The following is a 72,089-nucleotide window of genomic DNA, read 5'->3' as shown; positions in this document are numbered from 1 at the left end:
TTGTGCTGTGGTTTGCAAAAGCCTCACATTTATTTGCAGGCAAATTCATTTTAATTCAATGACTTTCGAACATGATGTGATCCAATAGCACAGAGACACGGGAATCACAATACCATCACGGATCAATGTTCCCTCTAGTCTGACTTTGACTCCAATTCTGCACCTGGATCCAGTAACACAAAATCCTACCAAAATCAATGAGACTGCACTGACATAGGATGCTCAATAGCTGAGGTGTCTGTTGGGCACAGCCCTTCAATAATACTCAGAGAAAAGGTTTCTCAAGAGTAAAGTGGGTACTTCAGTAACTTTCATGTACCATTAATAGCTAATGTTATTTACTTAATTATTTTTCTCCTTTAAATATTCTTTTACCTCCTTGTGTATCTGCATATAGATCACCATGAATTTTGTAGGTGTGAATATTGCATAAAATCTCAATTACACATTCAACAATGTTCAAATACCTGCAATCAAATCCAAGTGTTTTGTATGCTAAAAAAACCAAAAAACAACCAGCCAAAAAAAACCCAAAAAAACAGCAACGAAAAAACCACCTTGCAATAAATGGATGTTTAAACAAGCAACAGATTATTGAACATCTTAAAAGTCTCATATTTAAAATACAAGGATTTAAATTTCGGGGTCTGTATGAAACAATCAGGATGAAAAGAAAGATCAGATTAACCTTCTGCTTTCTCAATGTCTAATTATTTTTTTATTTCCCAGAATCATTTCCTGGACAGAATGGAGTAGGGTTTTATTTAGCCCATATATGTCCTATGTTCATGTGCATTTTTTTCCTTTGGTAACAAATACTTAGATCTTTTTTCTTCAGCTGTTTTAGTGTACAGAAGGTCTTTTAATTATTATGGCTTAGGGTAAATAAAGCTTAGTCCCTATGTTTTATCTGTACAAATACCAAACTCCTTCTTCAAAACCCAGAGTATTTGTAGTGATGCAATTCAGGTACAGGATCAGACACCAATTGTCTGGTGCCTAGAGCCAGGGAGGGATGGGACTGCCTTCTTTCTCAGTCCACATTTAAGAAAGAGCATGACTGTAAGTTATCCAGATATTTTTTGCTCTCCAAAATGTCCCAAATATACATGTTAATCATATAATACAAAATTCAGAGCAGCAACCTAGAAAGATTAAAAAGTTTTTTTGTTAATTCCTTTGTTTCATGTTTGTTGGGGGGGTTGTTTGTTTGTTTTGCAGTATATTTATTGGTTGGCTTGTTTTTAATATTGACCCCTGGTTTTTCTGTATTTTAGCTCTTTATTCTTAAATTTTATTATCACTACCCTACTTCACAGTGAAGCTGTCAAGATAAAGTCCATTAATGGTTTTGAAGTGCTCAGATAACCCAGTTTATGTTGCCTATAAAGATACTTTACTTACCTTTTTTTTCCTTCACACACACTTCATTGCTTTACTCAGAAATTGGTTCAATGATGAGAGGATTAGAAAGAGCATTAAATGAAAGTTAAGATTTCGAGTCCTCATTTGTTCATTAATTGCAATGCAAGAAGGAATCTGGTATTTCAGAGCACTGTTAGCCTGCAAACCTCACTGAAAAGAGATGATGTTGTACCTACAAAATCCTCTGCTGTTTTATTTGAATCAGTCAAAATCAGCTTTCTCAGGTTGAACCTAATCCAGTTTAATTTCACCCACAATCCAACCTTCACAAGGCTCTGGTGAAACACTTTTCATTCAACTACCAAAATGTTTCATTCATGTTGTTTCATTCAACAGCACTAAAAATATTTTGGGAACTGCTGCTGTTGCTGTTTCCTTGTTTTCTCCCGAGTTCAGCCATCCCTGGTAACCTCCACGTGAGCTTTGTGGAACCAACACTAACTCAGCACAGTTTGCTATCTGAGGTTTGTTAGCTGAGGCTTTGTTCATGGTTGTGAATTCCTACACACATACTGCTGATGAGAGTTGGTACTTGCTAAGGTGAGATGAATGTACCCCCCAGTAAAAAAACAAATATACACAACCATAGCCATGTTATTGTAAGAAATATGCCAATTTGCAAAAGTAACAATCCAAAGATAATGTAATAGCATAATCTCCCTTGGATCTGAACTGCTTTGTAGTACAAGCACTTCTGACCTCTAATAGGCAATTAGAAATTCAGAGTTGTTTCCAGTTATTGAAGAGTAACTCTGAGGCTTTTAAAAACACATGAAAAAGGCTGTAAGGAGAAAAAGAAAAAATCTGGAGTGTTTTAACTGGTTCAAGCAAAAGCCAAAATGTACACAAAAACTATTTCTCAGGGGATGTTCTTTTGAAAGGGTCTGGAAACATCTATTTGCCAAAACGCACAAAGAACTGCTTTCATGTACTCAAAACACAGTAACCCAGCACACTTTACAGTTGGTATTATGATATTAGTACAGATAAATTGGCATTTAGATGCCTAAAATAGGTCTACACTGCCTAAAGGGGGTTCCTTATGAGCTAGGTGCTTTTGGAGAGGGACTCTGATCATCAAAGTAAACCAGTTATTTTTTATTATTATTTTTATTTTTAGAGGATATCAGCAGTATCAATTAAGCAGGAAGTGAGATCCCTTTTGCAAGAGGTCTTCTAAGAGAGGAACAAAAAGTAATGGAGATAATGACTGATTAACACAGAAACAGAAAACAAGAATGGGTGTGTAAGGAACTATAAGTCATTTCAGCTATATTCAGTTTTATTCAATGTAGAAGTAGAAAGGGATCAATTTAGTGACTGGCCTCTGTGATCTTTTGAGCCAGCCCAAGGGTCTTTTCCAGAAGGGAAAGATAAAAAAGCCAATCAGCAAGAATCAAAATATTCCCTGAGGAAATGTCCATTTTTCAGAAAATATTGTGAAACAATAAAATATTGTCTGACACTGGGCTATTAGCTCTATTATTTATATTGTATGACATCGTTATGTTATGATTATTATATTATATTCTATTTATTATTTATTATATCACATGCTGCTTGATCTCCAGTTACCAGTCCCAAAAAAGGCCTCTGTCAGCTCTCAGTTGCACTCAATTTCTTTGTGAATATTTTGGCTACTCTTAACCTTCTTAACCAGCACTAGATGTCTTTTTTTTTGTCTTTTTTTTTCTTTTTTTTTTTAGGCAGCTGAACTAATCCTCCAATTTTTATATGAAAAACAGGCTATCTCTTGTTTCAGTACTTCTGGTATCTGAATGCTCTAGTCCTCCTAGCAGAGTAAATCAAGGTTTAAGAAGCTTGGCTGGTCAGCACAGAATTCTCAGCTTCTCAATTGATCTATCTTTTTTTTTTTGGCTCAAAGTTTTTTTGCAAACCAGAACATAAAAGAAAAATATGAAGAACTAACAAAAAACACTAAGCAAGAATTAAAATATTCCCTGTGAAAAATCAGCCTTTGCAGGTGATTTTTATTTAATATTTATAATTTATTTTAATTTGTTAACTTCATTTTCCATTGGGAAAATCAGTAAATCTGTTTTTCCTAGTGTGTCCAAAATAGTATAATTAATTTTATGGAGTTAATTTTAGAAATTTATTTCTTTGAATCAGAGCATTTTTTTTCCTACACATCTGCTCTTAGAGAAATGACGTGTCAGAGTTGCTTCCCATAGTCAGAGCAGTTGAAGACACAGTTTACTTGGGGTTTGAGTGATTTCTTTTCCATTTTAGATATATACAACTTCTCAGTTTTTTAACAATTTACAGATCCATCTGAATTTACTTTTATTATCCAATACTGAAGTGCTTTGTCCAAGAACTTTTTATAGTTTCTCCTCCTTGCCTAGTTGTGGCTGGACAGCACCTTGGATCTCTACAGTTTCAAGCAGAAAATATATTTTCTGTTCACTGTCAAGAAAGAACATCAAGATTAAAAAAATAGAACTGAAAGTAATGGACTGGAAACAAAACATATACATCTACACTTGTTTATGAATGTACAAAGTAGTGACTTTGAACATATCATTAGCTCATTGAGACTACAGAAATGTGCAGCTGAAAAGGAATATATTGGATAAAAATTCCTTACAATCCTGTCTACATATAATTTCATTGCCTTTTGTGTAATACTGAAAATTTCCTATGCCTGTTTTAGATTTAAGTCATAAAGCTGTTAGAGTTATTCAATATTTTTCTAAGCAATTCCTCCCCACTGCTCCTGAATTTTGTATAACAAAGCAAAACAGAGACTTTTTCCAGCTGGCATTTTACATGGCTATTAAAGAAAATGTGTTTCTCAGGCATTCAATCTTTTCAACACACAATATATCTTCCTGCTGCACTGCATTCTAAACTAGAACTAGAGACACACTGAGACAGAACAACTGAGCAAAGGTTTGCTTAAGACTTGGTCTATCAAAGTGAGATGACCTTATCCTCAAAAATCAGATATTGAATTTGACTTGATTAACTTTTGTTTAGTATTATGAAATCTGATGAGTCCTATTGATTTTCATGTCTATAACTCTATCCATTTAATTCCTCCTATTATCATCATTAGGTACTGATTGTTAATGTTAAGAGGTTTCATAACTGTAGGGACTGATTCTTATGATTAATTTGATATATCTGATCACAATCATAAAGTTTGACTTTAGTATCTCATTAATTGAATTACCACTACATTGATTTACTTGTGCTATGAAAAATAACCTGACAAATGAAATATATCAAATGGGTTTTGGCTTCCTTGTGTAATATTTAGTTATTAAAAAAGCAAATGCTTTTCAGCCTGTTTGGGGCAAGGGGCCCTTTTGAATTCTCCCTTTTGACAGGGGTCAATCAAAGCATGAGGGTTATAGTTTAAACACTCTTGGGAGATGCTGGGACCTGAAGAGGCACTTCCCAAGGTCCTGGGAGAACCAGCAGTTGTAATTGCCAAATCACTCCTATCTTCATCAATGACACAGACAGTGGGGCTGGGGACACCTGCAGATTACACCAAGCTGAGTTTTGGGCTTGATTTGCTTGAGGGGAGGAATGTCATTGAGGGACCTTGACAGGCTTGGAGAGTATGGCCAGGTGAACCTCATGAAGTTTAAAAATGCCAAATGCCTGGCACTGCACGTGGGTTGAGACAATCCCCAGTGTCAATGCAGGCCAGGGGATGAATGGATTGAGAGCAGCCCTGCAAAGAAGGACTTGGTGTTGCTGGTAGATAAAAAAAATGGACATGGACTAGAAAAGTTTGTTTCCAGCCGAGAAAGCTTATCACATCCTGGGCTGCATCCAGAGAAGTGTGACCATATCAAGGGAAATTATTCTCTCCTACTCTGTTCTCATGAAACCCCCACTTTGAGTATTTAATGCAGCTCAACAAAAATGAGTGGGTCCTAGCAGTGGCCACAAACAGCAGGGAGGGCTGGAACACCTCTCTTGTGAAGACAGGTTTAGAGAGCTGGAGTTGCTCAGCCTTTCAATATGTAGAGAGCTACATAATACATTTTGCATTTAATTAACAGCATTACAGGTAAGATGATTCTCTAGATTCAAACTGACAACAAAACTGTGATGGTCCTACTGGAGTTATGCCTTTATCATTCTTGGGAGGGCAGTGGGGGGAGATCAATAGAAAGCTAATTTTATTACTTTTTCCTTGTCAGACAAAATGACCTTCTGTTGCTCTTACATTTTACATATAAAATACAGAAAGTAATTATCAAGGGTGAGTGCTTATTTGATCTCATTGCTTCTGGACACTTTCAAGTGCCAGGAAGCAGAATACTGTCATAAATTTGGAAATGCAAAAGTGATAGACTTGTTTTACTTCTGTGAATGAGGAGGGAATAATTAGATAAATCAAAATACAGAAAAAGTATTTCCAAATTACCTAGGTCCTAATTCAACAGAGCTCAGAACTAGTGAAGCATGATCAGAAGTGCTATGTGATAAGGATGACCCTTAACTACTATAAAGGAATTTGGAATGTTTTCTGTTTGAGTACAAAAAAAACCTCCTCCTATATTGTGACTGTGGTTGGTATGCAAATTTTATATTGTGTTTGAATAGTTTTAGTTTTTCCAGTGATTTACTATGAGATATCACCCCAGTCTTGATTTTCATGTGGGGTGGTTTGTTTGTGTTTGTTGTAGTTGTTTGGATGGTTTTTTTGGTGGTAGTGGTTTATTTTTCCTTGACTGAAATTCTTTAGAAAAACTGAGGCAAATGCACACTGGTAATTGCACATTTTCCAACACTATTGTGCAGTAGAAATCTCATTAAAACAGCTGCCCCTCACCCCTCAGTTTTCTGATGCTTTCAAATCATTATAGGGACTAAAAATCTGCAGGCAAATTATTATGACATACATATTGGAAAAGCTTGGTTTGCGTCGAGCTCATTGGCTGGATCACTGGTTACTAACAACTCTTTACTTCTACCTGCTCATGAAATTATTCCCCTGATTATATGATCTAATGTGATAAGTTATTGATGGAGGTGCAGAGTAGATGATTTTTCCAGTATATGACTGGTTTATATATATTTTTTTTTAATTTTATGGAATAACCTTCCCTTTTTGTGATAAAATTAAGATTCTTAACACATTATATGGAAGAATAAAGAGAGTTGGTTTTTTTTTTCAGGAGAATTTAGGAGCCTTACCTTTAATATGAAGCAACCCTATACCTCTGAGTCAGAAAAGTGCTTGAATATACGTCTCCAATTTTATATTATTGGCTTTAAATATTGGCTATTGATTTAAAATAGAGTCGTTTTCCAAAAATGCACACTTCACTTGATTACGCCCTTGAGATATTCTACAGAAAATTTTTAGTTCTAAAGAACCACAATTTTATGTTTATTTTTGCTTGCAGTTAGAAGTGCTGTGAAAATTCCTTTTTCTCTGTGTGTGTCACTCTAACATGCTCAAGAATTTTTCTTTCTGATTAAGAACCAACTGTACTTATGACACTTTGTTGAGCCGATTAAGACTCTAAACCTATGCTCAACCTGAATTCTACTATTTGTTTCAAACACAAAGCAGATCAGAGCTCAAAATTGTTTTCTTTTTTCCTACATACAATATATAGCAATAAATTTAGAAAAAAAAAATTAAAAAGAGTGTAATATAAAGTTTGAGTTTCCATATAAAGATTGCTTATGGATTTGGATTTTATCTATGGATTAAAACCCTGTCAGCTATCCCTTCTTGAATTTGTTAGAAATAGCATTTCATTATCAGTCTTGCATAATGTATGCAGATCAGAGTAAGTTTTTAAAAATAAAGCTTTTAAAATAAGACTGTTTAAAATAATTTTTACAAGATCTTTTCCCATTTTTTTTGTAAACAATATTTCCCAAAGGCTTCCAAATTCAGGTTTGTTTCCAATGAATGCTAAAACAGCTCCCTGACTACAGTATCAATGTGTTTAGGAGTTTTTTATTAATTAAACATGTTTACCCATCCATGTTAAAAGATTTATTTTATTTGGATAAAAACATACCTTATTTGACCTAGTTAATATTATGATACTTAAACATGAGTAGGATGAAAAAATGAATGATACAATGTTAGTCTTCTCTCAAACATGTCAAAGGGAATGGCAAATTTACCCTGAAATACATTAGAGCTATGAATGGAAAGAGGAAACCTAAAAAGTTTTGGGAATGTTTTGAAGATTTCTGTAATTAAAATAGAACACAGAACCTTTTGGAAATACTGATGGAAAAATGTTGCAAGCAGCAGGGAAAATTAATCTTGTTTCTGCACAGTTTTCATCTTATAAAAGAATTATATACCTGAGATTATTTTTTTTTAAGATTTGCCATATAAATATTTCCACACTAAACTGAAAATGTAATACACAAAAGGAGAAAATGGTGTGGATGTGCAGTGCTGCTTAGGCACCATTGCATTAGAAAGTACTGTAGATATACAATAGACTTTTCATGGTCTAGTGGTTGATCTTGGCAGATCACCTGGGTAAATCTCCTGCAGCTTTAGTACAGCAGCACTGTGGATGTTCCAGATACAACCAAGTAAAATTGTGTGTACATATCACCTTGCTCACATCATCTTTATCTCCTTTCTCTTTTGTTTCTCCTTAATATTTAACTTTGATGAATCTGAGCTCTTCTTCCAAATTAATATTACGGAGCAATCATGAAATCTTTCATTGGGAGAGGAAAATGAAGCACACTGAAGTGGAGGCTTTAGTTTGGTTTACAAAGGAGAAACATTTTTTAAATGTGTGACTTATCCCCATTAAACTGGAATACTGTGTATGTCACCCTTCTTTTATTTATGATGCTTCAACAATATCAAGTGTCAGGGAAGGCTGGTGCAAGAGACAGTGATTTTGACATTCTTATTTTCTGTCTGTTTCTTATGCTTTGATTAGAAATATGGTGAGATTGTCTGCACTGTTGCACTGTGAAAAAAATCAGCTCTAAACTTAATACAGATATGAATCATGGCTTCAGCTCTTTCTTGGGTTCATCAGAAACTTCTGTGGTATCTGGTGAAGAACCCTTGAAATATTCATTTGTGGAAGCAGGCCTTAAAGTGAGTCTGTGTTCTACTTACTAATCATTTGTAAAGACAAGGTGAAGTTAGCCCTAGAAAATGCACTGCATTTAGGGATATCAGCTAGGGTTTGCAGCCTAGCTCACGTACTCACCTGGCTGTCCAGTCAGCCTGAAAGTTAACAAAGAAGCCATGGAGTGGCAGTTTCCCAGCTAAGTGTTTAACAGGCTATACTGCACTTAAACAATTAATATTATACAGCAGAAAATCCAGCAGAGAAATCCCCCAAAGCCTCTCAATGCTGAAAAAAGCAAAAGTCCTTTAACTTCAGCCAGGCAGGGATCTGTGATCTTCCCTAGTGGATTACACCCCAGAAAAGCAACATTAAGTAGTGAGTGATGAACATATGCTGAAGGGAGGGATGATCTTAATTAACTTGGTTGAGGATTCATAAACTCCAAATTTGCCCCATGGTGTAATTTGAAACAGGAACTCCTCTGGATTAAATTTTGGTGCCTCAGTGTTGGTTTCTATTAGTGGGGAACCTGAGCATGGATCTCCCAAAAGCTATTGATAGCTCTTTTGTGAGGTCCTTGTAGCTGCAGAGAACAACATAACCTCTCCACACAGGAAACCTAAAGCCAAGAGATCGGGTGACATTTCCCACTTTGCCACAGGGAGTGGTGCCATAACCTGCAGGATAATGTTCTACAGCTGTCAGTATTTACAGCTCAGCACTGGTATGGAGAGAGTTAACACTTTTGTGTGACATGTGACCATAAACTTCTCTCTTTGGTCACACTATAAATCCTTGTAACCCAGTAGAATTTTTCTGAAAACGGCCAGCTGCAGATTCTAAGAATAAAAGGAGCAGAATGATTTTGCAAAGAGATGCTTGAACAGCAGAGGATTTAATTCTGTATGGTCATGACTGGACTGGAGAAGATAAATAGGAAATGATGGTTCATTGTGTCTGCTATTACAAACAGATCATCTGTTAAAGTTGATGCTGCAGAAGCCTAAAGCTTTCATGTGAACAAAAAATATGTTGAAAAAATTAAGGAAGGGAAGAAAAGGTCATCAAAACTCTTAAGATACAACCCCTGGCTTAGGAAATCTCAGAATCAAAATGTTCCCCCTTGTCCCATGGCAAATTAACTTCATCAAACATGTTTCTTACTGGCCCTCATCAAATGCTTTTGTAAAATGCAGTGCTCAGTGTTACCAAAAGACATTTGATAATGCTGTCACGAGGACATTTTCAAGATTCTATTGTAAACAATAAAAGCCAGTATCAAACTGAGCACTGCTTGGAAAAGGCATTGTTGCAGGGTTTGTTTTTGTGTTGCTTTTCTTTCCAAGGACAAGTTACAAATCTGTAAGAAGCTGTCAGGTCTAGCTACTATCCCAAACCCTCCCATGCTTTTCCAAGGAGCAGCGTTAGCAGATTTCACTGTCAGCCATTTAATTTGAGCTCACAAGCTTAACCAGCTTCTTGTCTCCTTCCAGACTTCACGAAGTCAGTCTGGCTGCCACCAGCCAGGGGGCATTCAGGGGCTCTCAGGCTTACAATTCAAGCAGAGATTGAAATGATTAAGGCATGGGGAGATGGCTGGAGTAGCACCTGAGGCTGGTGAATCTGTCTGCCAGAGCTGAGGCTTAGAAAAAGCTAGTGAAGAGTGATTGTTTTCATATTTTAGAGGTCATCTGATGTAGGGGTTTGTAACAGAGGTGGTGTAATCACAACAAAATCATCTACAAGGTATCACTGAGTCCCTGCACTATTACAAATACCTCCCAGGAAAAAATAACCATTTTCATCGTGGGAAAAACTTCCATAAATTTCTAGTTAAGAAATGTATCTTTCTTCTCCTCTCAATACTTGTTTTTTTAATTTGCATTATAAATAGATGAAAACACACCTTCATATAGGCCTTTATGAAACTGTATAGTCCTGCTGAAAATCCAGAAATTCACTCATAAATCACCCCAAACTCACTTATCTCAGCAAATATTTTTCCTTCTCAATGCATTTGGATGTTATTCCATTACCTCTGGACAGTCACCCAGAAGCTGTTAGTCCAGTAACATCCATTTCATGCTTAGCCACTTTTCAGATTAAACTATTGAAACACCCTTGAGGAGTTCATTTCATCAAATCATTTTAGCACGAAGGCAAGAGAGTATATCTTATTTTTTATTGAAGGTTTCATCAGTTTCTCTCAGCTCTGCACAAAGCTTTGTGAAAGGACTCTGGATCAAGCCCTCAGTCAATGCAATCATCTTTGATCTCTTTTGAGCCATGACTCTACTAGAGGCAATCTGGTGGAGTTAGGCAGGATTACTGGTAAATTTTGGATTTCTTTTTTATGCTGCTGCCCTCTCCAGTTTTAGTCATCTGTATTTGACTCAAGGCTCCTTCTCCTTCTTCTGTGGGCTCATTCCTGGGTTTGGGAGGCTCCATGGCTTCCCCAAACCCCATCTCACTTTTCATAGAGAAAGACCAGGAGTCTGTCACCCCCTCATGTAACAGCCCTGCTGCCTCTGTTTTGGTCCATTGTTCCTGGAGATAGATGATGGGCTCTTTTGAGAGTAGTGGAATAAACTTACACCAGCTGAGGATCCGCTGGATTTTTACAGCTAAATAAATATCTCACCAGTGCCAGCCCATGCCTTGGACCCACTGCTATTCCAGTTTCCAAAAAATACTTTCTTAGTTTTCTTTTGGAGTGTATCAATTCAACAAAACCATATTTAGCTCCATTTTTGGGCACAGATCATTGCCTGAACCCTCCCAATTTCTAGAATGGGTGAGGTTTGTGTGCCCTGGGCCTGCACAACCCTCTGACACTCTCAAGCAACTCTCAAGATCAATTTTCTTCCCTACACTGAGGATATTTCTGTCAAAAGAACAGACAGTGTGGCAAAGAGCTTGCTTTCTGGCTCTGAAGGCAAGTGGCATAACTGCTCACATTCATACAGTTAATTCTCTCCCCTTTCAAAACAGAGTAGCCTCATCCATACAGCCTATTGCGACAAATCCCAGAACATACCTGAGCTTTGCCTGGAGCAAAACCCATTCCAGCAACTGTAGTAGCAATTAATCTGTAGTGACAATCTCAGGACAGTGCTCAGAACTCTGCTCTGTCTCTGATTTATCAGTTAAGACATAGCTTGAGAGTCTGCAGAGAATTTGAAGGAAAACCTGGTAGTATGTGCATTTAAACCCTTTACACACCAGAATCACTTTTGCCAAATTCTATATAAATCTCTACATCCTTGCCTGGAACTATGTCTGCCCCAGCCAGCAATGCTCAGCAGTGCTCTGGTGTGTTTTCCAGCATGTGCAGGTGCAGCAGGCAGTACCTCTGCTAACAAACATGTTCATTACATGGACAGCCAGGGCATGGAGCCGCTGTTGGATGCCCAGGAGCAAGAACTGTACTCTGCAAGCAAGGCACCTTTCTCTGTGAAATGCCAGCTTGGTGTTGATTCCAGCTATTTTGGGAAAAGAGGAAATATGGTAGGAGAGTGAATACCATGGAGGTGATATGTCTGAGGGAACAAGGACTGTGTGTTCTGTGCAGCACAGGGACTGTGACTGCTGTTGTAGAGAGCTCCGTGTGCTGTTTGTGTCAGAATGCAGCTCATGAACTGCAAGGCTTTGGGCATATTTATCCTCCACACTTCAATGAATGACTAGCACAAACTTTAAGGCCATAAGAATTGCCAGAGATACAGGTAGATAGCCTAGACAATTTTAAATTGTCCTTCTTGACTGGCTCCTCCAGAAATCACATATGTCCTTTAATTCTTAATCCTCTACTAGATGATGCCAGCAATTTTTGCTGCAAACAGTGCAGCAGATGATAGTGTTGCCTTCATCCTAAAAAGGCAAGCTTGGACTTTCCATTTCTCTTCACAGAGCAGTTGAATTTTAGCTCACCAAGTATCTTTTTCAACTCTGCTTCCTAATGAAAGCCAAGTCCGGAATTCCCAGAGCATTGTAACTTTATAACAGTTATTGAAGTTTTTAAAAAACTCAGATAAGAATGTACACTGAATTACAGAAGGGAAGGTCATGCTGTTATCTTGTAAAACATTTTGGATTTTTATTATTGTTGATAGTTTCCCCATCAGGAATATGGTAAAATCACCCAAGTTTCTCGTGAAAGGGGACTGGAAAATAGTAGAATAAGGACCTGTACCATGACCATAGTTAGCACTTCTAGCACTCACCCAAACTGCATGTAGTTCCTGGATTCAACAAGACACTTGCATCTCTAGTGAGCTGTTCCACTGCCAAATTGATGAGAGTACTGAAAGGGTGTTCTTTTTAAGCATGTTTATCACTACAAATTCCAACTGGGTCAGAAGGATTTCTACTTCATGATGAAGTGGTTAAGAGGCGGAAATTCTGATTTCAGTGGTCCAGGATGTCATAAAATAGGTTTTGTTGGGAAGTTTAAATCAAAATACGCTCAGGCCTCAAGCTGAGGGAGAGCAGAAAAAGTATGGGGAAAGTGAATCTCCTGGTCTTATGGACCTTCTCTGGAGTTTTACCAGCTGTTGTTTGTCTCAATCATATCTTCTTTTCTTAATATATTTATTATTTTATGCTCTTGGAAATTCTGTTTTATACATTATTAGGCTGTTTCTCCATTATGAGCCTGAGACAGGAACATGGTGAGTTATGAAGAAATGGTCTCTGTTGAAGAACCAGTGGTGTGTGGAAGTTGGAGAAATAACTTCTGCTGCTGTTATTTTTTAACAATTAAAATAATATACTTGAGAGACTTAGCAGCATAAAGAAGGAAAAATGGGCAGGTTACTTTCTGGGTTGTTTGTAAGAATTCTGCAATTTTATGTAACAGAAAAAAACCACCAAGTCAGAGAAAGAAATGTGTCTCCTCTATGGTACTGGAATGGATTGATCACAAATGCTTGTAGGAAAAGGGCTAGTCTGACAAAAAAAAGCAAGGGGAAAAATGTTGAAATAGATGAAAATTACATTTTTTAAATAAACAATTTTGATCTTGGAATTATTTTTTTTTATTTTGAAATATATATTGATATATAGATAAAGAATTGTAGTAATTAAAAAGAATAAAAATCAAATACAGCTTGATGGAGCAGTCCAAATGCATTCTTTCAGCTCCTGAAAGTTTTGCAGATTTCAGTGAACAAGTTTGAGTATTTTTACATTAACATGAATTTTGAAATGGATCTTTTTGAAAATCCCAGATATCTCCATGTGATACAAAATGAAGCAAATGAAAAAAAAAAAAAAATCCAGGTTGCCTTTGTGCTTCTTTTAATTATATTTGGACTGTATTTTTGGTTGTGTGCTAACACTTGACAGAGATCATGTACAAAAGTCTGGTTCTCAGCTGATGTCAGGCAGTTTTATTTCACTGGCTTCAGTATAGTGAATGCTTGTTTGCATCAGCTGAAGTTCTGGCCTAGGAATTGCTATATAAATAAATACACCATTGAAAAATTCACTTGTGACTACATTAAACAGATGAGGACAAAATACAAGGACACGGAAAATTAGTAACAGTTCTCAGTAATGCAGTCCTTGAAATGTACAGGAAAAGGTATTGCAAAAAATAAAGCTGGAATAGGTGCAATGCTGCATTAAAGTAAAATATTAACTTATGCCTTGATTGTTTATAGGAGGAGACCAAAGCACCTGTGTGGACACAGTTGTATTAAGAGGAGATTGCTGCTACAGTATTGCCAGGGTAACCATGGGAATATGTAACTGTTAGGCCAAATTCCTCTACCCTCTTTCACCAATTTAGTTTTGGATAAACTAATTTCATTAAGTAACTCGTTCCAGATTTCAGCTGGTGAGCTGTGCAGCATTTGGCTTCTTCTGTAAGAAAGAATCCTATCTGTAATTGTTACCATCTATTTGGTATTCAGGATGTAAAAATGTAATGGAGATGAAGTCATATTTCATATTTTTTCCTTCATTTGGAGGTAAGAATGAAGCTATAACAGCCTGTAAATGCATCTGCTGGTGATAAGATAGTACAGCTGGAAATGGGATGCTGGATTCTGCATGGCTCAGAAAGCCTGTGTGTAGAAGCTGTTATACTGTGGTGTGTGCTGGTATTCTGGGATCCCATGAGATGATTGATGGATCATATAAATAGGGTGACAGAAGACTACTTTTGCCAGTGTGATGGGAATAGGAAGTGCAAAATGTCAGTAATGCCCTGAAAATAACCATTGAAATTTATGCAAATTGCTTAATTAATTGACCTCATTTGCGCTTGCAGATTTTCTTTGCATTTCCTTTGTGAATTAGTTATTTTTCATTGTACACTGACACAATATTCCAAGGCTAATTAAATCCTTTAAAGCTATAGGTTAATATCTGATTCTTATGTAAACACATTTATAAACATTAATCAGATCTAAATTACCCGTTTTATAAATAATGTTTTATTCAGTTTCAGCTAATGGATGTACTGTCTGTATTTATTCTGCTTTGGGCTCGAGGAGTTCAAGTTAATCTGTAAAAGTTATTATTTAAATGCTGGCATTCTGTTTACTTGTGCATCTATTTCCAAGGGTCTCTGCTGCTTTATGATCTCATGGAGATTATTGGGTAAGAGTCTGTTTGGAGAACAAAGACTGAACTCAGAGACCTTCTGAGCCTTGAATCCCGCTGATGGATGTGGTGGATACAGAGATGGTCCAGGGAGGGAGGCTGTGAAAGAAGCAAGGTAAGCTGATCCTCTGGTGGAGAGGTGAGGCAAGGTGAACATGTTGCCATATGGTTAATATTCCTCTTGAAATATCAGTGAGTCACCTGCTCCTGGGAAACTGAGCTTTTACCCAGGGTGAAATGTAAACTAATTAAGCTTTCAGTGAAAGAATGATCTTCGATGCATGAAGTTTCATATCCTCTCCATATTTACTTGTTAGCATTTGTCTGAACAATGTAATTTTTTTATTTTTTTTTTTTAAGTATCCCACCCCCACTTGGAATTTGATGTGTTTTTTGGCAAATAGTGGCAAATAGATGGGAAACAGGGAAATGCCTCTTTTTTTCTACTAGACAAGATCAATTTTCTGTTTCTTATTTGAATGAATAGTCAATAAATGCAGCTTCACAAGGAAAACTGGATATTACTTCATAGAGCATATGGTGTCATCTTCAATCATACAGTGATTTCTTCTCTTGCTAGACCAGATGTAAGTAAATTCTGACTGTTTTCATTGGTGCCATGATTTTACATGACTATGTAAATTGACAGTGTCTACGGTCTAGATCTTGTCCTAGTGTGCTGGGTGAGGTACAAATCCTGAATAGGAACCTTTCTGTTTACAAAGAATTTAGAGCTTGCATTCATGAAATAGCCAACAGCTGGAGGAAAAGATGAGATTCAAAAATGTTAAGAGGCCTTGCCCACCATTGCACCTGAAATCTGCAGTAGAGATAAGATTAATGGTCAGGTGCTCTAGTTCCCATTGTGGTGCCATGTTTGCTCATGCCATGACAGCATATTGCCTTGTATTTTATAACATGGACAGAGGTTAATCATTTGCTGTCAGCCTATATAGCTCCTGAATATACCTTTATGCTGGAATTTTTACTCCACTGGTCCTTGTAGCATCACTTGCCAAAATACCTTCTACATGCTGCTCACCTTGTTTTGTCAAGTCACTGCTGGGGAGGCTGCTGAGGCTCAGCATGCTGCTGATTCCTGAGCTGCTTTAAATGTATCCCACAACTTTCTGTTCCACTGTCACATTCTGTGGCCCCACAGCCTGTTTGTGCTTGAGCTGTCACTTTTTAAGTTCAAAATTACTTTAATAAAATGCTGATATAGTATAATATAGTATAATTCAGGTATGTTTTCTGATCTGTTGTTGTTGGGGGTTTTTTTTCCACTCACTGATCTTCAGAAAAGCAATCAAGTTTGACTGCTATGATTTCTTTTCTTACAAGCTCACAGAGCATGTTATTCAGAGATACGATATTTTGTACGTGGTTAAAGGATTGTTTTTGTTTCTCTATGTGATTTTTTTTTTCCTGAAACTCATTCTGTTGTGTGGAAGGTTTGGAAATTAAATTTACAAAGCAGTAATTACCAAGGTCAAATGCTAGAAGATACCATGATACTATGTCAAAATGTCTGGAACTACTCCATAACATTTTCAAATAATTGTCAGCAATTCTCTGCATTTATTAGGTAATTAGATAAAATTTTTGAATGTATATCAACTGAGCAGCTGAAAATTTCATTCAAAATTTGCAATTTTTCCTTAAATCTGGGTTTTTTTGGTTTTTTTTTTCTTTCATTCTGGAGTAGTCTGTCCAGTTATAGGTTTCTCAGTTCAAAAGGGACATGGAACTTCTGGAACAGGTCCAGCAGAGAGATACAGAGGTGATTAAGGGACTGGAGCATCTCTTTTATGAGGACATCTCCCTGGTTGAGGGAGGTGGGCCAGTTTAGCCTGGAGAAGAGATGTCTGAGGGGGAACAATGTAGACAAGTGTGTGAAGGGAGGGGGTCAGGAGGCTGGAACAGGCTCTGCTTGGTGGTGCTGATGCAATGGACAGAAATTGATGCACAGCAAGCTCCACCTGAACATGAGGAAGAACTTCTTTATGTTGTGGGTGACTGAGCACTGGAACAGATTGTCCAGAGAGGGTGTGTAGTTGCGCTCACTGGAGAAATTCCAGAACCATCTGGACACAGTCCTGTGCCATGTGCTCTGGGATGACCCTGCTTGAGCAGGGAGCTTGGAACCAGGTGGCCCCACCCATATTCCAACCTTACCCATTCCATCATTCTGTTATTCCATGGCCAGGGTCTATTTTATTGTCAAAGACCAGTGTGAGCTTTCATGAACAGAATGCCTTTCTTCTCCCTCTTCCTTTCCCTCCATTAATGTACATATGGATATATAGACACATTAAAGACACACACATGTATATATCAAGTTCATTTAGGGGAAGAAGGGCTGGAATTGTACAGCCTCTGGACCATCTGAAGCTTGTTTACAGTCTTGCTTCTTAGACAGCTGTGTACACATAGCTAAGGAAAGCACTTATGAAAATCTAAGGAGACATGTCAGGCAAAGGGACTTTTCTGGTACACTTGGAGTTTTCTTCTCAGTTTCATAGCTAACTGCACTTGTCTCGGGAGATTGTCTTGAATTTGTGGGCTTAAACTTATTTGCTATGAAAAGGCAAGCAAAAGAAAGAAGTTACATGTAACAGTCCTTTGAAAAATATGGAGCTAATTAAACAGAAGCAAAGAAATTGCAGCTGAGGCTGTGTGAACCAGAGAATTTCTGTGCCAAAGGGTTTGGAGGACAGTATTTTTTATTACTTTTGCTTTATATTTAGAAATTTGGTACTCAAGAGTCTTGGTTATCAGCTCTGTTCTGAGGGGGCTTAAAAATACACCTCATCTGAAACTACTCAATTTCCATTTGCTAAGTCTTTGTAAGCAGGAAATCAACCAGCTGGTGTGACTTCCAGATGACCTTGAAAAACCTGCATTCCTGCATGAATTTAAGCCAAAATCTGGCATGGGAATGTGCTAAGAATATGGACTAAGTTTAAATGAAAAACAGACAGAAGTTGGCTGAAGACTACTGAAAGCTTTGCAAATTATTTCTGGTTTGTTAGGAGAATGTTGCCCAGCTGTAGTCATTACAGATGCATTGCAACAATTATTACACGAGTGAAAGAGTGTCCTGGGGGTGTGGAAAGATGGAAGCTACCTTTTCATTTCCTATACAACAGCAGAAGGGGAATCCAAGTTTCACTTAGCAGAGTTCTAATTAGAGGGACTTACTGTTTTCTCACACAGTAGCCCAAAGAAACCCTTCTTGCTGGTTCAACAGCTGGTTCCCATTCCTCCAGATGGGCTCCATTTGTATCCAGTGTGACAAAATCAGTCATGTGGCAAATACTGTTTAGACAGTAAGGAACCCCATGAGAAGGTGGAAGTTTTCAAAGGGAATAATAATACTTTGTTTGAGAATTTTAGCCTGAATCACTGCATTTTTCTTTTTGCACCCTCCATTGCATAACATTGTTTATAAAAATTTCATCACACATCATTGTGAAATAGGATGAGAACATTTTTTATTTGTGTGCCTCTGGTTCAAAAGCTGAAGGCTTTTTTTTTTCTTCATTGGATATGAAAGAAATCCCCATGTAATTTATTAAATCTTCCTTTCTATCGTGTTTTCCATGGTATGTTAAAGTGGAATCATAACAATGCTGGTTGTAAGGAACCTCTGGAGCTAGCTGGTTCAGTTGTTTGCTTGGAGCAGGACTTTTGTCAGCATCAATGGATCTGGATGAGGCCAGCTGGGCTTGGCACACCCAGGTGTGAAAACCTCCATGGATGGAGGGTCGAGGGCTGTGCTTTCACCTTGTTTTCTGCTGGACTGCCCTGCAAGTGCTGTGATTCATCCAGAAGTCCAGTTTGAATAGTCTATGCCAGACTGTTACCTATTGTTATGTTCAGGTCACTGGATAAGACTCTAGTTTTTCTTCAAGTAGCTGAAAGCAGAGCTCAGATTGTCCTTCAGCCACCTTTTCATCAGAGTGACAAGTGTGAGCTCCTGAAGCTCATCCTGTGGGGAGTGGGCCTTCGATACTCAATTATCCTGATAATCCTCTGAGCAGCCTCTCCAGCTTTTTAACATAATAGTCCTGATGTATCCAGTTCCTGGAAGCAATCTTATTCCATGTTTTTGGTAAAGCTCTTCTATGCTGTACTCTGTTTCTTTGATTTGGTTTATTGGCTTTTATTTGGGTGAGTGAAGAAAGATGTAAAATGTCAGAAAAATGTTGAGAAACCTTGTGGGAATTTTCCTTAAAACCCAAGCAGGCTGAAGTTTGAATTCTCAAAGAAAACCTCACCAAAGACACCAAAACAACAAATAAATCCCCCCAAGCTTTCCCTGTTACTTTTCATCTCTATCTTGCAGCCAGAATTCTACAGTGATCTAATATTTTAAAATTACTCAATTTCTGGGCAGAACTTTTGCTTGTCTGTTTTAATAGTTCCAAATGACTACATTAAGTTCAGCATACTAAGGCTGAGTTCAAAGAAAAGTTTCAGCAGTGAAAGAAGTTTTAAAGGCATTTATACTACACAAAAGCATGAATTGTTTTTCAGTTTCTGCACATAGCAAAGCTGGATGGCTTAAAAGATTGCTTCCAGCATGGGCTGCTTCAGGGAATATATGACATTTATCAACTGACACATACCAAGATACTTTTTCTGTGATTGGTTCTCATCTTATAAAAGTGATATTTCTCTCACATGTACAGGTGTATGAACAAATCTATATTTTCATATTTTCAGCTGTAAAAAATTGCTTAGGTAGATATTCCCTCAGCTGATCACGTTCTGAGACGACCCTGTGTGAAGGCACCCTGTAGTGACCCCAAAACTAAAGAGCCACATGAACCACTTTTCCTGTTCACAACCATAAGACCTTTATTTTCCTCTGGATTTGACTCCATTATGAGGAATACAAAGCAAATATACTAAATTTTGCTTGATCTTTTTCTAGTCAGCTGAAGGGGAGAGTACGGAACCTCCTGGGCAGGAACTTCCTGTGCTGTTTGCTGGTGAGGCCAACAGAGTTATGTCCATGTGCCAGCTGATTTTTTGCTTGTGTTTTCTCCCATGAAAGTCAGTACGAAGTCCCTATCAGAATCTTTTTGTTTAGATGATGGGATAGTGGCTGCTGGATTAAGAGCCAGGGAAAACAAAACAATCAAAAAATATTGCTGCGGAGAATGGAAGAAATGCAAAGATGGATTGAGAGTGGCAGTCAAGGTCCTGTCAAAATTTAGAATGTTAATTTCAGGAAGAAACAGAGGGTCCATTAGTTTGTTTGGAAATAACTTGGCAAAAGAGTCTCCCTCATATTCAAGAAAAAGCCAGTGCAAAAGGATTCAAAGACAGACTAGAAAAGTAGCAAGCTAAAATGTCTGACTTTCCAAGAAATTTTGACATTTAAACCTTTGCTTTCATTCTAAGAGTGGAATCAAACATTCTTGTAAGCTTCATGAATAATAAAATGGTCAAAATATAATTGAGATTCTAAAACATCTTGACAGATTGATTTTTATTTTGTGTATTTCAATCACTTTCACATCTTTTCATGGTATGTGATTAATGCTGTTCTGTATGTTAATGTAGGTGACTTCTGGAAGTGATTATGTGGCTGTTGAAATAATTATATTAATTATTTTCCAAATCATAAAGGACAACTGCTGTTAGTAAAGGTTGAAATATCCTTTTTCCTTTGATGAATCAGTGTCCTCATATGTGGTTTTCTTCATCAAAATGTTCAACATTTTAATACAAATTATTTAATTATACCAGAAGTAGAAGATTCTTTAATCTAGATTCTCAAGCATTTAAGTACAGGGAACAGGAAGGAAACTGATTGTATCAGATAGGTTTTTCCAGTCACTGTTAACTAGCAGATGCCCTTAAATTTTTTTACCAAGATAAACTCAGTCTGGAGAAGAGGATGCTGAGGTGAGACCTCATATCTGTCCACATCTTTCAGACAAGGGGAAGGGGAGGGGCAGGGACTGATCTCTGGTGACAAGTGACAGACCCAAGGGAATGGCCTGAACTTGTGCCAGGGGATATTTAACTTGGGTATCAGGAAAAGGTTCTTCCCCCAGAGTTGTTGTGCACTGAACAGGCTCCCCAGGGCAGTGGTCACAGCACCAGAGCTCAGTGAGCACTCGGACAATGCTCTCGCACACATGGTGCGACTCTTGGGGTGTCCTGTGCAGGGCCAGGAGCTGGACTTCAATGACCCTGATGGGTCCCTTCCAAATCAGGATATTCTATGATTCCGTGGTTCTGTCTTATATTGTATTGTGGTATGTCAGCAATGATAGATGTCATTATTTTGCAATCCTATGAAATAAGGTAAAAAATAAAACCATATGATATGTAGATAAAAATCTGTAGTCGTTGCTCAGAAACTTGTGGTTGCTTTTGCTTCCTTTTTTACCCCAGACAACAAATCCCTCAAATAAATACATGAATTATGCTTTCTGTACCTTTCTCTTCCCCAAAGCTTCCATTTGCTGCATTGGTACAGTTTCCTCTGAAAGAAATAGCAGTTGTGCGTACATTTATATGTTGTCCTAAAGGCAGGAAAGGGAAATTTAACTAACTCCATTAGAAATTTCTCAAAATTCTTTAGGAAGAAGAGCCCAGAGCCTGCTTAAAATATCAGTGTCCTTCTGCAGAGTAAAATGCAGTGATATATGCAAATAAGCTGACCTTGCTAAGGCTGAAGCTGTTGAATGTGCAGTCTCCAATATCTTCGCCTCCTTTTACAGCTCTGTAACTTATGCCTAAGGGAACATTTAAAGGGAATATTAAAATCTGGTTCCCACCAGAGAGAAAAAAATATGTTCAAAGTAAAATTAGGAGTGTAGAGCTTGAAGAGAGAAAATGGTATTGTAGTGAAATTATGGCACATTTTAAATAGAAATCAATTCTCAAAAAGAGATTGAAAGATGCTTTAATTTTACTTCAATTTAATGTTACAAGCACAACATGAAAATGTCTTGCCTATATGTAACAGTTTCAGTTGTTCCTGTGGATAGGTCAGGATGATCTGGCCTTTTCAAAACAACCTGCCTGTAAGGTTTATGACAAATATTATTAGTGAGATTAAAAGAGATGTTTTCCTATTCTTCTTTATTCCACCAGATGCAAGATTTTAGTCCCAAAGAATGACAAATGTAGAACAATATCAGTTTAAATCAATAAGTTCTTTCTTGTTCATCAGAATTCCAGGTAGACATTTTTTATTTTTACTTCAGCCGCACAGAGGATAAATGGTGAGGAATAAATGTAATACATCTCAACCTTTTTTTAAATTATTTTTTATTTTTTTAATTTTTTTTACTTGTTCTTTGTTCCTTTCCACTTCTCCATTCCCTCTTATATTTTACACTGGAGCACAAACAACATTTCTGAATATTAAGGCAGAATATAATTATGTGAGAACAGTTGGTAACCTTACTTTTTAAAAAGAATTTATTTATTTATTTATTTATTAGTTATTTTTATACCTCTGAAAATGATGGAAGATCTTGCAATAGACATCAGAACTCTTCCATTACTAGTGTTTGTAAGATAAGACTCAAAATCTGGCTCTAGGTGGTCTTCCTTGAGAAAAGAGGTTGAGCCAGATGACCTCCAGTGGTCCCTTCCAATCTCAAACATTCTATAATTCTATGAACAGACCTCCATGAACTGTTTTATTATTGAAGAAAAAGATATTTCTGTGAAGAATGAAAAATCCCTTTGTAACATGTCCTAAGTGGCAGAACTTTAGAGTGAGGTTCTAGGATGAAAAATGTCTTAACACAAACCAACTCTCCAAATCTCTGCTTTCTTTCAGCTCTAACTAAAACCTTTAGGAGCAACTCAAGATTACTATGTATTTTTAGAGGAAATTGATCTATGTAAAATTCAGTTTTGGAAGTATCTTGCCACTCTTACTTTCTAACCTTTTTCCCCTCCTTTCTCAATCCTTTCTTCTCAGCAGAAAGCACCCACAATTAGTTGTGTAATACTTTCTCATAGGCATCAACTGAAACCAGGTTAGCACCAGTTGTGCTTTGTATGCTTTTCTGGTACTTAACTATACCTGACATTTAAATGCAAATGCTGCTCCAGGGTTTAACATTAAAATAAGACTCATCTGAAAATTCAGTTTGCTTCATTTTGCTTGGGGTTTTGGTTTGGTTTGATTAATCGAAGAAAAGCAAATGGTCCCTTTTAACAACAGTCATTTCCCTCTGTGCTTCCTATAATCAGCAAGTTAGGGAGACAACCTTTTTCACAGAATCATGGAATGTTTCAAATTGGCAGGGACCTTAGCAATCATCTATATCCCCCTGCCATGCAGTGGGCAGCGGTTCCACCCACTATAAAAACTTCCCCAGGGGCCCATCTAACCTGGCCTTGAGCTCTTCCAGGGCTGGGACATCCACAGCTACTCTGGGCAGCCTGAGCCAGTGCCTCACCACCCTCACAGTAAAGAATTTCTTCCTAACATCTAAGATAACTATCTCCTCTTTTAGTTTTGAAGCCATTTCCCCTTTTCCTGTCACTATCTGGCTCTGTGAAAGGTCTCCCTCTGTCTTTTTTTGCCATGAAAGCCCAACACAGGGGGTCACTGAGTGCAAACAAGTGTTTGAGTAAATGTGTTTTACTAAAACAAGGTTGGGAAAAATAGAGATCAATCATCTTGCTTAAAAACCCTCAATGAATTTGAGACACCTCCTGAAAAAGCTGATTAGTGGTTTTGTTCTTTTGAGAAACAACTTTCTAAATGCACTTTCACTTCAGCTGTAGCTGTCAGCCCAATTGTGCATCTGAAAAAGAAATTGCCATCCTGCTTTACCCAGATAACTGTGGGATGAAAGAATAAAAAAATGCGAGCACATAAGTTAATTTAATTTGTTAAAGTCATGTATTTCACCTCTTTAGAAACCCGTGACTATTGTTAATAATCAAGTCATAGGTCTCAACTCATCAATAGAATTGAATTAGATAACAAATATTGTAAAACATGTTAAAAACATTAATATTAAAAGTCCAGGCCTTCACAACTGAAAGAACTGACTCCTTAACAAAGCCAGTGCTAGACAGAGGTAAACCAAACAATTTATAATAACTAAATTATAATAATTATTGTCCCACAAAAGTCATGAAATTGCTGCTAAAACCTTACAGAAATGGTGTGAGAGGAAACATAAATTTGAACCTGATTACAGTTTAACTGCTGGTTTTAGTGCAAATTTAAGGTATTAAAATCCTCAGGAAAAAGATATTTTAATAAAATGTAAGAAAGAGTTGAAAAGCAAGAACAGTATTCCAATAAATAGTAATGAACTGTGGATTTAAATATGCTTTTTTTTTTTTCAGGTGCTTATGCAATTTTCAGGCAATAATTGGAAAAAATGCTATTAAATTTTATGCAATATAAAGATTATTTTAAAAAGCTAGAACCAAACATCTTTCTCTCCTTCCTTGTAATAAGAATAATTTGGTTCAGATTCACTATTGCCTTACATAATGTCTTTTTCATATTCCTACCTTTCATGTTTGCAAAACAAGTGATGCTGGTGTAGCAATGTTTTATATTCCTGATACTAATTTCATCTGTCTATCAAAAATATTTGACAAAGTTAAATACCAAATCAATTTCTATCAGAAATTCAGACCTGCATAACATAGCATAAACCAAAAAAAAAATATTTTCATTACTAAATATCACCTCAGGACAGGACTGAAAGTGGATAATCAACTTAGTCATCTACTGTGATAGGTAGTCTTCTGCCCTCCACAGAATTTGTGCCTTTTTTTCACTTCCTGCCCATGGTGTATCAGGAGAAATAGAATGAAGAGAAACAGGATAAATTTGAAACAGAAAATCTTTGAAAACCATCTGTGAAAGTTGTATTGAGTGAAATATTTTGATCTAGTTGATCAGAATCAACGTAATATGCAATCCAAATTTTATAATATAATTTCAATGAGAAGAAAAATGGACCAGACAGCAGCTATTATTCTTCTGAATCTCTGTGCTTGACTTTGCAAACAGTTGATGAAGAACTGATGTAGAATGAAATCTATGTCTAGCAGCACCAAAACAGAGGTAGATGGCACCATTAGGCAGAGACTGTATCCATCCTGGTAACAAACAACAACATCACTAGGTGAATCTTTCCCAACTATTGAATGATCAAAATGATATTTGTGTAATTTACATATTGCCCTTGTAAAGGAGTTTATAAGTATTTAAATTTTAAATGTTGCTACACAGTCCCAGGCCTTTGAGGGCTATAGTGAATATTTCTATGTGTTATGTTTATTGTGGGTGCTGGTCAAGCTGTCCCCATCTGCCCTGAGCAGTGCTGGTACCCCCTTCGCTCTGTCAGTCTGGAGCATTCACAGTGTCAGGAGACCAAAAGTTCATGGTTTTATCACAAACCCCTTCTTGCTGTGTGTAATGTGTCTGCCTGGTAAACACTGGCTCTCAGTCTCCATCTGGGCTCTTCATAAAAAAAACCACCTAAAATAATCACTTGCACAGCAGTGTCTCAAATGCCATTACGCATTGTCACAGTCTCCTGCATGTTAAAACATTTGCTAGCCCGGCAGGAGCCATTCTGACAAAATTGCTGAACAGGGCACTTTGGGCCCACCTTGTCCAATGCACTGCTGTTCCAGCTCCCACAGAAAAGCACAGGCTGTGACACACTCACTCCTGCATCATGAAGAGAAAATGTAAACTCTGAACATGAGTCACAGGGACTGGGTTTACACTGTGTTTTCCCTCATGGTACACCCCAAAGCAATCATCTTACCTTTTCTCCTCATCTTTGCAGTTCCCTTATTATAAACTCAGTGTGTGACCACAGAATATTTTGTATCACTCACTCAGAAAGTTTTCCTTACAAAGCTCAAAGACATTCTTTTGAAGAATGAGGATTCTCTATTAATGGTCTCCCCTTCTCTACACTTGCTGCCCAACAGGCCATCTCTTTACTCTTTTTAAATGTTACTCCTTTACTCTTTCTTCCATTTACTCATATAATTACCTTGTTGTTGAACGGTGTTTATCTTTGTGACAGCATCCCAGAAGAAATTAGCATGTTTGCATTTGGTAAAATTTATCTTATTTGTGTTTGGAGATATTAGAGACACTGTCTAGTTCTTGTTTCTGCCAGTCTCCAAAGGAGCCTCATTTTCCTCCATTCCTCTCTTCTGCTGCAGGGTGAGCCCTCACATCAGCACCAGAGGATGACTCGTATGAGAGCTAGCAAAACACCCAGCACCATCCAAGGTCTGTTTCTATCTGTGGGGACACATTGGTGCTTAATGACTCGACCTCACCATCATGTGGAGAGAGGGAAAAGAGCCAACAATGCATCTGGACACTGCATGGCAAGTGGGCACACCAACTGGGCATCTCAGGATGCTGCCCACACCCAGTCTGTGTCCCTGTAGCCAGTGCATGTCCCTGTTTTCCTGCCAGAGATTACCTGGTCCCAGCCAAGCACAGGAACAAACACTGGCAGTGACCATGGGGAGCCTGGGCTGGAGTGCAGGCTCAGTCTTGAGCACCACAATGATGAGGGCAGCCTCTGGGCTATAATTTAGATCTGTCAAAAACCAGATGAGCCTTTAATAGGAGTAGTGCCTGGGCCACCTGTGATGGATTATCAGCTTCCTGGCTAACTCTTGTAGGCTGTGTCTCTGCTGGCAGATCAGAGCCAGCAGGGATTGTCTCTGTGACAGTGCTTACGGTGGGGATTGGCTCAGTGGGTGGTGAGAAGGGCAAGGAATGACATAAATCTGGATTGTGGAGTGTCCCATGGCTTGAACAAACAGAATGACACCTTAGGCTCCAAGAACTGGTGGCTCTAGATGAGAGCAGCTGAGGTGTTGGTGAAAGAGCCAGCACACCTCCAGCAGTGGCCGGTGTTTGGATGATTTGTGGTGGCCTGAAAAGCAGCAGCTGCCAGATGCAGCTGTATTCCCATTTCCTTTGGTCTGCTGGTTTGTGCTGCAAGGCTCCCATTTACAGATTCTTTTTTTTTCCTTTCTCCTAGGCACAGGGGAGCTTAGATAAAAGGACTTGGTGGAGTGACAAGGATTGATTAACACAGGTGGAATGGGATTTTTATTTCTGCCTTCATAAACACCTGAGTGACAGTCAGATGTGTGTGACTGTGGTCTTATCAATAACAGTTTATGTGAGATGGGCTTGAACTAAAATATTTTGTATTTAAACATCTAAATCTTGGGGGACTTGAATCTTAACAATATTAGGTAAAGGAATCAAACACTGTACTATTTCAGCACCAGGGAACAGCTATAATAAACAGAAAATGTTTCAGAGAGATGATAAAAGCTGTGCAATAAGATTTGGGGATATTCCAAGAGATAATTCTGTGTAACTTAAACTCAATGTGTGAAATTTTGACAAAGAAAATTAAGATGGTAGAAGGCATATTTCAGATCCTCGGCCCAGTCCTCTTCAACACCTGCATTAACAACTTGGACCCAAATCTCATCTTGAAGGAATACTAAGTAAATTTGCTGACAACACTGAATTGGAAGGAGCTGTTGAGTCCCTCAAGGGCAGGGAGGCTCTGCAGAGAGATCTCAACAAATCAGAGAAATGGGAAATCACCAGCAGTGTGGAGAATAATCAGGCTAAGCGCTGGATCCTGCACCTGGGATGGGCAGCCCTGGATGTACAGACAGACTGGGGAATGAGAGGCCGGAGAGCAGCTGTGGGATGGGACCTGGGGGTCCTGGTCAGTGGAAGCTGAATGTGAGTCAGCAGTGCCCTGGCAGCCAGAAGGGCCAACCCTGTCCTGGGGCATCAGGCACAGCATCACCAGCCAGGCAGGGGAGGGGATTGTTCTGCTCTGCTCTGCACTGGGGAGGCCTCACCTCGAGTCCTGGGGGCAGTTTTGGGTGCCACAATTAAAGGCCTTAAGCCATTAGAAGGTGTCTAAAGAGGACCACGAGTATGGTGAAGGGTCTGGAGAAGAAGCCATACAAGATGTGGCTGAAATCATCATCTGTTCAGCCTGGAGGAGAGTGAGAAGAGTCCTCATTGTGGTCTGCAAGATCCTCATGAGAGGAAGCAGAGGGGCAGACACTGATCTCTTCACTCTGGTGACAGTGCCAGGACTTGAGAAAACTCCATGAAGTTGAGTCAAGGGAGGTTGGGGTTGGAAATCAGGAAAACATTATTACCCCAGAAGGTGGTTGGGCACTGGAAGAGGTTCCTCAGGGAAGTGATCACAGCAGCAAGCCTGAAAGAGTTTAAGAAGTGTTTGGACAATACCCTCAGATACATGGTGGGACTCTTGGGGTGTCCTATGCAGGACCAGGAGTTGGGCTCAATGATCCTGGTGGGTCACTTTCAACTCAGCACATTCTATGATTCCTTGATTTGATTTCTCTTTTTTCTCATGCTTCACTTTGTAATGAAGGATTAAAAGGGATGTGATGAAATTACAACCACTTATAAAATCTGAATAAGAAAACACTTTCCTAGGGTTTTGGGGAGATCTCTTCTATATACAAATATACTAAATTTTTTGAATGCAGCAGATTATCTATCATTATCATTATTAATAATAATAACAATATTATTATTATTATTATTATTAGTAGTAGTAGTAGTAGTAGTAGTAGTAGTAGTACAGAATAACAAGCTGAGGCCTTACTGGGATCCAAATCCTGATTTTTAATCAAAGACTTGGATAACAAGCAGGCTGCATGTTTTGCAATTTGGGCTAAGTAGGACATTGAGAGAGTAAGTAACAGTTCCTGTTTTCATTAGTATGTGCCATGTGTGGATGAAGGGAGCCACAACAGGCCATTTATATGAGTGACTGGTGTTTAATCCATTTTCTGCAGACCTTGGTAAGGCTTTCATCCAATATGGCATGCCAAGGATGGAATTCCTTGGTGGAAATTCTCCTCCTGCTTCTCCCTGCAGAACCTTTTGTTCATGCTTCTGCCTGTTGCCTAATTGGGAAGCAAGGGCCTATTTACAATGAATTGCCATCTCAGGTAGGGCTAAAGGAAAATTTATAAGTTCAAAAGCAGCTCATAGGACTTAGTTCACATCTCCTCTGTGCTGGAAGACAAGAGAAGGATGAAATTTGCATGCACACATGTGGATGCTTTCACCAAGTAAAAAAATAATACCTGTCCTGAGTTCTTCTCAATTTGAAGCCAGAAGCTTGTATTGACACTTATTTTCTAGGCAATAAATAAATAAATAAATACAATTTTTTGGTCTTCTGAGTTCTGTGCTAAGGGCCATTCGACTTTTCTGAATAACAAAAAAAACACCTTTCATTTTAATTGCCTTTGGTTTTGGTTTTGTTTTGTTTTTTTTCTTTTGCCATATCTTCCAGAGATAGTGTTACAGACATAGAAAGAGAAAAAGACAGTCAGTATTTTTTTTCTCTTTCACATTTCTCAGTTATTTTCCGATGGACACTTAAGCAGCTCCTCCAGCAGGATTCATTTCTGACCATGAGGTTGCTCAGTGGTCCCTGACAGATGTGACACTGCAATCCCCCTGTGCCCTTTCAGGATGCTGCAGCATCACAGCTGAGATTGGCTCTTAACAGAAACTATGTTGATGGTATTAGGAATTGGAATAAGCACCAGTGTGAAAGGTTAGAAGTGTTTAAAGGCAAAATTTGAAATAAATCTTAGAAATTATGAGGGATCTATAATGCCTTTAAGCAGTTAATAGAAATTTAATTTTCTGGCCATCCTCCAGGAAGTGCCTGGATGTTGAATACTTTGGCCTAAAGTTAGATAAAACAAGGTATTTAATCTAAATGATCCCTTGCTCCATTCTTACTATTCTTCTCTCTGCCATTATTTTCTATGAAATTTGCTTGCCAAAACTCTACTGGAAGACAAGATATGGATATTGTAGGTAAGGCTAGAGGAATTATTCATATAATTTAGCAAATCTGATTGATGGCAGAATTTTCCATCAAATAACTTATTTGCAAATTGGTAACTTCCTATTCACAGCTGAAATCCATCTGTGTGCAAAAGACCTCAGAGAAGCTTTATGTGTATTTCCATCTCCGTTAAAAAAGCATTTTGAGGACTCTTGTGGGACTAGCAAGATGAATAGGCTATGTTCTGACCTGCTGCACAGGGGTGAGTTTTATCCTTTCTGACTGGCTAAAATGATACAAACCTTGAATAAAGCACATATTGACATTGTAAGACACCATTAAGGTCCTCAGTGTACCATGGTGATGAACCATGACCAAAGTACTCCCGGGGTTGTAATAATTCATTACTGAAATAGCTTCCTTCTAATGACTAAGGCTGACTGTGTCAGAGAGCTTGGACTTCTAACCCCAAGGCTTGTTATATAGCATTAAATAAATCTCACTTTCTGTTCATTTACCTGCTGTATCAAAGGTCATGAATCATAGCTGACAGCAAGATTTGGATAGGTATCTTTTAAGAATCTCCCTGATTATGGGATGAAGCTGCTGTTAGGCAAACCTGGTCTTGTACTCCCAAAGGGGTGACAGGTACACACTGATGGTACTGAGAAATTCCTTCCCCTTCACAACTTAGCCAATTTTCCTCTAAATATATATTTCATTGCATTTCTAATTCTTATTTTCATTTTTATTTTCCTTTTTATTTTGGAAATAGACAAACTCTTTCATGTGAATACCAACTACCAGAGAACACAGTCAATTCTTCCTCAGTGTGTTTAAATCCATTGATCTTGAACTTTTCAAGCTCTGCCAGGAAGTGGCGTGATGAGAAATGGAGGGCTCATCCTCCCTCAGGCACCACCACTGGGTATTACCTTGGAGCTGAAGGAGGTGGGAATTAGTTCCATTTAACAAAGTAGAAAGTAGAAGGTGGATATCTCCCACCCTGGGTCAGTGCTCTAACTTCTGCATTACAAGAGAAAAGCACTTCATGGAGCACTCAAGCTCCTCTTCTAAATCAAAAGTGACAGCTAGCACCTTATGAATATCTCGGATTTTTTCAGTGTACATTTCATACACTCTGGAATTTTTTAGAGTATTTCTAGTTCAGAAACACTCTGAACTTTCACAGGACACTGGTCTTGAAAGTATTAAGACTCACAGCTTTTGGTCCTGGTCCCATAAAGTTTTCCTGTCTGCATACAACTCCTCTGACATCATTAAAGTTATTGGCAGAAGTGAATTGCATGTAAATCATCACATATACAGACAATGTGAACCTTCCTGACTAAACTACCACCATTTGCCTTTGAAATAAACAGGCAAATAACTATTAAAGGTCTTAAATGTTTATTTGCATTTTTCAAAATGTAATAATCTTCATGCAGTGAAACAGATGGACCATGGAAATTTGTGCATGAAAATAAATAACCCTTTCTCCACCAGTATCTAGCAATCACAAGGCCCAGTGATCACTGAATTTCTCCTATTTTCTTGAAATAGCCATTAAATTAGAGATGATCCAAGGTGGTTTTTTTTTTAATGTACTTCATTTTCCTTTGCATAAGATTAATTTTAATTAATTAATAAATAAAAAGAACTAAAATTTAGAGAGGTCTTTAGAAAATATTTGTTACAAAACATTTTAAGGTGTGACAGTATGATAAAGCAATGAACTAGATTAAAGAGTGAGAAAACCAGGATAAAAGAGTAATTTTTCAATATAGCAAGGACTTAAAGATTAACTTCCCTGGCTTTTGCTTAGTTTATTTAGTAATTGCCATCACAGATGGCAAGTTAGAGAAAGGTGAAGGTGATAGGAAGGTAAAAGAAAAAAGAAGCACAGGGGAATACATGACAAGAAAAGTTATTTTGCCAAAACTATTTCTGATTCTCTTCACAACTGCAGTGTCCAATGTAGATCTGATGACTCTGGGAAAAAATGTCTGAAAAACTAGACCATCAAACATTTTCTGCTCTTCTTTCCAATAAACCAGTAGTTAGAAAATGCCATAAAGAGATGAAATACTCAATTATTCTATTTCCCTCAGAGAAAGTTCAACTGTGTGAATACTCTAACCATTAGGCTCTGACAAAAGGTGAACTGTTGGAAACTTGGTTGGTTAGCTTCTCCCATAACTTTTGGGTAGCTAACATTTTATATACTCCTCAAAATATGTGGGCACCAGAGTATTTCATCTGAGGTTTTGTGAGAATATTATCAACTACAGTAACCTACTCAATACAGGCTTTCATTTTGGAAAGAAACAATGAAACATTTATATGCTTGTTTAAATGCTAATCAGTTTTTGTTTAGCAGCCAGACCAAAATATTAATTATTCCTACAACCTTACTCAAGGACAAAGATCCTGTTGATGAGCTTCAGAGGGACTTCAGCTTACATAAATGGGTTATTAAACAGCAAATGAAATTCTGTGTTGGAAAAAAAAAAATCATAAAGCAGAACCTCTTAAATCACTTTTCAAACCTTGCAGCATTCAAGACTAGCAGCAGTGGATGAAGAAAGGAGCAAAGGCTTTTCTAAAAATCTCTCTTCGATGTTCAGCAGCAGTGAAAACTATATTGGAATTTTATTGGAATTTTATATTGGAATTTATATATGGAAGTTTATATCGGAATGCACAAAAAATAAGGTTGTAGTATTTCAGATCATGTTATAGTCCATGCATGTGTCCTGCACAGTGGCCTGTCCTGTGTGATCTCATCCAAGGTACCATGTGGCATTGGTGGAATATTTCTTCAGAAGGACAAGGACATAGAAAGTCCCCTCAATGAAAAACAAGAAAAATCTTATAAGATTACAATGGAAACAAATAAGAATCAACTCCTTAAAAGGAAAAAATAGAATGAATATTGATTAGGAACATAATTTTTCTCTGTTTTCCCTGACTGATGTTACAAATAAAGAACATTACTTCAGCCTACAATACACCTTTAAAACTTTTGACATACCTAGCAAAAATAAAGTGATTTAAGTGATTTGTATGATCAGTCATCCTTTTTCATATAACAGTTAATTAAATTTGTGATTTTTTTCCATAGAAAATCTGTTTAAGATTCCCAGTTTAACAATATTCTCAAAGAAACATGGCTGTTCTGACTACACAGGTACCTACACCTACAATCACTTAGTTTTTGAATAGAGAGTATGTGTGATAATGACTATATGAAAGAATGCATTTCTTCATAATTATCTACTGCAAGTTTTCAAAATTCCCTTATATGTAAACCTTAAAGCTGGATGTAAGGTTGCAAAAAAATGCTCCTAGATCTCTTTTTCCTGGTCTTGCTCAGAATAGATTTTTCTCTCATATTTGTTTCTGATTTTTACTGCTCTGAGAGTATAATCTAATTACACATTTTGCAGAATAACCCAGTTATATTTTGTGAAAGTAATTAACTGCATTCTCAACTTTTCCACATTCAGTCGTTCAGAAAACCAGCTATGGCTTATTATCAGTCTTTTCTTCACTCATCTTCTCTGGAAATCAGAGGGAGCTTTGCTTTCCCTGATACACATCTTCTGGTCACATTGCTAATGAACAGAAGATAGCCACTGTCTATTAAGGGAATAGCTAATTTTCATCAAGACCCTGGTATATAAAATATTCATTAGAGTTTGAATAAATTGCACATTTAACCATCCAGAAGAGAAGAACTTATTTAATAGCAAAACATTGCACAGACCTGAAATATAAATAATGCTGTGGAACCTGAACACTTGGAAACATTTAATAGTCAGTGAACTATCTTTTCCTCCTGCCATCAGAGATATAAGAATATTATAGCACCACCTTGCTTTACCTCTACCATAAAATTAATTACCTTTCGACTGACCCCATTTAATTGCTTATAAAACTCATCTGACTTTCCAGAATTTTTAGCAACCTGTATGTCATCAACAAAAGTGCTTAGAATAAATTAGCACTCCATCTTTTTTCATATCCTTCATATAACCACAAAATTGAAACTAAATAGATGGCCCATTGCATTTTGCCACAAGCAGTAGATTTATCTCAAAAATACACTGGAACAATGTGCACACATAGGCTCTTTAACATCTTTCTTTTAGAAAGAACCCATGGTCTGCAATATTCTGATACTGTTGAATCATTAGGATATCACTCCATACAGACCACTGTTTTGAACTAAATGATGTTGAGGAATTTGGTAGAATTTTGTGGATTGAATGATTTATAGAAATGGACATTCTTAGCAATTCCATGGAAACATGCACAATGGAAAATAATGAATGGAATGGAATGGAATGGAATGGAATGGAATGGAAGGATAGGATAGGATAGGATAGGATAGGATAGAACAGAACAGAACAGAACAGAATAGAATAGAATAGAATAGAATAGAATAGAATAGAATAGAATAGAATAGAATAGAATAGAATAGAATAGAATAGAACAGAACAGAACAGAACAGAACAGAATAGAATAGAATAGAATAGAATAGAATAGAATAGAATAGAATAGAATAGAATAGAATAGAATAGAATAGAATAGAATAGAATAGTTGAACTGAGCTTAGTTGGAAGGGCCTTCAACAATCATCTTTGTGACGAGTCCAGCTGTTCAGGTCTGATCAAAAGATAAAGCAGGTTGATAATGGAATTGTCCAATGCCTCTAAACACTGACAGGCTTTGGGCATTGACCACACCTCTAGGAAACTTGCTTCAGTGTTTGGCCAACTTCTCTGTGAATAAAAGCTTCCTAATGTCAAGACTGACCCTCCCCGAGGCAGCTTTGAGCCCTTCCCATGCATACTGCCATGGAATAGCAGCTGTCCGGCCAGCTATATAGAATAAGAAATTCACCAAAATGTATTATTATACGAATAATTGTTCACATCAAGTAAACTCACAAACCCCCTGCCCCTCCTCAACCCCCAGCAAATTAGTTGTGTGCACAAAATTTTTCTGGACAAACATTTTGTAACCCAAAATCTGGGAAAAAATTAAAATTCTCTCGGAAGATATAAAATTTTTACTTAATCCCAGTATAAAATACTAGCTATTATTTTAGGTCCCTACAACTTTTGGATATTTAAAAATGAAGAAAAAATCACTTCAAACAACTTTATTCAAAAGCAAATAAAAATGCAAAATTCCCTTTTTTAGATTTATATTTTGAGGGTTTTTTTTTTATTTGTCTAAAAAAACTAATTGGAACTACTGTGACTCTGACTTAAAATTTGACTAAAAATATGACTTAAATGTGACTTAAAATTGCCTATTGACTTTCCATAATTATCTCACTATTTTCTTTCTCAGGATTACATAAGTAGGATTAGTCTTTGACTTACATATTTACATAGTCCATGTTTCTGGTTTTAAACTCTGGTTTTAAAGTACTTGAGCCCAAAACTAGGGAATCTGTTTTAATCCAAACTACCTCCTCATTAGGAAATGCAGTGCAGGGATTTTGTCTAAAATCACCTCTATTTAAATGAAACATTCTGATGCTTGTGGTTCACTTACTTTTGTACTCTGTAAATTGTCAGATCAACATGAAGTTGTATGACAGGATGCTGCCAAATGTATTATTTAATGGAATAATGGTGCTGCCTTTACTGGAGGTGAATTGTGGTTGTACTGGATTTGCATGGTCAGGTTTTGGGTGATACAAGGGTGCCTGGTAGCTGAGAACAGATTTTTTAAGAAGTGGTAAACTGCAACAAATTTTGGACATAAGGTAAATTTTCACTCTTTTGGCAGAAGTACCCTTTGGTTAGCAATGCTGCAGCAGCTTTTGGAGCATGGTCAGAAAGAAATGAGAGCATCCTAGCCCTGGCCCTGACCATGCTCTTCAGTTCATTTCAAGGCAGAAGGCAGAAGACTAGAACTGTTCCAAGTTGACTACGTGTCAGAATCACGGAACAGTCTGAGTTGGAAGGGACCCATCAAGTCCAACTCTCATGCCTGAGTGAATGGTCCATACAGGGAACAAACCTGTGATCTTGGCTTTATTAACACCGTGCTCTGACCAGGTGATCTAATGTCAGAACACAACCAGCTTGCTTTACTTCATCCTTCTGCCTTGAATTTTGAAAACTGAGGAACAAGCTGCTTTTCCCTTCTGGTCATCATCAGGATACTCATGTAGTTTCAAATTTCCAGCAATCCCAGGTACAACTCTAGTTTTTGCAATACATGAGGTCACAGCGAACTTGTCTCCACAGTCACAACAGAACTCTTGCACCCACATTGCTTTGGCTTCCAGAAATCAGGTGTTCCTCTCGGGTGGCACCAGCTCTGACACTGCAGGTCAAGGAGATAGACCTGAGTTGCCGAGTGGTTTAAGTGTGCCAGGAAACCAACCAAGCTATCTCATGAGGGGTAGCAGTGCTATAATTCCCTGGAAATCAGAGTCCTGGAAACTGGTGCACATGACCATTGCTGGTGTCAAGTGCATACTTTTCTCCCTCCAAAGAGTAGCCACATAATTTTGGAGCAGGTGCTGCAGCAAACCACTACACAAAGACAAAAGGAAAGCACAGTAATTCTGTTTATTTAATTCAGGGTATAAGGACCTCACTCTTGTCCTGTCCATCTCACCCCTGGACTGCCCCTTCCCACTCCTCAGTCTGATAATGCCTGATGGCACTTTACAGGCACAGGACCCCAAGGTAAAAGAGAAAGAATTTAGCAGGTGCCAAAGATCCAGTCAGGAGAGGGGCAGGTAGCTCTGGGATGGCTCAGTCTGACTCATAAGGAAAAAAGACAACAGAATTTCCTACTCCATTCCATCTGTGTGCTCAGACACAGGAATACAAACACAAACTTGCTCCAGTCATGCCCTATCCACTTCTCAGTGACAAGATATCACTGCCCTGACCTTGTCATATTTCCCTAGAAACCAGACTGACTTTTGTCTGACTCAGTTTATTTGAAGTCTTCCCAAGGAATGGGATTGGCACACGATAAAGTGCTTGGGACATCTCTGGAAAAACATACCATCATGCTAACATAAGTGTCAAGATGAATCATCTCCCACAGAAGGCTTTCCACAGCCCACACCACTGCTCAGGTGATGAGCCACGCTCCTCCTTCGCTCTGAATCAGCGCCTCGGCACACACTCGCGGTAACTGCAGGGGCAGAAAGCAGCACAGACAGAGCTCTGGGAATATTGATCAACTGGGACACAGCTGTGCCTGGGCCTGGCAGCCAGCCCTCTGAGGTCCCACTGCGTCTTTGCTTCTCATCTTGTGGAACCATCTAAGCCATTCTTAAGATCATTCCTTTGGCTTGTCCTTAGAGTCCTCATTCTTTGAACTGCTATGCTGGAGAGGAAGAGAATTTCCTGCCTGTGCCTCACCGATCTTGACTTCCAGCTAAAAAGCTTCAACAGGAGAGCAGGGAGTCCTGAGGAGCTGAGGTTGGGTCCCTTCTCTGCAGCATCAGAGTTTCTGAAGAGTTAATTTGATTCAGTGGAGGTCTTGATGACTTTCATTGCATATTCATCACAAGGCAGAGATGGATACCTAATATTAAGGAATATTCAATATTAAGGAAGCCACATGAGTTTCAACAGAACTAGTAAATAAAATTTGCCTGGCAAGATTTTACTGTGATTTAGCTCCCCTAAGTAAAAAGCATATAACTTCTTCCCACTCCAATTACTTCATTCTCTTTAATTACATGGGGAAAAAAAATGTAATTCCATATATTTTCTTTTAATATATTGATACCTTGAATTTTTTTTGGTTTCCAGTCTCTTTTTACATAGTAAAGAAAAAAAACACCCTTGTTTCACTTGTTTTCCTGCAATTTGTCATATCACATTTTTACTGTCTTTGTTCTTAGAAATAATCTTGCTATTTTTAATCTCATTTATTTTTTTTAATACCTTTTGTCACACATCTTTTCATATCTTTTTTGTTTGTTTGTTTTTATCATAAGATGTCTACGCAGCATTCAAGATAAGGATTTCTCATTGACTTATGTGGTGACCAGAGTTAAAGAGAGAGAAAGAAAGGACACTTGTATTTTTAGAAAGTTATATATTAGCTGTTGCTCAATGTCTTTAGCTGGACAAGTCAGGAGCCATGGGGGCAGATTTTGAGATATCACCATTTTCCACTACTGAGAATCTGGACCCCTTTGTGCCCTCTAATTATTTCACAGCACATGTGAAGCTTCACCATGTGATTTGGAATTGGAGTTTTAGTTGCCATGCTAGCACCATCACTGTTTTTTTTAACTTTTCCCCCCAGTGGATTTTCATCTCACAGATAGACAGGAAAGTGGGGAGGGGAGCAGGGGAAGAAAAAAGAAAAAAAGATCCTTTTTAATTCTCCATCTGCATGGGGCCACAAAAATGCCATAAACTGAACACAACAGACTGAAAAACAAGTGGGAAGAGATTATCAGAAGCCTGGCAAGAGGGAAGTGCAGTTGGTGGTCAGGTGAAGGCTGCTTTGGAGGATAAGCAATTTGTGTGTTATCAGTGCAGGAGAGAGAACAGTAGCTCCCTACACTGAAAGGAGATTAAAAGTAACAATAGTCTTTTCTGTACACCATAGGCCAATCTGTTAAATGCAAGGAAAGCTGAGAAGCTGCTTAGAGCTGATGGTTGTTTAATTTACACCTGCACCCACTTGAACTGTGTAAATGACATGGTGCTTTTCAGAACATATGCATGTTTCCATGTGGCACCGGTTTGTGAAACTGTGCCCAGCTAATCTAACAGCACAAGATCTGCTGTGAGTATAAAAGACAATGCCTCTCTCTCACTCTGGGTAGCCTTCTGGTTCCAGAAAAGAATGAAGAAAAATTATTTGGCTTTTTATTTTGTTGTTCTTGCCGTTGTTCAGGGTTTTTTTTCTTTTAAAATCAATAGTAATGGCTAGCTGACAGTAAAAAGTGGGGTGTACTACATAATAAAGGCCAAAGCAAAGGTGACCTCCTTTGCCAGAGAAAAAAGTTAGGAAATTCAAGCATTGGCTCAGCTCAGACCAAGATAATTAACACCCTTGATGAATCGCTGTATCACATGCACTATTTTGGAAGAGGGTGATGGAGGAGCACTACAGTCAGGTAGCCAAGACAAGAGTTAGGAGACAGGAATATAGGATGGGGCTTTTTTGCTGCTACTGATTTTAAATCAGCATATATGCATAGATATGAGTGATTTTGTATAAGGAACGTTACTTCCTCTGGCTCGAAAGGTACTAAGTAGATATTATTGATATTATTGGACAGAGGTGATGGAATTTTGTTATTCCACTTGCAAGGCAGCTTCACAAACGTGGCTGGATACTCAGTTGTGTGAGCAGAAAGCTCTGTGCTCTCTGAAGGTCTTTTGTTAGCTAAACAATGGCACAGGGCAGACCCAGAAACCTTTCTGCTGCTTTCCTTGCTGAGTCACAGCATTTCTCAAAGTGCAGGCTTGTAAAATGTATGCCAGTATATACTAATTACTCATAATTTAATAATTGCACATTGTCTTTTCTAGCTGAATAATTGATTTCTCATTCCAGCTGTTCTGCTGACTGTAGTGTATGTTACAATTACTGTTCACAGTCTGCTCACTGTTTTTATCCTGTGCATGATGGATGTTGCATGATGGCTTCAGCTCTGTTAGTTTTTTTTCTTTCTACTATTGTATGGGGTTTTTTTCACAACCACTTTTGAATCAAAAGAAATTTTAAGAATTGCACAACAGTTGCATGAAGCAGAGTTTAACCACTGATTATCTCATCATCCATTAACACAAGATCTGGGATTCATTTCCCCTACAGTATCCAAGTCCGCATTCTGCCAGTAAATCCTGGAGTAGCTCTGAAGAGGAAACACATTCCCTGTCACACACATATATGCAAACATGCATTCTCCTTCCTTTTGAATCAGAAAAACATTTTTCTTTATAATCAGCTTAATATACAAGTTTTTTTCAAATAGAGTCACCAAACACATAAGGTTGGAAGTATTTTCAGTTATATTTTTTCCCTCTCTTTCAGCAGTGTCTCATTAAGAAAAATCTGTCGTGGTTGTTTGAGTGCTTTGATTGGTTTTTTTATTATTAAATCTAGTAAGGTTTTCTCTCTGCTTAATGCAAGTAAAACATCTGATACTTGATATATTCTCTTCCTGTCTGTGAGCCAAACTCCATGACAAATCCTTTTGTCAATGATATTCTGACACTTCTTTTCATCCAGGCTGTCATCATCTATTAAATTATCATCTCCATATTCTGGGTATTTTAGTCAAACAGGAAATTCATCCCGTGACATCAGGAGCTGGAGTCTAGTGGACTGTCTGGCATATGAGGTCACTTAAAGCATTTCTAAATGGAAGAATTCTGATTTTCTGGCAAAATATTTCTTTTTTTTTTTTTCAATTTTCTGTTGCTTCTGTTTTTCAGGAAAAAAAATGAAAAGATTCACTCATAAAAATACTTTTTTTTTTTACAAACCCTTATCTACTTTATCTACTTATCTACCATTATCTACTTTAAAAAAAAAAGGAAAAAATGTTAATTTAAGTCATGCATTTTTAAAATCATGGCTTATTTAAGTCAATGGGAAATTTGCATTCACACCTAAGACATCAATGACAGTAAAAAACTGCTTCCTTAATTATATAATTGATAGAATTTCTTATAAAGGAATAACAGAAATTGTGAACTTCATCCTGCTGATTGACACTACAACCATCTTCAGAATTACTTACATTTAACTGTATTCTGGAATTGCTTGGCTCTTGTCTTGCCTCTGCAAAGAAAGCAATGCTGCTCATAGAGAACTTATCAGAGATGTTGGAATTAAACCAGAAACACTCTGATTCCATCTAACCTTCAGAAAATGCAGGTGCCCTCAGTGTCTGATTTTATATCAACCTCTTAAAACGAGCCACTGAAATGTGTCTCTTTTTAAAACTAAGAAATCTGAGAGAAAGCTTTTGCTATGGGGCACTGTTGCTGAAACCAGACTAAAGCAGGGTTAATAAAATGAAGGCACCAAACACAGAAACAAACACACTTGTCATGGTTTGCTCGAATCTCTCTGCGGCACTGAAGCCGAGTTGGCCACATGGCCGCATTAGCCATTCCATCAAGGTCAAGATTACCAAATGAGTTGCTATGGGAAACAAATTACTGAGGTGTCAGCTGGAGCTGAAGCTTTAGATATGAGGGAACTTTACCCATTATATGCTTGAAAGATTTCCGGAACAACAGAAGCTGGGGAAGAGCATACTGGTAATAACAAGACCGGGAAAGCAGATGTTTCACTGACCTTTGCTCCGTGCATTCGGACTCCCCATTTGCCAGCATGCCTGAGTGGACCAGAAAGGAATTGCAAATAAGGTGGGCTCTCCTGAGGCACAAGTAAATAATTTTTTAAAAAATACAATATCAAGTGCTGTTTTCAGGGAGATAGGTAAAAGAAACTCAAAAGCTCCTGAAACCACCTGGGACTCATGCCCTCCTATTAAGGATGAGGAGAGACAGCTCACTTTTACTACAGCATTAATTTCAGGGGAAGGAATTGAAAGCCAGAGAAGGGGCAACTTGCCATGGAGGTAAACCCTGCACCAGAACCAGTTTTAGTCACTCTGCTCACTTGATAAATGGTCACTGTGAACATGACCTTGGCTGGAATTGTCTGGTGAAAGAGAATTGGGAGGACTGGACCTCCTATCCAATGCTGACATTCATCTTTGTGAAGGCACTCTGCTGCACTTGACCCCAGGATGCTTAACTCCAGATCTGTAGGAACTGGAATATTTTGTTTCCACCAAGCATTAATTTTGACAAAATAAAAAAAAAAAAAAATATGCTTAGTTATATGCAGGTTTGTTCAGAAAAGTTTGGGTAAATCTCTCTCCTAGTTTGAGAATGCTGATCCAGCTGCTCACTCAGCAGCTATGGGATAGTTTGCAGACAGTGGTGCTATCACCAAAAATAAAATTAAGAACCTTGTCTTTATCACATATTTGTTTAAATTTTCTCATCCATTTACCTTTTTTCCCATTGAAAATTTTTACATTATCTATCCAGGAACAGGAAAGGAACTTCTTCTTCTCTAGTGAGATAGAGGAAGAAACATCTGCTCTTGAGACTCACATTGGATGTGACTACTGGGTAAAAAAACAGGCATAATTCATTTCCATTAATGAACACATTTTACTGCATACACAACAGATAAAAATCTGACCTACTATATACTTGACTTCTGGATATTTTTTGCAGGGACAGTCTTCAGCCAATTGTTCCTACTATGGCTTTACATTTGAGGATTCTTTTTTAAATGTGTTAGAGATGGGTCTGGGAGAAAGAATTAGGCAGAGACTTCTGTTTGTTAATACCTTGCATCATTTCTACACACTCTGCCTTACTAAGAAATCTTGAAAAGAGACATGTTTGGTTAATTTTTCATAGAAATATTTTAAAAAAAACAAAAACCTAAAAACCTGTGTAGGAGGTCTTCACTTCCCCATTATACTTGTACCTGAATTTAAACATTATAGTCAGGACCTCAGTGTTCAGATGACTTTCAATATCAATGTATAACATCAGGATCAGGAGATATATTTTTATAAAGGACAAAGGAACAGGCTGTGAAAATCTTTCTACTTCTGTAATAAGGCATTACTGCTCTCCAAATATTTGTCTCTCTGGATTTTTCCTGTGTTATTTGTTGGATTGCAATGATCTAGAGTGAGTTAAAGCTGGATATTACATTTTTTCATGGCAGTGACAAAGCTTTGATGTCCTGGAAGACTTTTTTTTTCTTTTTTTTTTTTCTTTTCTTTTGCCTTTGGATTAGGTTTTATTGCACTTAAGTATTGTGCAGGAATAACTGAAGGTAATGCCACTGACAGAACTGCGCCAGCAAGATCTGTAAATCAAACCAGAATTTGTACACTGTCTGATATCTCTCTTGTAAACATCAACTCTGACCCTTAATTTCAAAGAAGGGGTAGTAGGGATATTTTTGTGCAAATGCAGATGTGAGTGGCTTTCACATTCTCAGGCAGCCTGAAAGGAAGCTACACTAATGAGAACAAGATTTCTAAACTGAGATGCAGCCTCTGCCTGCAGTAGAAGTTGTTGCCAGTGGGTTTTCTTTTAAGCTTTCTCTTGTTAGTCTCATGGAGCAAACACAGCTATTTCTGGGAATGCTCTGCAGGACAACTTGAAAATAATCTCCATCTCTTTCAGCTGCTGTCCTTAGAGCTAAAGTGCAAGTGCTTCTGCATTAAGGAGCTCTATGCAACTGGAGATTGCTTTGCCAGTCCCTGAAATGCAAATGCCTGGGGGAAATGGAACAGGTGTTCAACTCCACACCGCAGCCAGAGCAAAAGTAGAAAAACACCTTAATTGGTGGACCCAAAGAAATAACAGGAGATCAGGAACCCTAAGCAGAGCAAAGTTTCACGGTTTCTTAGGTGAAGGTGGGTTAGGGATGACTGGTCAATTAAGGTAAAAGAATAAAGGTAAGATGCTCTTGAGAACAAGGATGCTAAGTGAAAATACCTAGAATGCAGGGGAACTAATTTTAACATGAAATTCTACACTGAGCCAGTGTCATTGGAAGAAATCTTGGAACTGTTATCAAAATTACTTTTCCTGAATGATTAAATCTATTTTAAGAAAAGTGAGTGCCTTTTCTAGAAGAGAGAAAACTGCTTGATTTATTAAGTCATGTTCAATGCTAATTTAGCACTGTATTTATAAAAAAGAAAATGTCATCCTGTAGACTATGCCTCTGTTAGATGACCCAATGGCCCAAAATGAGGCAATGTGGGCTTTATGGTCCTGACTTGGAGGTATGAGTAGCCCAGAAAGGTCTTGTCTGTGTTGTCCTGGAAAGGGACAAAAGTGGTTTCTTGCAGAGAATAGGACAAAAAAAATTAGACCACTCCCCCCCCCTTTTTTTTTTTTAATTCTCTTTTCCTTTTTTTTTTTTTTTTTACAAAACCAGAAAAATATACACTTAACACACCTGGAGTGTGTTAGGCAGAAGATGAGAAACGGGAAGAAATTGATGAACAGAAAGAAAAAAAAATCAACACCAATGCAATGAACTGGTGTAGTAGATAGGTCAGCAAAAAGAAAAAGGAAATACAGAGAGCCAGAGCAGATCCAATCTAACCACATGGCTGGACTGAGGCTAGAAGAACATATGTGCTCTGGATGGTGTATACTCAGAGTGACTGAAGTATAAAGGCATTAAATCACTTGTGCAAAGCCAGATCAACGTCAGCACTCAGGAAGACTGTCTCAACCTCAGCAATTTAGGAATCATTCAAGTCAGTGATGATAAAACTTGGCCACTCCTAATGTTCCTGTTGTCTTTGCATCCATTCTCCTATAATAAGATGTCTGTTACATTCTGCTCCCCCCCTCACCTTTTGTCAATTGGACACCCCTTAGCCAGGAGTGTCACCATCCCTCCACTGCATCTTTCACCAGCCATGTTACTGAGTAGGGGAAGATCAAAAGCTATCATGGAAACATGAGATTTTCTGTGCTGGAGGAGCCTAGACAGAGTCCATTAAGATCATATCTAACCTCTGTTGAACACCAATATCAGCATGCACCAAGCATAAGAAATGTTGCTTCATATCATAAAGATGAAGTAAGTGAACCATAGAGGAACCTTTCCCTTAACTCCATTAGTCTGTGATTGCCTTTGCAGGTTCTAAGAGTAATGTTTATTATACACATCAAAAGGTGAGAAGCTTATTTGGTTGATTTTGCAGGTCTGGTTTTTCGAATCCATGTAACTGTAATTTGTGATGATTATCATGTATATAAAAACCATGAAGTTTGTTTTACTTCGAAAAGTACTATCATACACATCATGTGGCAGAGACTCCAAGAGAAGATGCAAATTTTTAATAGGGAGAGATTCTGTGAATAGCAATCTCTGTATATGCCAGGTTTTATGTTTTATTTCTTTGGTTATTTTTTCTGATAGATTAAATAAAACCTCAATTTTTATTGAGGTTTTGACTGTTTATTCTAACAGTCAGAACTTCTCTTTTGTCATTACATCTATTCTTGCTTCCTTAAGATCCATATCCTCTTCCATGTTGTCAGTTATCTTCATTCTCTCAAAATCTGTTTTAGGGGTTAAGGGCATATTTTTCTAAGCTGTTTAGGCTCCTGATTATGCAAATAGATACTTGCCAGGCTTTTCAGAGACATCTTAAATGCTGAGGAGATTAGCAATTGATCTCAATAATACTTCAGCATCCACCTAATTTGTAAATTTAATTGGGTGTCAAATATCTTTGACAGGCTGACCCAAAGTAATCAGAGTCGTGCACAGAAGGCCACAAGTGACATACTTTTTGGACTAGAATATTACAGGATTTAAAATACTATTTTCTATGTCTGTTGCTATTTTCCTTTTCCTCTTCCTCATTCTTTTTGAATTCCATCATTTCTTTCAGCTTTCTGAGGGATTACCTACAGCAGATAAAAATGAAGACACACACATACAGTTCAAACTGTCCATTCCATTGTGCATACACTCCCCATGTGTTGAAGCAACACTTCATAGAATTTTTTGGGTAATAAAAGATCTTTAAATATCATCCAGTCCAACCACCTTGACATGGGTAAGGACACTCTTCCATAGATCAGGTTGCTTAAAGCCCCATTACACTTTCCTTTGAAATCTTCCAGTGATGGGCTATTCACAACTTGGGAAACCTCTTCCAGTGTCTCACTATCCCCCTTTTTGTCCTTTCTTATGTCCAGTCTGAATCTACCACCTTTCAGTTTAAAACCCCTGACCCTCCTCCTCTATAGGACCTTGTAAAAAGTCTCTTTTGGTCTTTCTTACCAGCCCAGTTTAAGTCTTGAAAGGCTGCAATAAAGTCTCCCTGGAGCCTTCCTTTCTCCAAGCTGAATAACCCCAACTCTTTCAGCCTGTCTTCATAGGAAAGCAGCTTTAGCCCTCTCATAGTTTTGCATTCTCTGCAGATGCTCCAACAGTTCCATGCATTTCTTGAGCTGGATGCAGTGCTCCAGCTGGGGTCTCATGAGAACAGAGGGGGAGAATCACCTCCCTCAACCTGTTGTCACACTTGTTTTTATGCAACTCAAGGTATTATTGGTTTTCTGCCTACAACTGCACATTGTCAGTTTATGTCCAAGCTTTAATCTACTAAAATCCTTTTCCAACCTCTCTATCCAATCATGACCCAGCCCGAACTGGAGCTGATGATTCCCCTGACCCAGGTGCACGATCTTGCCTTTAGGTTTTTTGAACTTTATGGGGGTCATATGAGCCAAATCTTTTAAAGTACTTCTGAGTGCCACCCCTTCCTTCAAACCAATCACTGTACCCCTCAGTGTGGTGTTATCAGCAAAGTTTCTGAGGCTGCACTCAGTCCCACTGTCAGTGTTGTTTGATTTGAAATGTTGTAATATTAGACTGCACTGGTCCTAATTCAGTCCCTTGGGTGGTAACATCACTTCTCACTGGTTTCCACTTGGACACTGAGCTATTGGCCGCAACTGTTTGAATGCAGCCACTCCAACAATTCCTTATTTACCAAATAGTCAAATCCTGAAATCTTTGTTTCTCCAATTTAGCAGAAATAATGATTTGGGGAGCTGTATCAAAGGCCTTATAAAATTCCAGGCAGATGACATCCACAACTCTTCCCTTGTCTACCAATACAGTCATAGAAGGCTACTAGCTTAGTATAAGGCACAATTTGTCCATGGTGAAGTCATGCTTGCCGTCTCTAATCACGTCCCTGTCTTCCATGTGTTTCAAAATTTCTTCCAGTGGGATCTGTTCCATGATCTTCTGTCTGCACAGCTGACGTCCATAACTCCAGCTGAGCTTGTTTTCTTTGAATTTCTTCAGTAGACAAATGAGTAAGACCCTATAATCCAGACATAAAAAACACAGTGAAGACTTCAGAGTTCTCTTAGGTGGTGAAGGTACATCTGATCTGTTGCTTTCTATCTTTGCTGAGGAAACTGACAGTACTGAATTTAATTGGCTGGGGTACTTTATGTTGCTTGCCAGAGATATCTGCAGGAGTTACATCACACATCAATGGAAAGCAGCCTAGTTTTCTTCCTCCAAACCCCTTAGGTACAGTGAAATAATATATTTCAAGATGAAAGAAGGATTTTCACTGGGGTCATCTTTGCTTTTTGAAAGTTTAGTGGAGATTTGGAAAGGACCAGCAGGTTAACCTCATCCTCAGCAGGAGAAACTGAAAATGGTAGAGGTTTTGTTTGTTTGGTTTGGTATTCTTTTTTTCCTTACCCTACTACAGAGAGGATTATTTGATCATTATGAAAACCGTTTGCATATTTATAATTATCTTGTTCAGGGTTTTTTTGCTCTCCTACTGACACAGATCCATGAATTTATCAGCAACTATTTGTTGGAAGATTAGCAGGGAGCACTGCTCCCAGTTCAGCAAAACCACCTGGAGGTGCGACCGACATGCACCTGCCTCATGCTTGGAACAAAAATATCAGACTGACCATTTACAAGATTGCTATAACCAAGAAATATCGTGATCAGCCCCTATTCAGAGCTGTGGCTCACTGCAGGATGACTCATGGGCAGCTGTATATTCTTTACTTGTGTTTTGATTGAATGCTGGGGTGGGGGAAAGGAGGGGAAAACTCAGAGCAAACACAATCATGATGAGGTCAAACACCCGCATTCGCCACATTTGGGAATAATTATCTGATCGTTTAGGACGTTACATAAGTTTTTCGTGGAATTCATACTTCATTGATCTCCTGGAGGATTCCGGGCCGGCTGGCGAGCCGGGCGGTGGCAGCGCAGGGGCGATCCCCTCACAGCGGAGTGGGCCCGAAGCGCGGCCCCGGGCCCGGCCCCGCTCCCCCGGGCCGGCCATTACCAGGACACCGGCAGGAGGCACCCGGGCTCCTTTCAGAGCCACTGCTCCCTCTCTTCTGTCACGGGGGCCGTGACCTCCCCGCTCGCGGAGACCAGGAGCCACCCCTGCCCTAAAATCTTGGGAAAAACCTTCCACAGATGGAACGGAGGAAGTGGGGGAGCTTCCCCCCCGTCCCCTGCAAGGGCGGGAGCTCGGCTGTTCTCGGCCGCTCCACGAAACCTGTAGGAATGGGGATCTGTTCCTCTTTTCCCTCCAGCCTGTAGGAATGGGGATCTGTTCCTCTTTTCCCTCCAGCCTGTAGGAATGGGGATCTGTTCCTCTTTTCCCTCCAGCCTGTAGGAATGGGGATCTGTTCCTCTCCTCCCAACCTGCAGGAATGGGGATCTGTTCCTCTTTTCCCTCCAACCTGCAGGAATGGGAATCTGTCCCTCTTTTCCCTCCAACCTGTAGGGATGGGAATCTGTTCCTCTTTTCCCTCCAACCTGCAGGAATGGGAATCTGTCCCTCTTTTCCCTCCAACCTGTAGGGATGGGGATCTGTTCCTCTTTTCCCTCCAACCTGTAGGGATGGGGATCTGATCCTCTCCTGCCACCCTGTAGCAAGTGCGGGTCCTTTCCCTGCCTCCCACCAAGCAGCCCGCCAGGCCTCTCCGTACCCAGGCATCCAAATAGATATGTGAAGAATAAAGAGACCATATACAACAGAGAACATACAAAAGCAAAAAAGGCAAAACTTAACAGCATCACTATAAACCACGTCATTTCTCCATTCCTCGTTGTGCGAACTGGCTTGAAAATTAACTAAGATCTCCTGAGTCTTCAAGAGCTTTTTCGTCTTTTCCCTGTGGTTTTGTAGTTTTGCTTTTTATTTTTTATTTTCATGTTTTAAAAAAAAAAATAATTGGTCATAAATATTTTGACTGGAGATAAAAATATGTATAACAGCTGTTTTCCCAGCTGAAAGCAGTAAACTATATCTTGTTCTAGGTCTTATGGTGCAACTGGTTTAATACAGAAGATGGAAGGGTGAACAATATCATAAGTTTTGAACTCTTGGAGAAATAAAAATAGAATGGAAAATTAGGTGCTAAACAAGAGGGGTTCCTGTTGGCTAAATAAAGCAAGAGCAGTATAGCAAGCACCATGTGCAGGAGTAAATGGGAAGATTATATGCCATATTATTCCAGTGTTAAGGCAAAAGACCCCAAAAATTCAGAATGACTAAAGAAAGGTGTTCCAGAAGCTCATGGTAACTTTGGATCCTAAAAATATTCCTCACAAATAGAAGAATATTCATGGGAAATTGTCTTCTGTCTTGGGAAATGTGATCATAAACTGCTGCAGTAAGGGGATATGGTTTCTTCCTCTGTCCTGTGGCTAATGACAGGAATATCTGAAAAGTTCACTGAATTGCATAATACTGTCATTCAGTATTATTAAACTCTACAATCATTTTAAAGACAAGACTGTAACAGGTTCATTATATTAGGAGTTTCTAATTGAGTGGAAGAAATGTATTTGTACTTGAAAAGGTTGCAGAATTTGATTTTTGAATTAATGGAAGAAGCTGCTACCTGCTTTGAAGTGCTTGATCTTTTCTGTACACTGCAAAATTCAGCTGGAATAAGGCCACCACAGTATTTACAAATCTTGAAAAATAATATCTTCATTGGCAACAACCACTGAGGATGACTTTGGGAGTATGATTCTGGTTTCATTTGGGAACATCTGTCCTTTAATTACTGTAAAATATCTGCAGATAGATCAGGGAGATTATGTAGAAATGTGTGACTTCTGGAAAAGTCATCTTTCAGCTACATTGGAAGTCTCAAATTTTCTAGGATGTTAACTGATGTTAACATTTTATTCTTATTATAACACCTCCATACACTGAATAAGTAAAACTTTAGGCTAATTAGCTAGAGTAAAAAAAGAAAACTGTTATTTCAATCTAATCATCAATTTACAGCTCAACTAGTACATGTTGGTTTTTTTTTTATAGAAGGACACAGGCTAACCATTTCCCTCCCTATTTATAAATACAGCAAAAAAACCCCAAAGATACTCAAGATGAAAGTTGTATTAGCATTTTTTACCTCAATTTTTCTGTAGACTGCTCTAAAACAAAACAAAACAAAAAAAATGACACAACTTTAATTAGTACATTTATGCAGATAACAAACCTGTCTTCTTTCAGGAGATGATACAAATGACCTTTTCCTCTAATCTTTGTCTCCTTCTCACAGTATGATAAACTGTTTATTTATTTTGTACTAGGAAAAAAAGGACGATAGATCCAACTAAGGAAACAGATTCATGTTAGGGCAAAAAGAAGCTCAGGAAGTAATTTCTTCCTTGCATTCCTGTGAGCCAGTATTGAAATTATACTCCTAAAACCTCACTTTCAAAGCTATGACTAAAATCTTTGATTACAGTACCCTCTTCTATCAGGAAATTATTTCATTTTTCACATTTCCATTTCCGTGCAGTCAAGCAGGACTACTTATATCTTCCTTCCTGAATTAAGTGTCTTGAAGGTCCCAGGTTAAGGTCCTGTTATATGAACACCATTAGAATTTTGCACTGTGATGAGCTGATTCAAATCACTCCAGTATTCTCCATTCCACCTTTTCTAAGGCGTGCTTAAAACCACAAAAAATTTGCATGAGCAGTTATGCCAATTGATAGTCTGGAAAAAAATGATGTCCATAATTTCTTTAGAGAGTTGAGGGCTCTTTTTTCAGCTCTGTATTCCTGTGAAGCTAGGTGCAAGAATTATTTTTTTTTATTCGTTTATTTATTTATTTTTAATAATATCTCTTTTTTAACTGATAAATACAGCTGTTTCAGCTTAGGGCAAAAATGTTTAAAAAGGTGAAATGGGATCTGGTGTTGTGACTAAAAGCAATTCCACCTTTACTTTCCTTAAATACCCCTTGAAATTCAAACGTATTTAAGTAGAAAAACTGCCATGCCATGAAAAGAAGGCATGATAATCACAAAACTCTGCACCTTTTATTAAAGGGCCTATATTGACTAGTTATGGCTTGTAAATTGAATGATCACAAAACATTGAAACACTGTTTCCTGATACTGACTGGGTTATTAATACATTTTGCTTACTCTTCAATGTAAGAGTATGAACTCTTCAAAGAGAATCTCCAGGGTAAGGAGAGGACAAGAACAATTTCTTCCCTATAAGTAATAGTTATTAAGTAGTAAAAAAAGGAAGGACTGTCAGCATCACTGTGGTTCCCTCATAATAGCTGTTAAATTTATTTTGAAATCATAGTTCATATTCATGTCCTGCATTTACTGCCTTGTGGTTAATTTTTGATCTTACATATATGGAAACAAAAGATTATTACCTGCCTTTTTTATTGTTCTTTTTTTGTTATTACCATTGTGATTTGCATGGACTTTGGCAAAAGGGAAAACCTTCTCCCTGTGTTCTTACTTCTGCAGAGAGGAGGCTGGGGAGAAAACAGGAGAACAGAGTGAAATGGTGCAAAGAATAGGTGGTTTAGTGGTTGGAATGGCTCTCGATACTGACACAGGGGAATGTTTTCCTCTGGCTGTCCGTGCTTTGCACCTTCAAAGCTGAAGAAATGCATAAAAATTACCTAAATGGATTAGATCAGTATTTGGGTTTTTAGGGTGGTTAGTAAGAATGCTAAGACACAGTTGAAGATAACTGGAGCAGTCATTTTCTCTATTCTTTGAATTTCCAGACAAGTTCAACCCCCTATTTAGTGAGTATAATAAACAGAAAAATTGTGGGGCTTTTTCACATGAGCTTTTCATGGCCCCTTTAAGGGTTTTCTTATGGTCCTGAGGAGTTTGTACATCCTTACAGAGTTGGCAAAATAATTAGCCCACAGGGGGAATAGTTTCACTAGAGAAGACATGGAAATTGAGGTTCATCGTAGATTTTTGCTAGGGTTTTTGTTTGTTTGGTTTTTTTCTCCAGCATACATTGTCAGTTCCAAGCACTTCCTCTCCTAGATTTTAATCCCAGCTGTCTGCCTTCCTCTCTGGCTTCTGTGGCATGATTCCATCAATCTCACATTGCCTCATCTTTGTTTTAGAACTGTCCAGTTATTAAAAACAAGAAAAAAAAAATTAGTCTTCATGTTACCATCTTTTCATATACTCAATAAAAGAAGAGCAGGCTTTTAAGGCAAAATTGCTTCCATGCCTTAATTTTTTTTACTTTTACAGGCATTTATATTTTCACTTCCTGTTAGTCCTTCTCACATGTGCTAAAAAAAATCAACAAAACCAACAAACAAACAACAAGAGCAAAAAAACCCACCCAACCAAACAAACAAAAAGCCACTTCTAAATGTTTGGTAGAAGTTTTCTGCGTACATCATGAATTCGTAGGTCAGATCTCTGGATCACTATGTTTGTAGTTATCAGTGATTTCAGTTACATGTTGCTCAATGACACAACTATTTATTTATTTGTTTATTTGTTTGTTTAAAATAGTCCATGTCATCTGCTACAATGTTCACCCTTGTATTTGACAATGTTCCCTCTTCCATGGGGAAAATCCCATCTCTGGGTTGCCAAACCCTTCGATCTCACCTTGATGATTTGCTAACAAATGGCACATTGAAGCAGCCCTGCTGAAGTGGTGCAGCCCTCCAGAGCCCCTAAATACCTTTATGTGATGCATTAAATGTAGCTCAGCCTCCCCTTGACCCAGAGTTCAGCTCTGCCTCCCTGTCTGGGATCAGGCTCTCCACAGGGAAGATGGCCTGGGAGCTGACCTTGGCATGGCAGACACTGCTGAGGTGACAGCAATCTTTTATCCTTACCAATTTAGATTCCTTGTGGTCATGGGGAATTCTCATGCAGGAGATGAAAGGAAAAGCTGTAATTTTCCATTCACAGCCAGGGCCTTTCCCCACTCCTGTGCCATTTTATGGGTGACGTCCGTGGGCTCAGGGGCAGATTCTGTCCAGGTAGCCTGGGGTTTGTTCAAAGCAGAGCACATCTAACATGCCCCTGTTTCCTTACAACCTCAGTCAAACCCCCACATTTTTCCATCTACTTCTATCTAAGATACATTATAAGATGGATGCTATCGAAGGTTTCCAGCTGCAGAGTTTTTACCAGATGCTTTGTTTTGGTTTGGTACCAATTCCCTCTGTATTGATGCAGAGCTTCAGGTGAATACTTGTTTCTCTTCTGCATGCTCCTTTCTTTGAATGGATCATGGTCCTAGTCTACACCATATGAATTATGATGTAATATTGTTAAGCCTTGATACTGGAAGCTTGCATTATATGAAAAGTCAGGATATTTCTTTGTATTTGTACTTAAATACTCTTAACAATATTCATCTTTACTCTGCTGCAAAAGTAATAGTGCTTTGTTAAAATTTGAGGTCAACAAAAGTGTTTTAAAATAAAAGGGATTTGAAAAAGCATATGTTACTGATGTTTGGAGGAATCTTCCTGTGAAGTTGTTTTTATTTTTATTTTTATTCTAATAGCCTTCATATAAACCTTTTCTTTAAGCCTCATATTAAAAAAAAAAAAAATAAGACTTGTTCTTAGGACTTAAGTTGTGTGAAAATCAAACCAAACCTTCTGTTAAAATCTATTTTATTGGGCTAAAGAGAGAAACATTGAATGAAAGGGCTTATCTTTAGCCTTGGTAGCAAGCTGTACAGTGTTGTGTTGGGCTGTTGTTTCTCTCCCCAGCACACCTGAGCAGGAGGGTAAACCCCTGGCTGTGAGGCAAAGGAGACAATTCCTACCCTGAGCAAGTGTTCATTCATTCTGTCCCTACACTGCCCCTACTCCCTCACTACAAGGAAGGCATTGAGGGACTGGAGCATATCCAGGGAAGGGAACAGAGCTGAGGAAGGTCTGGAGCAAAAGTCTGATGAGGAGCTGCTGAGAGAGCTGAGGGGGCTCAGCCTGGAGAAAGGGAGGCTTAGGAGAAAAATTTTCACCCTCTACAGCTCCCTGAGAGGAGGGTGAAACAAGACAGATTATCAGGATTCCTTTTCATGATTTCTGTGTGTCCTCAGTGTGCTTCAACAGCAGCGTTTCCCACAGTCATTTGGAGATACTTCTTCAAATCTCAGCTGGCATCAGAAGAAGCAGAGAAAGGGGAACAGATTTCAAAAGCACAACTTCTGTACCTAAAATCCTTTTGTTCCAGTTCTAGAATAGATGAAGTGAAGCCTAGAACAGATCATCATCTATTTATATCCTCAGCTTTAAATATCACACTATCTCTTGATAAACTGTTTTTTCATATTTGAGAAAAAGTAAAGATGCTTCATTTTTTTGGGTGCAGGATTTTTATTTTGGTTTTGGTTATTTTTGTTTTTGTTGGGTTTCTTTGTTGTTGTTTTTGTGGGTTTTTTGTTTTTGTTTTTTGTGAAACTCTCTGACTCCCAAAGCTCAATAAGATCTTGAACAGAGTGGCCTTTAGGACCCAGACAGTATCTAAGATAAAGAAAGATGCCAGTGACTTTTTGCCACTTGCTCTTAAGTTTTCATTGTCTTTCTCAGTATTTTCTTGAAGTTTCTAAAACAAGGACCTAAAACTGCTGCTAACACCTCCAGTCAATTCACTCTGATCTTGTAATCAAACAAGGCTGCAGAGAATCTGCCAGGCAATTTTTCTGTAAAATGTTTGAACCTTGCAGGCATATTTCTAGTGCCAAAAATCATTACAGAATTGAAAACCTCTTAGTCAGGTACAATCAAGTGTGAATCTTGGTCTCTGGGTATATAAATTTTTACATTTAAGGCATGTTAGTGTTAACAACTTGACAGCTTGTCTGAAACAATTAATTTTTTAAACCAAAGAATCTCTCCTGTCATAACTTTTTACCATTATCATAGAAGTGTTTGAGTACAGCCTGACAGCAAGCCATCCATTTTCTTTAAAGTAAATGGCACGATGATGATGATGATGATGATGATGATGATGATGGTGATTACAATTATATTATTCACTCGGAGGAACAGGCACCAAAATTTTGACTAACTTCTGAGAGATTTACACTTCCTTTTACTTACCTTTCCTTTATTTATTTCTAGTAGCAATATGTTTAAAAATTCTTTTTCTACACTTTAGTATTTTCCTGTTGAAAAAATTCTGCTGACACTTTGTATGTGTGCAATCAATGTGCACATATTTATTGCAAATTTAACAGGTAATCAACACTTTTCTAGAATGAAATTGGGCCATCTTGCTAAAAACTTTTCCCTTCACTCTCTGGTTGCATATCGATAATAATAATAAATAACTCTGGAGCTTTTGTCAGGTAGCCATTTGCAACATTTGCTATTCTAGAAATGAGAATGACAATTTGAGGCCCTATCAGCTGGCTGAACATCTGTTTGAATCTTAAAGGGAAATGATAGAAATAAGTAGAGATAAAATCAATTTTCATTAATTATATAAGATTTCACTTTATTTTAGTTGTTTCTTTTTTTCCAGTAAGGCTGTTTAAGTAATATTTTGTGAAATTAGCCGACTTTATAGTTCAAATTTACTACAGATTCATGTCAAGAAGTTCACAGAAACTTGGGCTTTAAAGTGTGGGTTTTTTCTGAATTTATTTTGTTCTTTGTAGGCTTGCCATGATACCACTGCCTCCTTTTGCTTGAATGTTGTCTTCTATGGATTTTGACATGGTAATCTTTTGAATAATTGATAAATTTATTAAGAAATGAGGTTGGGCCCATCAAACCACTCCTGATAAAAACCTTTATCTAGCTAAAAAAACTCAGTAAGTTCCACAAATACCAAATACATTTTTTTAACTTCATCATTTGAAGACCCTTTTGTTTTTGAATTTAACAAATTGTTTAAGATTAAATACCTAAAGAAAAAAATTTAATTAAACTAGACCTGGACAGCATTTAGTTCTTTCACTTTCCTAAGAAAGCTGTTTCTCATTCTGTTTTACTCCCATCATCTTATTTTTAACGCAGATTTACCAAACATTTTTAACCTAAATTCAGAGGTCACTAGATATACTGTAAGACAACATCCCACTAAAAGTGGATAATTAATGACACTGAGTTACTAGATTAAAAGTGGTTGGAGAACAGAGATGCTGATTCTGTGTATTCCAGTGCCACTGCCCCAATCTACAACTGTTTTCTGTGAACATCTTTGTACCCATTTCTGTAAAGTCCATTCAGTTCCTTTTTCCCTTTGCCAATTTACTCCATGTTGCAACCCTAAAGCCTTTTTCTGACTGTCCCCATTCCTCAGTCTTCCTTTCATATGTGTATTGACAGTCCTTTGGGCTGTTCTTGCTTCCTTCGAAATCTGGCTTGAGAGGAGGGAGCAGCTTGAATTGATGAAGTGTTCACATCCCTTTTTTTTGGCTGCATTGACTTTCAGTCATATTAAATTAATTGACATCTGTGTATTCTCAGTGCCTCTGACACACAAAACTCTTTTAGGGTGCCCAATATGCAGTGATTGGACTTCTTTTGTGGGCATTGTGGTCAGAATTTTCTTTCATGACTGACTTAACTAAAAGTTACATAGGGCTTTGGTGGCAAACACAAGCTAAGAGCTTCTTTCTGGGTGTTTTCCTCCTCTGTCACTCTGTCTCTTACTGATGGCTGTAACTGTTGGTTGAGGATGATTTCAGTGGCCTTGAGATCAGCAAAATTTATCTCTGACAGCACTGAGATGTGAATTATTATTGATGTTGAGGCAGTCTGTGAGTTTGTGGGGAGCTTATTTCAGGGTTTCACCACTGTAACAATGAAAGAGTTGTCAGACAATATGATTTCTGCTGCATCCTAAATTCTCTAATTGTTTATCATATTAACCTTGGGTGATCTTGCAATCTCCTGTCTGCAACATTAATCAGCTGACATCATCCTGTGTTCTGAAAGGACATTATCAAATCCAAAGACCAGAATACATCTCCAATGAGAAGGAAAGAGGGGCTTGGTGACCTGAGAAAGGAGATTAAAAAGACCTTTACTTTTTATTTTTGCCATATAACCTCAGATGAGTCACTCCCATCTTTGGATTGTTCTGTCTTTTGTCTGATGGAGAATTGTCTGAGCTGCACTGCTTGCTGCTTGGCTGTGGCTGTGGCTGCTCCTGGACTTACCACTGCAAAAAACCAGGAGCTTGCCCAGGCTGGGTCCATTCCAGGTCCAAGTTATCATCAGAAGGCACCTGCTGTTCTGCAGACAGGCAGACACTCAAATTACACTACAGACCTAAACAATGTCCAGGTCATCTCCAGTGTATTTTAAGAATTATTGTTAGCCAACAACTAATCCTAAATGATTTTCAGTGTGAGGATTAAAACAAACAAACAAACAAAAAAAAGTGTTGCTCAAAGGTTTAAGGAATTTTAGTTTGGGCAATTTAGGCTGTAATTTTTATTGTTAGGTGGAGGGTTTTTGGGTTTTTTTGTTTGCTTTGCTTTTTTTTTTTCTTTGTTTGTTTATTTGTTTTGTGTGTGGTTTGGGTTCCTTTCCCTCTCACCCCCAGCTGAAAATTGTCACAGTTGTAATGTGAGCTCATACTTGATGGGAAGAAAGGTTGAAGTTCAGTGAAGTCTGGCTAATGAAATACTTTTGTCATGGACAGTTCTGCAGCATTATAAACATGTAAAAGGGAAAATTGCACAAGCATTGTACTTATGATTTGCAAATTATTTATGTAATACTCAAAGTAATATTTCAGTAGTCCTCACTTGGTAAATGAACTGGTTTTTTTGTGGGATGAACTTCATGAAAGGTGAAGCAGATGTAAACCTGCACAGAGATCAATTATTTGATTTCATCTGCAAATACAACACCTTTCATAAATGGTTTGAATTCATTGGATCCCTGGGTTAAACTGATGGATGTTTACCTTGTGTATCAGTAACACAATCTTTCCCAGACAATGATGGATATGATTAAATGGCCTAGGGCTTTATTGGAACCAGACACAAAATATTCCTCCAAATTCTCTTTAGGGGATGAAGCAGTGTGGCTCAGAATATTTGATATAGCCACTGACTGTTACTCAGCACTGCTCTGTCAGGTGCAAAGTGGGTCTTTGTGCTCCCCAAACTGAGCCTGATGCTTTGGATACATCAGGAATGCTGAAACTTGTGCCAAAAATCACTCCTGTGGGCTACATTTGAGGCTTTCTGGAGAGGCTCAGTCCAGGTAATTGTATGCGTGCGCACGGCCCAGGCTTTGTGTAGGGGTTTGGCTGAGTCTGACCTGAGTTTGGGGAATTTGGGACCATCTGCAGCAGGTCTGCAGGGTGTTTGGGATCATCTCAGAGCTATGCTTGAGCTACTCAGCAGTATGAACAGCAAGAAACCCCTAGAAAACCTAAAAAAAAAAAACCCAACCTGAAATCATACCAAAACTGCTGACATAAAAGAATAAATGCAAAAAATCCCTTATGTTGGTTTCAAAATTACCAGTTGATCTGACAATTGGTTTAATTTGGGGTGACTTGAGTGTATTACAGATGCTAATTTATGCTCTGTGCCTGAGCTCAGCACTGTGCCCAGTGAGGGCCCTGCAGCTCAGATTTTGTGCAGCCGTAAGCTCCTCACTGCCTGAGTACAAGAGGACTCGTGCTGTCAGCACCTCCTGAGCAGCTGCTTTTCAAACTGTTTGCTAGGAACGACCTTCAGTCCTTCAAAAACACAAACTCCTGCCCCCTGCTCAGTATCAAACAAAAAAAAAAAAAAAAGAAAAAAAAAGGAAAAGGGAGAAAATAGGAAACCAAGAGAGAAGGTAGAAGACCATGCACATCTTGATGGGAATCTTTTATTTATTTATATTTTTCAATTAATAAATTCCGAACTACTGCTACAGGTCTGAACCTCTATTCAGGCAGAGTGAAGCTGAAAAGATATTCATAAGATAACACTTACTGAGGAAAAAATCTATCATAAAACTATTCAGCTATGTTGATGAGGTGAATGGAACAGTTTTATTCCATTAGCATGCATTCAACAAAGAGAAGTTAATTAGTTTTGAGAACTTCTGATATTTCAGTAAAACTTTGGACTAATTTTCAGTTGGATTTGTTGCCTTCTGGGGATCCTGTCAGTATTTTCAATTAACAGATTTCCCTGCACAAGCTCTTCAAAGAAATAGTGTTAGAAATAGAGGAGGGCAAGGACTGCATTTTTCATTTAATAGGAAATACACATTTCCTTTCTTGTTATAAAAAGCAGCAAAAGAAGAAAACAGTCAAGTTTTGGGCATAAATTAAGTTTAGTAATTCTGAACCAAGTTATACAAATTAATTCTCTGTAGTAGTTTATATATTAGAACTGAAATGGAAAATCACTATTCTACCCCACAGTAAACAGCATTCAAAGACATCTATCTCATTTGTTCCTCTACCAAGCAAGAGTTTCCGTATAACTCTTAAAACATCACAAGAATTATCAGTATTTCTGGGGAAATTCTGCATCCTTTGTTGGTATTTAACTACCTGTAAGAGTATATGTGACCTTCAGGCTTTGCTCTAGTATTAATTAAAAAGATTTTTTTGAAAGATTTTGAAGGCTTTACTGTAGTATGTGTATCCAGAACCAACAGTCCACAGTGAAAAAAATGTGTTTTGTCTTCCTTTGCAGGAGAAAAGTGATGTTCTTTTTAAAATGGTATGTGAGTAATAGATGCTGATGTTCCATTTCAGCATTATACATTGATCTACAGTAAACATGAACTTTGGTCTATTGTATTAAATGATGACACACAAATGCATCAAAGAAATGGATTTTTGTCAGCCAAGTGCCTAATGTAAGGACTGTTGGTGATGTGTAAGGACTGGATGATCCCTGGGTCTGGTACACAGGAATTCTTGGTGCAGAGGAAAAATATGTGTTCAGATTGTTTTTCTTCAGGTTTGCAGTCAGGTAAGAGTACTCAGAAGCTGCAACTGTACTTGCCTGTTTCTGTATTATCTATCCTGCAACACTGAATTATGTCTCAAGAAGAATCTGCTATCTGGATATGACTTTCATTTAATTATTATTTTCCCACCATAAAAAGTCTTGATTTGTTCCCTAGAATCACCTTCTTTATCCTTGTTTCCTCTTCCTCACTGACCATGAGCTTTCCTCAGCTCTAAGAACTGTGAATCTCATGCTCTTTTTTCTTCCTTCATTGATTCACTCTTCTCCAGACAATTATCTCAGCCTTCTCTCATCTTGCCTTCAGGGCTTAAATTTACTAAAGACTTCCTCCCTTTCAACTAAGTGTTTGCAGCAATAAACAAACCAATCATAGCTCCCAGTTTTCTGTACTCTAAAATTAGTGTGTTGGGGCTGATGATTTTTTTCTAACTTCCTTGGTATTTCTATGCAGTCAAAAACATGCTGGCCAGTTCTTCTGCACTTCTTCCATCACATGCACTCTAAATTACATTACTGTAAGTTCTCACTTATCCCTGACTGTGCTTTTGAAGGATTCTAAAATGTACATTTGTAAAGATTTTTACCCATGGTATTGTTTAATTTCAGGTTACGGAAACTAAAGAAAAGTCGAGGAAGGACTGTGTTTTCTATGTGAGATCTGAGCTTCCATAAAACAATTAATTACTGGGCATCTGAAATCATCGTTGGGTTCTTTTGGACACTTCTCAACTCTTCTATTTCAGCCTTTGTCCTCCAGGAGTGAACTGCTCTCAGTTCTTTAGAGAATCTAATGCAGCCAAGCACTACCTTGGAATAAAATATATGGGCTTTCTTCAGAGGAAGGTACAGACAGCTTTTAACATGGGTTCGAGATTTTAAAAAAATAATCTTTTTGCATCATTATTGTGGTTTTGTATAATTTTTTAAACATCCCACATTAATATCATCTCAATCAGTAGAAATAATAGAGCTTGTTTATTTCATTTGGGCTAATGTATTAGAGCTATAATGATTATTTTCATAATTAATGCTAGCTTCTCAATTAAATGTTATGGTTAACAGCAGTAGATTAAGCCACTTTGTATATATTTTATATTCTCTCATCATTTTTGAAGAAAAATCCTGATGTTGACAGGAACAACAATAAAAGAAGGAGTCACACTATGTAACAATTGTTTTACTTTGATCTGCAGATTTGTGTGGTGTGTGGTGGAAGACATCAGTGGATGAATAGATATTAAAAGGAAAAATATTTATAGGATTGTTAGCAAAAGAAATAAACTCCAATATCAGATCAAGCAAAATAATGTAGTTAGTTTGGGGGATTATCATGTGAAATGTCAAATCTGGTATTCCAATAATAGGAATCCTTCAGTTAAAGCAGATCCAAAAGTCTGCAACAAATCTTTTCTGACAGAGTTTTAAACAGATCTTTAATGAAAATTGTCTTGTACAGAACATTTTAATTTTCTGGGACAAATCCCACACACAGAAGCCGGTGCCAGAATCTTGCAGCAGCTTTACTTCAGTTCTGTCATCTTACACTGGTGTGACTCCCTACAAAGGCACAAAGACACCTTTCCCAGGATGCTCTCAGAGAGTGAAACACACAGGATGCAACATCTCCCTTCACACAGCACAGACACTGACATTATGAGTCAAATTCACACTGAAAAAACAAACAAAAAATGAGTATAAGGCACCTACTCCAGTAAAAGTGATGTGCCTTTAATTACATTTTAAATTAAACTGATAATAATTTTTAAAAGGTTACAAATTATCGCTGATAAAAATTATTTCAAATTAAAAGTATTTAAAAAAACCACAAACTTTTGCATTCTATATTAGAACTTGTTGTCAAACAAACTAATGAACAAGAAAAAGAACACAAAAGATTTTTTGCACTAATTCTGCTTGACTATTGGTTGGTCTCAATGATCTAGAAGACTTTAGAAGGAGAAGGGAGAGTAATTTCTATTTCTATGGGGTGATTGGTATAGATTTTTTTTACCTTTTTTTTAATGCTGTATATTATGATAAATAAGCTAGAGTAATTGTCTAATTAATTTCCCTTCTCAATACAGTAATCTCAATACAATATCTATTTCTGTTGAGAACATATCTGTGTTCATAGAGGACAGCCTTGGAATTGTTACTCTATATCTGGGTTTTAAGCTAGAATTTATTTTTAATTTCTGCTCATCTTTAACAAGAAGAAAGACCTAGTTTCCTGTAGATATATTTTATGAATGTTTAAGTTCTTACATTTTTAAATTTAGGTGTTTATATTCATATTTAGAAACTTAAAGTTTAGGCTTCCAAGTCTGAAACTTCTGGCAATGAGGGTTTCAGTCAGTTCAAAATACAAACCATGCCAGGAGCAGCTTGTTTCTGCCAGACAGGGTGCCACCTGGAAATAAGAAGATAAATCCATGGATTTGGATGTGATTCATCTTGATAATTTGATATTATTGCAAGCAGTTTTGTGGTCTATAATTATATGCATTATCAAACAGCAAAATTATGAGGGAAACTGAAGGTGGTTTTATGTCAACAAGTTCAAATCCAGAAGAATTATTACTGTGATGGTGTGGAGTTATGGTCACAGAACTGCCATAACAGGAGGGTTTGTATGCAAGCTGGTTCTTGCACACTGCTCTGAAATCTGCTCTGCTCCTACAGATGGAACAGGTTGGTATCTATTACTGAGCACAACTCTGTGTCCCTTCTTACTTGGTCCTTTGTTCCCCGCCAATTGGGAAGCATGAGAAGCATCCTTCAGACCTTTCTGTGTGTGTGTGGTGGAGAAAGTGAAATTGGATTACTTCCAAAACATCAGGTGTCTCAATTGAGGTTTCCCACAGGCCACTCGGAGTCACGTACCTCTCCCAGTAATATTTCAGAAGTGTTTTATGCTGTGATTTTGGCCCAGTGCAGCAACACCTTCCCAAAGGGTTCCTGGATGAGATTTAACAATCAGACTGTTCCAGGGATCCCAGCAGGCAGGTTTCAAGTGTTGAGCTCTCTGGGTGACTGACAGGTCATTAGCATGGATGCAGGACTCCTTGCCAGCTTGCCTCAGTGTCTGGGAACGCTTCAGGGTACACACAGGTTATTGATGTAGATGTAGCTACAGCATGCAGAGATTTCTCCCTGGATTTCAGATACCTTCTCACCAATAATTTTAGTAAAATACATGTGTTTCAGTGGAATACAGCAATAGGTAATTAAATAATAATTAAAAAAGAAAAGAAATAAAGAGGGAGAGAAAAGAGAAAAACAGTGACTTCTTTGAATATCAAATATTCTTCAACAACGGTAGAATCATTAACTAGATCCATTTTGAATATTAAAACAGAAATGACACTTTAAAAAAAAAAATTACATTTTTTGCATCTTGCAGACTTGTGATTAAGGTGGATATTAGGGAATTATTATGCTCCCAAATGCTGTGAAGACTGGAACCAGTTATACATCTTTGGTAAACTGGGAAAAGCAGGGAACTAGTGGCTGTCTTTGAGAAATGAGATAATTCTTCTGTGTTACTTAAACTTCTTCAGGATTTTCTTTTTACTCTAATCCTTTGTGTACATAAGGTAAGGAGATCTTTTCTGTGTTGTGATGGAGGAAAGACTACTTTTATATGATCTATCACAATAAGGAGTCCTAGAAGTGTGAAATATGTTTTTGGATTATGAGAATTACTGTATGCAAAGGGATTTCCAGATTTTCAGAAGTTTTTCTCTGTAATATCACCAACTGTCCTGGGGGAACTTTATGATGCTGAATTGCATCTCCATTCATCTGTTTAGCCCAGAAATAAGTTCTGCACTTTTCAGACTGGTTTTGGGAGTGAAGGGGGGGAAAAGAAGAGTGCAATTTGTTTTCAGAAACTGTGCTTGCTCCCCCTCATTCTCTCACACAGACCATGTTAACTGCAGCACAGACAGCAGGAGAGAGCTCTCCTTCGCTTTTAGTTAGTTTTTAGCTAGCTGAGGCAGAGGAGTTCCCAGGACTGTGGCTGTTTTTCCCTTGGAACTGCTCAGCCTGCTCTGGGCTGCAAACCCAGCAGAGCACCGGGAGCTCCCACACGCGGCATTTTCCAGCACAGGAGGGACTGAGAGAGACTGAGCGAGCCGAGCTACACCCCACAACAAGGACTCTCTCTGAATTTGCCGTCTCTTCAGAACAGCAAGAGGTTTTATTGTTTAGTATTACTCATTTTTCCATGTTTGTGAATACTCTGCTTGTTAAATGAACAGTTTTTTCCTCTTTTCTCTATGGAGATTTATCTCCCAAACAGTTTGGCAGAAGGGCCACTGAATTTTGCTCTTTAGGAAAACATACCTTTGGAAATTCCTTTCCAAATCTGTCCTAAACCAGGACACCAACATATATCAAAACAGTGAATATCGGTCAAGAACAGTAAGTATCTGTTTTCTCTGACAATTCTCCACCAGTCTGAGTGGAGTTGTAAAAGTCTGGGACCCTTTTTTTCCAGCTCCCATTGAGAGGCATCCATTTGGTAGCAGTTAGTTCAGTTGTTCTGGGCTGCTTTTCTTTCTTGCTACCCAAGCTTCTTGGAACCCCTCTGGGCTGGCTAAATCACTATCTTAGTGCTGACAAATACATAGCTCAATGTAAGGAAACAGAAGAGGTACAATTTATTTTAGTTTTTGCTTTCCACCCTAGAAAAAGAATGTGTGAAAAGTACATTGTGAACAGAAGTTCATGGGTGGAAATAACCTTAAATTGGCAGCTGTTATTTTACTCTTTGTTGATGCTTCTCTACTGTAGAAAAGGCTACTTGACTGATGCTATGAGAAAAGTAGATAATGATTGTAAAACAAAGCACAAATTAACTGTAATAAGAGTTATTCTTTCTCATGTGACAAAATGTAGGATTTCTGGGCATACATCCATTGTTCATTATATTTGGTGCTGTACAAACACAGGCCTACTCGCTGGCCTCTATTTTTAAGGTTTCCGGTTCTTAGAAATGTATTCATCTTTTTTTCCATCTGTGCAGAGGGAAGGCTAGCATGAGGCATGAGGCTTTGTCAATACAAAGGAGGCAAGTCATATTAGGAACAGACAACTCATTGTGCTGAATCAGTGGAGATGGAAGCCACATAAGTCTTTATGCTGCAGTTTTTACCTCTTGCCCTTGAGATCGTCATTACAATCAGTGGGTGGTACAGGATCATGCTTTAGGGATACACCAATCTGCCCACAAATAGCTAAGGGATTCCCATATGACACTTCAATGTCTTCTGCAGGTATCTTTATACCACTGTAGACATCACTGATGTCTTTAGTATTATTGTAATGGGCCCCTGGGGGGCTTAGTAAAGACATTACATGGTCCTGTAGCATATTAAGAAATTTGTCAATTGGCACATGTTCTGATAAAGCAGATAACATCTGTAATACATTCCAAAACATCACTGCCAAACAGAAGAAAGTCAATAATCTCAGGAGTCTTACTCAGTGGCTCTGGAAAGCTGGTGTGTTCCCGTTGTGGTTTGTGAATTTTCAGCAATGTGCTGGTTGCTGGATGGGTTTTTGGCTCCTTAAGCACCTCTTCCTCATCTCCTGCTCTTTCTGTGTGCAGTCAACACAGAAGATGCTTCATTACAGTCCTGTGCCACGAAAAGCTCCTTCTGTGTTCAGAAATTTTGTCCCATGTTGGTCAGGGATTTGTTTTGATGGTGCAATAACATGAATTAAGGTGAAGCCAGATTTGTTGCTACCTAATCTTCATTTTGTCCTGCTGTCAAGGCCTTTGTTTGTCTGTCTTCCCTCACTCTCTTCCTCTGTGAGGCTGTGAATCTGCTGTGCTTACAAATCACTCCACAGAACACATCTCCCAGGCCAAGGCAACTGGAGTGGCAGTGATGCCTGAAAATGACTTAGAGAAGCATACTTTTCAGCACAGATGTGTTTGTGAGTTTGGAGCAAAATAACAGAGAATAGTTGAGCTTGGAAAGGACCTCTGGAGCTCATCTTGTCTAACACCTCTGTTCCAACAACTTCGAAATAACCATGTCTTTCTTTCTATAGAAGTCTTTCCAAGTTGTATTCGAATGCAAAATATGCTGACATGTACGTAACATGTCAGAAAACTAAAATCCTACATATAAGTAGGGTACAGTCCTGAAGCATTCCCAGATAATGCTTCTGGGAAAATAAATATGAAAATAATTACTCACATTTCTAAGGTAAGAAATCTTCCAACCAATCTTCCAATTTTTTTCATAAAATAAAATAAAATAAAATAAAATAAAATAAAATAAAATAAAATAAATAAACATTATCCTCTTGATTTTTCAGGTAGGAATCTAAAATTATGAACATTTATGAGAAAGATATTCTGGGAGCTTTAAGTCACAGGAGAACATGGAATAGGAAGAATGTTCAGCCATCAAACTCTCTTCAGTCTATCCCATATGTGTACATGTCGTCTCCTCTAAAAGAAGAGACCCCCTGGTATCTGCATAGTAGAGCCTCATTTGAGCCTACCAACAATTTTTCTCACTCAGTGGGTTTATTTTCTCATTCCTTCTCCTTTTGTCCTGGCTCTGCACTGTGGCTGAAGTTTCATTAGCATTTTAATTAGTGAGGCTAAATTAATAACATGAGTTTCTTGTCTCAGAGTGCTCTCAGAGGTTCCAAGTATAGCCCAGACACACAGTTTGGGCTGGTCACTCTCGAGTGCCAAGAGCTGAAAATAGGACTGAGAAGTGAAAGTTCACTCTTTTTCTAAGAGCATCAGTGGAAGTTCCACGTCATTAAACTTCAATTATAATCTCATCTTATTAGCAACTCTGCTCAAATTCTTATGATCTCAGCTTGTCTTTTGAGGCAGAATATCGCTGCATCATTCTTCTGAGAAACACAGTGCTCATAACTGTATTTTTTTTCAAAAAGATGTGTATTTTCTTGTATTTTCATTACTGTTTCCCTCAGAATGTGACTCTCTTCATAAAAGTCTGGTCCTTCAGAAAGTCGTTTTATTCAAAGAGCTGAATTTTTTCCTGTCATGGCTTCGGAACAATTTTATTTTTGTTATTTGTACAAGGTAGTCTTAAGTGCCATTCTCAAGAAAGGAAAAACAACAACATCAAAGGAAAAAACAGGGAAGTATTCAGTTTAATGCTGTCCTGAGCAAAGAAACATTGAATTATTCTGCCAATTTAAGTTGTAAAGAGGAGGGTTTGAAGACCTCCGCTTATATTTCCCATGTGTCAGATAGTGACTGTTGCTTCTTACCTTTAAGTATCTTCTGATCATTGCTTTTTGGTTACCTTTGCTTCTCTAAGCTATGTGAAGAATAAGTTCAACAGGATCAGGAAATGTTTTTGTTCAGTCACTCAATTGTTAGAATGGTCCTTGCTATGATTTTGGCTTTGGACAACTGGAACTATCTGAATAAATTTTTGAGCATGATTTAGTAGCTTTCCTGGATCTGAAAAGATTCCTAAGTACACTTGGATTCAGCTATACAATTTTAGACTTTAATGACATGGATACATTTGACTCCGTGACAGATGGTTTCATTATCTGAGGATCATTTTGGAAATATTTAATTTTCTAATACCTGCATCTCTTTAGAGATTTATTTTGTTCTCAGTCAATTACCTCTCCAGAGGCCTATGGAATTTTTGTTATAATTTTTATCCATTTTTATATAATGCAGAAAATTTTACTAACTGATCATTGCATAGAAAAAATTAATCAGTTGAAAAATAAACTAGTATCCCAAGCAATTTTCAGTCCTGAAAGTAAGAACATAATGGATGATTTGGGACAGTGAAGGGCAGGTTTATGAAAATAGTACAGTCTAAATTCTTAAGCCTCAGTCATACAGACATTTAAATATGTACCTTTACTTTATTATCACTGTGAAGTTTATGTTGCAGGACAGAGCCTTATTTTGAACTCAGAAGACATGAATTCCAGAAAATAAATGGTAGAATAAATTCCTCCTGGATTCTAGAAGGGAGGCACTTTTGGGTTGTTTGCATTTCTTTTGGTATGTTTTCACAAAGATAAAGCATGCTGTAGGTGTTGAGATTATAAACTGAGGTTTGAAATACACAGATTTCATTTCTTGCTTCACTGTAGATTTTCTTTCTGAACATGAGCATTAGTTTACTGTGCAGCATGGAAGAAAATGTAGGTAGGTACTTGATCAATACAGATAAAGCACTCAAAAGGAGGTGTTAAGGTGTACTAGTTTCTCCAAATAACAAAAGAAAGAATGTCATTTCTGAGAAATGATGCATCTAAAGCTGTGCAAAAAAAGTTAAGAGAAAGAAGTATACTTAGTTCTGTGGAACTTAGGTATCCAGATTTGGTTTGTGTTAAAGGGACCTTCTGCCTGCTTGGGATTCAGACACATCAGCTCCTGAAAACAGACAGTTGAATGGGCAGAAGTGTTTCTCCTTGAAAGATGACTGGAGGAAACAGCAGGGAAAATTTCTGCTCAACTTAATTTTGAAACTTGGGACCAAGGATGTTCCTGAGTTCCAAAGCAGGAAGAATTCCAAGAACTGTTTCATCATCTCTGCAGGGAGTATGTTGAAGAACACACATAAGACACCACCAGGCTGACCAGGGGACACACCTGGAAAAGAGAGTGATACAATCAGAATGGGAGTCTGTATCTAAATTCTCCTGAAGTCCCAGTTTAGACAGGCTTTGAGGTATCAGGAACCCTTGCTTTGTGTTCCCTGTGTAAAATGGGGATAGCATCCTTTCTTAGGCATATTGATATCCACCTCTCAAAAAGTTTTCTGAAGAAACACAGGCCACATGAAAACCCAAGTCTACTTCTACTTGATCATGCTAACAAGTTTGTCTTCACCCTTACTACATTTCACATCCAACAATTATGTCCATCTTTCTTTGTGGAAGCTTTCATTTTCACTGCTCCATTCATGTGTCAATGACTGATGTGTAACAATACCCTCTCCAGTTTTGTACCTAACTTGTCCTTATGGTTGACTTCAACCATATTTCTTCCACAGCAATCCAACTTGGATCTATAGAATTAGAACTCAGTCATTAAGTCAAAGAAGCAACAATGAATGAGGCATCAAGACCTATTCCAGTCTTTTTGACTTGTCCAAGGGGCCTTTCTACTGCTTCAGCTAAGCTTGCCATCCTCTTTATCACTGAACTCCTTTTGGGGATTTGATCTTTGTGCTCCTAAAAAGGAATGACAATCTTTTGCAGATCAGTGCAGTACCAGAAACAATTTTGATTCCTGCAGACACTGGTTTGAATACCTACTATGAAACAAACATGAAGTGATTAAAATCAAAAAACTACAATAAGGAGTGTCTGATAACCACTTTTTTAGAAATATTTTTTGGTCAATAAATCTGTGAGAAGATACCTATTTGCCTTCAGGTAAGTAGTTCACAATGCTCCCAGATCACACCATGTCAGAATTTGACTAGAAATCCTGCTTTGTTTGACTGGAGACATTATCAGCTAAAATGTCATATTTTGCATGAAATGCAAAGCCTAACCAAGATGCACATCTGTAGTTGTCACTACAGAACTATCATTACAGAACTCTCAGCAAAAAAATACAGCCAGGACTACAACATTATGGCCAGAATCCAGGTTTTGTTAATACATTGTGGCAATGAAAATTATTCTTCAGGTTCCATTGCTTACAGGATATTTATGCAACATTTCTGGGGGATTATTAAGTGGAAGCAGGTGAAATGACTCTTACATTTTGGTACTCTCAAATGGATTATAAGTCTATAAAGTGTACAAAATACAATTTTGATGATTAAATGGACTTAATTTCAGTTTTTATATAAAGATAAGGAAAAATAAAGTAGAGAAAGAAAATAGAGCTTTTCTCATTAATATTTCTAAGAATCTGAAAACCAAAAGAAGCCCTGTAATGTAGCAAAGTTGTTCTGAAGAAATCAACTTCTTTGACCTATTCCTTCACAATCTTTTTTAATTTGGTGAGTGTGGTATTGATAACGTCTTTGGTAAGTTGTGCTCAGATTTGATTCTATCTCATCCATGGAGGCCAGAGGGGCACTGATGAAAGGTAAAAAGAAGGAGATGGGGAAAAACAAATAATGGAAGGAGTCCAGTTTCCATTGCACTGATTTTCTCTCAGAGTGCATAAAGGTGAAAATTAAGAGGTAGAATGCTGTCCTCTGCCAAAAAAAACCCCAAAAAACAACCTAGAAGTAACTGGAGTTCTGGATGCAATATAAGAAATGGCATCAGGATGCAACTTTTGATGCAATGCAAGAATTTGTCTCTCATCTTCTCCATCTCTCTCCAGTTTTTCCATCAGTGGCACATCAAAGGCACCATCAAAGCCTTAGGATTTAATGGGGAAGAAGATCAAAAATAGGTAATTTATCACACTTAAAAATTACAAGATGTTATTTTGATTCCAGGAAGAGCACAGAGAATTGGTTTCCCAGTTTTCTTATCACTGTTGATGTTGACTCTATGGAAAAGCACTTTGGCCTATCTTGTCTTATTTCTTTTTTTTATTTTCTATTTAGAATGTAAAAATATTTTGTATGGTACAACCTATTACTGATTCTTCTCTATAATAAACAAATACATTCATTTCATATGTAACTGGAAATTCTCTTGAAAACCCATCAGCTCCCAGGATGTTTGCTTGATGACATTTGGTCAGGAAACCATTCTCTCTGCATAATACACCCAGCTTGAATATCACTGAAACCTCAAGCACAAAAGAAAATGCCTTTGTTAGAAAGCTGTACAAACTTTGACATAAATACAAGAAAATAACCCCAAAATATTTCCTACAACACTGCAATTCATTCAGAAGGGAGGAAAAAAAAAAAAAAAAGCCATTACCAGGAATGATTGTGTGTTCAGGACCGCTTACTTCATTGGAAAGTAAAATGGGCCATATCCAGCTCACCAAGCGTGTGGAATATATATCAAACATTAAAGCCTGACATCCTCTATTGTCCTGGTTGATGAGAGCATGTGTTTGAACAGAAAGGTTATGCCCAGTCATGTGTGCTGAGTGTTTAGCTGGTAATGCAAAGTCAACACTTTTTTCCCCCTTCCTTCTCTCTTTGTTTAAGTAGTAGAATACTGACACAATACTGGGAGTTGCCTTGATTTAAAATCCTCACCTTCAGAATCTTAAAAGTTATTTAGATTCTGCTTCATAGCAAAACCTTTCCTAGCAATGTGTAATCCTAAAGTACCCCTTTGTTAGCAGAGTCCATCTGTCAGTAATAGTTTTGCTGATGTACATCCAGACCCAAAGGAAATCTATGATGAAGGGCAGTAGATATTTTTGTACTTCATATATATCTACATGTCTGGTTTTAAATCATCCCTATCTACATGCATTTCTGTCACTTATGCAAAGACAGAAGTTGAAAAGCAAGGATGTTGATGGAGATCGATATTTCCTTCAAATGATAATAGGTAAGGTCAGAGAAAAGACTCTTTTCTCTTCAAACTTCAAATATTTACATCCCTTTACAAAATACATGACAACTGAACATTGATAGGCATATAACCCTTTTGGCAGGAGAGCTTTTTGTCCCAGACGTCGGGAAAATGGTGAGAGTTGACATTTGAGACACTATGATCAAATTGAGAGACCATTTGATTTCTGATGGAGCAGAAATTCTATTTTCTCCAATAACAAGTGTTAGATTCAATGAGTTATTATGACCTTAAGCAGTTCCAGTTCCGTCACTGATGCTTGAATAATTCTATGTCCTTATTTCCCCTCCTGTGTTTTGATCATCTTGTCTGCTCAAAAGGTGCATCTCGACTCACTTCTATTAATTATGAGTGCAACGTTCAGTTTAATAAAGCTATTATGACTCCTAGAATCACAATTTCACATAAAATTTGTGATTATAAAAATGATAAAAAGGATAAAAACCCAGCCATTTTCTTGATATTGGAGCTCATCAGAGCAATGCAGAATAGGAAAAAAAGCTTTGGCCTTGGCACTTGTAATAAAATTTTAAATTATAATTCAAATCTTGATAGAAAATTTTTGTTTAATTCATTTATTAAGCTATCTTTCCATGTGGAAGTCATTAGGAAACTTACATCACTCTTCAGACTGTTTGGGTAATATAACGGCCTCTTTATCTTCTAGCAATTACCATCTGTCACCTGAATGTTTTCCCTAGAAAAACAGGAATATTTAATTTATTATTTGAAATATTAAATGGCAGAATACTGTGTGTTCCATACATTCAG

The 72,089-nt window shown here is 37.9% G+C and overlaps 1 long non-coding RNA gene across 2 annotated transcripts; it reads left to right on the top strand.

The window, feature by feature from the left end:
- The first annotated feature begins 14,235 nt into the window (after positions 1 to 14,235).
- LOC148185004 (uncharacterized) lies at positions 14,236 to 60,809 on the top strand. Of its 2 annotated transcripts, none has more exons than XR_015773972.1 (5): positions 14,236 to 14,461; positions 15,059 to 15,213; positions 26,304 to 26,373; positions 30,114 to 30,245; positions 60,432 to 60,809. It is a non-coding gene; the product is annotated as an uncharacterized LOC148185004 (long non-coding RNA). The 2 variants fall into 2 exon arrangements; XR_015773973.1 differs by lacking the exon at positions 60,432 to 60,809 and adding an exon at positions 30,759 to 31,015.
- Positions 60,810 to 72,089: the final 11,280 nt, after the last annotated feature.

The sequence above is a fragment of the Pseudopodoces humilis genome, chromosome 1 (genome assembly GCF_049639895.1).
Source record: "Pseudopodoces humilis isolate 2021_Gansu_Grassland_sample_001 chromosome 1, ASM4963989v1, whole genome shotgun sequence".
Classification (NCBI taxonomy): domain Eukaryota; kingdom Metazoa; phylum Chordata; class Aves; order Passeriformes; family Paridae; genus Pseudopodoces; species Pseudopodoces humilis.
This window is presented reverse-complemented; position numbering and strand designations above follow the sequence as displayed.